The following is a 72089-nucleotide window of genomic DNA, read 5'->3' as shown; positions in this document are numbered from 1 at the left end:
CGTAGATCTACCCCACTTAGCTTTGAATCCATCCAGAAATCCAACTCAACCAAAACATGGGAACCCCATCACACCATATCTATCCGGAAATGGAAAGACTGCGCTGAAAACATTGTTACACCCCGAAAAAACTATGCCATGATAGAAAAGAACCATATGCAATGCCATGCATGCCAAATCTAGAAAGGAAAATACACATGAAAGTTGATACCTACAATGAAGCCTGCTATATCTACTTGATCCTTCCTTTCCCTACTTGATATTTGCTTCCTCTTGCCTTCGTTGTCTTTCTTGCTCCAATGCCAAAATGCTCCAAGAAAACTCTAAGTGCCCATGAGTATGAGAGAGACAGAGAATAATGAGAGAGCTCCAAAACTCAACTAACAAAAGGTTACATTGACCAAGCTTACCCACTGATCCTCAGAAGCCTTTTTATGGATGAGGCCTCTATTTTCTTCATTTTCCATTATTTTCCTTCATTTTCCTCCTCACATGCAACGTGTGACCTTTCACCTCCCTTTTCTCCTAATTTCCGTTATTTTGATAAATAAATGTGCCAAGTAATGCCTTTTGCCTTTCCAAAGCCTTAGCCATTGCCTTTTCCAATTTACTTAGCCATAAACAACCAAATGAAAACCCCCTAAGATGTCTTGCCCAACATTTAGCTTGGAATACGTGTCCCATCAACCATGGTCTTATATATTTTTCATGGAACCATGGTTGTTACAAACACCATTCAATGCTACAAAAATAAACACGAACAAGAAAATAATTCCATCCAAAAATTTCGAGTGAAAATGGGATCTCTATCACTTACAATAATCTTTGGGTTTCCATGTAGATTTTGAATTGTTTCCATAAATGCATTAGAACCTATATTGGCTTTAAAAAGATGAGATAATGCACAAAAGTGTGCATACTTTGTAAGTCTATCAACTACCACCATAATGACACTCTTTCCTTCATACTTGGGTAAACCTATGATAAAATCCTTTGAGACCTCCTCCCAATGCTGACTTGGAATGAATAAAGGTTGTAACAGACTTGGGATCTTCATTGTCTCATCTTTATTTTGTTGGCAAACCAAACCTTCTACCACAAACTTTTGAATATCAGATTTAAGGCCATCCCAAAAAAATTCCTTCTTGGCCTTGCGATAAGCTTTTAAAAATCCTAAGTGCCCTCCTAAAGGAAAGGTGTGCAATTCTAAAAGAATCTTTTGTTTGAGTTGAGAATTCTTACATTGATATAAGCGATCTTTTTACCATAATGAGCCATTTTTCCAGATAAATGTATTCAATGTACTGATATCTTGTTGCAACTTTTGAATGAGTTTCCACACCTCTTCATCATTCTTCCATTCCTCCCTTGCTTCAGTTATCCAATCAAGTTGGATAATAGAAATGGCATAAATAAATGCTTCCACATCCTCATCCCTTCTTAAAAGGGCATATGCAACAACATTTTTCTTCCCTTTTTTGTAGATGATTTCTAAGTCATAACCCAACATCTTAGTGACCCATTTTAGTTGCTCTTTTGAAGATAATTTTTGTTTCAAAAAGTATTTAAGACTATCATTATTTGTTTTTACCTTGAAGTGTCTTCCCATTATGTAAGGGCGCCATTGCTTTATGGCATATAGAATTTCCAATATTTCCTTCTCATAAATAGGTTTTTGTAAATACTTTCCCTTGATTGGATGACTTTCAAAAGAAATGGGTCTTCCTTCTTGCATTAAAACAACACCAATTCCATTTTATAAGGCATCACATTCCACCATAAATATTTTTGTGAAGTCCGGTGTACCTAAAACTGGAGCTTGGCACATTGCATCTCTAAGATGTTCAAAGGACTTAGTTGCTTTTGGCGTCCAAAAAAATGCATCTTTCTTCAGTAATGTTGTTAGAGGTGTTGTTATTTTCCCATAATTATTAACAAACTTGTGATAATACCTTATCAACCTGAGAAATCATCGAAGATGCTTTAGGGTTGTGAGGATTTTCCATTCCTTGATGGCTTTAATTTTGTTAGGATCTACCTTAACACCCTCATGAGATACAATATGACCCAAATATTCCTCCTCTTGTACCCCAAAGACACATTTGGAGGTTTATCCTTGCAATTGTTTCTCCTCCAATAATTCAAGCATCCTGTCAACATTTTGAACATGATCCTTCCAAGACTTGTTATAGACTAGTATATTGTCAAAAAATATTAACACAAAATTTCTTAGGAAGGGTTTGAAAATTGAATTCATCAAACCTTGAAATGTGGAAGGTGCATTAGTAAGGCCAAAAGGCATGGCCAAAAATTCATAATGACCTTCATGAGTTTTGAATGTTGTTTTTAGAATGTCTTCAATCTTCATTCTAATTTGATGATATCCTTAATGAAGATCCAACTTGGTGAAGTAAATTTCTCCACGTAATTCATCCAACAATTCATCAATGACATGATTGGGAAATTTATCTTTACTAGTGACCTTGTTGAGCTCCCTATAATCTGGACACATATGCCATGAATCATCCTTCTTGTATAACAATAATACTGGAGCAGAGAAAGAGCTTTGGCTACGTTGAATTATACCTGCCTCTAGCATTTTTGCAACCATATGTTCAACTTCACTATTTTGGGCATAGGGATATCTATAAAGTTTGATGTTTGGAGGAACACTTATTGAAATCAAGTGAATAGCATGATCATGATCACAAATAGGTGGGAGGCCTTTGGGAGTCTCAAATACCTTGGAATGATTGTCCAAGATTCTTTGGAGATTTGGAAAATTAAATGATTTCCATGTTTGAACATATAGTGAGCAAAATTGTGCAATTATGCCTTTTTGTTCTTTCTTCAAAAGCTTTGTCTTGCCATCAGCGCCAGTTATCTTCCCCAGTTTCCTTGTGATGCCCCTTAATTCAATTTCCTTTCCCTCCCAACAAAAAATAAAGAAAAGTTCTTGAAAATTAAAACATCGTCCTCAAAGATTGTAACCATTAGACTCCTAATACAACATCAGCACCACCCATTGGAATGGAAAGCATGGGACTATTCAATACATATTGCCCCATGGTTAAATTAATACTATAACACTTCCCTGAGAAATTTATAGTTCCTCCATTTGCAACCATCACTTGACACTCTGGTGCTGGATATAGAAAGCAATCAAATTCCTTGTTTATCTTACAATAAATAAAATTATGGGTACTACCAGAATCAATCAGCATTATTACCTTTTTTTTCTTGATATATCCTCCTATCTTTAGAGTTTGAGGTGTGGCAATTCCTACCAATGCATTACATTATATGGTCATATTCATTTATTTTTCCTTGGGGCTTGGTTCCTGGTGTACATCCTCTTCCTTTGATATTTCGTGTTCCTTTTCTTCCTCCTCTTCATAATCCATGTAAAATAATTTCTTCTTGCACACTTATGACTCTTAGTGTATTTTCTATCACAACTGTAACAAATCCCTTTTTCTCTTTTTTCCTCCAATTTTTGTGGTGTTAACCTTGTAGGTTGTGGGAGGCTAGGAACAACAACACTTCCATCTTTATAGTTGTGAGTGATAGATTTCCTTGTTGCCATAATTTTTTCTTTCAACTTTTCTTGCCACCTTGAATGCATTATCCAATGAATTAGGTTCCCAAAGACGAACATCATGTTTGATGTTATCCTTTGTTAGGTCCCTATAATACTAGTGTAGCCCCCTTATTGTTATTGTTAGTGTAGCCCCCTTATTGTTATTGTTAATTTAGTCCCCATATTGTTATTGTTGTGACCATAGTGATCTAGGTGGATATTGGTGGCCACCCGCCTATTTTACCTAGACCCCCGCAGTCAGTTTCATCTGTTTCCTTGTTCAATTCAGCATTTACTATTTTTAGCAGTTGTTTGGGTCCTAAACTTTCGGAGCAGTTTTGACCCCCTAAACAACTTTTTTTGGGGGTCCGCGGCAAGCTCATTGTAATAGGCTAGGGCCTATGGTGAAACCTGTAGTACTCAGAGAGACCTTTCCAACAAGGTATCGTATGTGCCAAATGGAGATAATATGACCAAGCTACGAGCCCGGGGAGTTGGCTGCCCAACTAACCCCAACGGGACCCACAAACTCTTGGTGTTACATTTCGTGGGGTTAGGGTTTTGGTTGTTTATGGTTTTCACATGTTTTCCAATAATAAATAGTCCCTTGAGCCTCATTGTAACACAATTCAGAGGCATGTAGCTGCCACATCTCTTCTCAGAGATAAGCTACCATCGCTCGAGCTATCTTATTTCCATTCTGTTTGTAAGCATAGTTCAGTATTTTTCTATTAATGAAATGAAGTGTTTTTCTGTTGCATATCTGTGTTTATGATTATATCTATAAGTTATTGCGTTCATGTTTAAGTTCGGATCACATAGAAGCCCACTATCGTTATTGTTGTGCCCTTACATTATTATTGTTATGTAGGCTTTGATTATATTGTGGCCTCTTAGACTCTTATATATAGAAAGGAGGTCTTGTCATTTGTATCACCCTCCTCCCACATCTACCCAAGTAACCAGCCAATCGGGGTAAACATGTGACAAGAGGCCACTATGATATGATTCTACCTCCTAAGTTACGTTAAGGAAGTGGAAATGATGGAAACACACCATACAGACCTTCAACATTAGCATTAGGACCCTCAGGAACCATCCCAACCTTTCTGCTAACCAGACCCTAGGTCCCACTGATATTTTGCACCACTTGACCCCCAGGCTCTGGACGCTCTCATGACAAGGCATGCCAGCGTCCAAGAGGCTCTGGACACTCTCATGACAAGGCATGCCAATGTCCAGAGACTATTTTTCTCAATGTTTTCCCAGCGTCCCTGAGATTTGAGCCACTTTTTCAGGCCCAGAGCCCAGGTCACTGCCCATAATTGAATGACATCTTCAGAATAGTAAGATAACAGGGAACTGACAATACAAATACAATTATTTAAACAAGACCTTGATTGGACCCCTACTAGCCATGACAGGAATTTCGTCAAACATATCATGAATAGGTAATCTACATGAGTAAATAATAGATCTAAGCATATGGGTCTCATACTTAACTGAGAATTGTTAAGAAGAATTGATGCCTCAACACATTAACTGCCATTTCATCCATTAGGTCATAGATACACTGTTCATTCATTTACAAGTAGAAACATGATGAGAGCCATACATAATTATTGTCATAAAACATATACATCACCAGCATGAGAGCAACATAAATACCAAGGAAATCACAGCCATATAATCCACACATAAACCAGTATAATACTCTACAATACAAGGAGAAATAACCTCATATTGATGATGCAAAATCCAAACCTAGGATGGGACTTCCACGTTCCACTCTACCGTAGAATGGCTGAGACAAATCTCTCTTCAGTCATTCACCCTTGTGTCATATTCCAAGCATGAATGTGGGATCACATAGAACACATCAATCCAAAACCATCAAGGGCTTTTAGAGGCCATCCATCTCAACCCATCAAATGGTGATTCATGGTAGGACATCACAAAACCATCATCAGATTGGTCTCTATCCAAGCCTTACAGGGCTGCAAAGCGTTTGTCCAACCAAGGCTTCCAGGACTAGTAACTCAACCCACTGCTTATTCTGGGCTTCCAAAGCCTTTTTCTAAACAGGGCTTCCAGGACTAGTAACTCAACCCACCAAGGGCTTTGTTGACACCTAATCCGAAATGGATGAGGTGAAGCTGGACAGTCATCTAGAAGATGAACTGATCCGTTTTGTATATGTATAAATAACAATTGTCTAATGAATAAAATCATAAGTTCTGTCTTGCACTCATTAATTGTTGGAGTTACCCTGGCCTGACATGGTATCATAGCACAGGTCCCAGAAATAACTGTAACTCCTCTGCCAGGTTTCTGCTGCCTCATGAAACCTTTGTCCTGAGACTGCGTGCTTCTGGCGGTGTTCTGAGCGCCTCTGACAAAATATGGTGCGGTGAGCGTGGAATGCGCTGTTGAATGTAAGTATGCGTTGATGCGTTTCCGTTGTCATAACCATGACTGCGTTTTTGGTGAAAATGCAACTGCGTTTTTTTTTTAAAAATGATATTGGAGTTTGTAAATGGTGACTGCGTTTTTATCAAAGCCATGCCATCTTCATGACTGCGTTGAATTGCTGTAATGAAGACTGCGTTTTTTTGTAATGGTAACTGCTGGAAATACTGTTCTCTACTCGAAATTTGCTGGTAATGAGTTTAAAAGTGGTGATGGATCCGAATACGTGACATTGAGGGTGTCCGATGTGTTGGTTGTACTCTTTTAGCTTTAATATTGAATGCCCAGTAATTGTTGTTAGTGCGGCTTTTTAATTGGATGTTGTGGAAGAATGTGAGAACTGAAGTGTGTCAAACCATGGGCATATGCAACTGTCCAGAGTAAATTTGCGAGCAATTTTATGTGCATAACAAGTGCAAGCATATGCAGCAAATCAGTATAATATATGCAAGTCAATACTTACTGCCTTTTTAATGGTGACTGGGTTTTGTTTGTAAAGACTGTGGTAAGAATGGTATTCGCTACGTTTTGTTTGTAAAGACTGTGGCTGCGTTTTGTTTGTAAAGACTGTGGTAAGAATGGTATTGGCTGCGTTTTGTTTGTGAAGACTGCTCCTATTGTTGCACGCAACAAGCACCAGTAACCAAGGATTCACACCCATTGTATGCACAACGGTTTGAGAACCCGTGGGCGCCAGATATACTCTATAACTGTTTATCCCTTTTGGCATATATAATGATATGATCTTCTCCACTGGAAATTGCGAGGTTCATTGTATTGATAAACTGTGTCGTGCCATAGAATTATGCCGAGGTTCTGTATTATTGTATTGAAACCGTGCCATAGAATTATATATTAAGATTGATGCTGAGGTTATATAAACTGTATTGAAGACCGATGCTGAGGTTTATATAAACTGTATTGAAAAACTGAGATTCTAAAGGTGGATATATAGAATACTGCAATGAGCCGAGAACAGTAAAATGTATAGAATTACTCAGTAGCATGTCTTTGGCTATAAAGGAACGAGTGTCTTAAACATCTAAAGATTGATATTTTTTTGGAATCTGTGGCATAAGATTTTTTTCCAGCAGAAGTCTTGTTGTGGCATAAGATTTATTTTTTCAGCAGAAGTCTTCCTGTGGCATAAGAATTTTTTTTCCAACAGAAGTCTTTTATCAACAGAAGTTTTTTTTAGCAAAGATATTTTTACAGAATGCATTCAATCATTTCTATGGTCGGAATAGTTCTCACTGGCAAGGAGAACTATTCTGAATGGTCCCGGATGGTAAAACACACCCTTATCTACAATGAACTGTGGAAAGGAGTGTGTGTCGGAGAAGAAGACAAAGACCCTGTGCAGCCCACATCAGACAAAGAACTCACCATTTGGGAAAACAAGAACAGCAAAGCCTTTGCATTGATCGCAGCATCTGTAAATGAGGAAGTAAGTCGTCATATTTCATCCTATTCCACTGCCTTTGAAGCTTTACAAAAGCTGAAAGAACTCTATGATACACATTCTGCACTTGAAGTTGTTCAGCTCATGATTAAACTCTTCACTCTTGAACTGAAAAATAATGATCCTCTTACTCTTGCATCTGAAATAAAGTCTATAGTGCATGATATTAAATCCACTAAGGTTGAGCTGGATATCTCTCTTATTGCCTTTCTCAAAGCACTCTATCCTACCTACTCTAACTATCTTGAGTCTTTACAAGCAAATGGAAATCTTAAAGATATAACCTTTGACACTCTTGTGAAAAAGTTTGCTGAAAGAGAGAAAGCCTTTGGAAAGAAAACAGTCCCTGAATCCTCTAAAGAGACTGTTTGCCTTGCTCATAAAGAAAAGCATCCTGCTCAAGATTCTACAAGAGGAAGAGGTGGACGAAGAGGAAGAGGAAGATACTTCAGAGGCAGGGGGGGCAGACATCCTCAAGCAGAAAAGGCAGATCTGCATTGCATTCGCTGCAAACGAAATGGATCACATGATGCTTCTACATGCAAGCTACCATGGGACAAAGTTGAGCAGAGAAGAAATCAGCAGAAAGGTAAAACTGATGACACAGACAAAGGTAAAGCACCTGAATCCGCTCACTATATTGAGGCACAATGTAACATTGGAGTAAATGAAGATTTGTTTAATGCTTCACTTGCTTCTTCGAAAAATGACTGGTTGCTTGATTCGGGAGCAACCTGTCATATGACTCATAGGAAAGATTTCTTTGAAGATTTCACTGACAATGTTGATGGAGCAGTATACTTTGCAGATCAGTCAAAAATCAAGCCATCAGGGCTTGGCACAATCAGGCTTAAACTGCCTGGTCTTCCAGACTTTCTTCTGGATCATGTTCTATATCTCCCACAGCTGAAGAGAAACTTGTTGTCCCTGGTCCACATCTGCCAGCAAGGTCACTCCATTCACATGTTTGATGGCAAGCTTGAGGTAAGAAAGGCATCTGACCACTCACTTGTCATGAGGGGTATAGAAGAAGAAAGACTCCTTAAACTGCAAGGAACCTCTGCTCATGCACAACATTTCTCATATATTTCTCATCATGAAGAAGGTGCACTTCCATCAAGTTTATTATGGCATGCTAGATTTGGACATTTAAACTATGATAGTCTCCGCTTGTTGAAGAAAAATGGTGTTGTTGGTTTGCCTACAATTCCTAGAAAACATAAACAATGTGATGCCTGCATTCTAGGAAAGCACAGCAAACAGTCTTTTCATGATTCACATTCAAGAGCACATAGGAAGCTTGAACTTATTCATTCAGATTTATGTGGTCCAATGCATGTTCCTTCTACAAATGGAAATAAATATATCATGACATTTATTGATGATTACACCAGAATGTGTTGGGTTTATTTTTTGAAGAACAAATCTGATGCTTTTCAAACATTCAAGAATTTTCATAAATGGATTGAAAATGATGCACAATCTCATATTGGGTCTATTCGCGCTGATAATGGAAAAGAATATACATCAAATGAATTTGAACACTATCTTCGCCAACATGGGATTAAACATCAAACAATTGTGCCTTATAATCCTCAACAGAATGGTGTAGCTGAAAGAATGAACAGAACAATTTTGAATATGGTACGATCCATGCTTTTCTTCAAAAATGTAAAGACAATGTTTTGGGCTTATGCTGTTCTATGTGCTGCATATATAAAGAATAGATGTCCATCTAGTGCTATAAGAAACAAGACTCCTTATGAATTGTGGTATGGACATGTTCCTTCGGTAAAACATCTCAGGATTTTTGGTTCCACCTGTTATGCTTTAATACCAAAGGTACATAGAAACAAACTTGGTGCTAGAAGTCGTAAGTGTATCTTCCTGGGGTATTCAAACACATCTAAAGCATACCGCCTTTATGATGAAGTAAATAAAAAGTTTTTTTTATCTAGAGATGTCATTTTTCTTGAATCATCCAAATCTGACAGTGTTGTTGAGCGGCAACTTGATCGCTTGGATAGATTCACAAAACCGAAATCATTCCAAGAGTTTGATAATCAGATTCCACATCTTGAAGGGGGGATTCCTATACTAGATCAACATGTGGAATCTTCTTCTGAAGAACAATCTCCCCTGCATGACACTCCAACAACAGATGATGCTTTAAGTGATGTAATTGATAGAATTGGGAGACTCAATCTTGATTCAGACCCAACTCAATCAACAGAACAGCCTGGACCATCTCAGAAAGGTCCCCCAAAGTGGCTGACAAAGACACTTGAAAGTGTTCATCCTGATGAAATTGGAAAAACAGGAACCAGAAATACAAACCGACAAGATGGAGGTGATGTAGATAACTCTAATTCACCTGTTGATATGGATGTTACTTATGATTGTGAATTGAACTTGTCTACAGATTTTGAACCAACTTCCTTCAAAGAAGCTGCTTCTCATGATGAATGGAAAGAAGCGATGCAGAAGGAGTATGATGCCCTCATAAAGAATGGCACTTGGAAGCTGGTTGATCCTCCATTTGGAACCAAACCAATTGGCTGCAAGTGGGTCTACAAGAACAAGTACAAAGCTGATGGCTCACTTGACAAGCACAAAGCTAGGCTTGTGGCAAAAGGTTTTGCACAGAAGGAAGGGGTCGATTATGAGGAAACTTTTGCTCCCACAGCAAAATGGGCCACCATCCGGACACTCTTTGCACTAGCTGCTCAAAACGGTTGGAAAGTCCATCAAATGGATGTAAAAACTGCATTCTTGAATGGAGATCTAAAAGAGAATGTTTTTATGTCCCAGCCTGAAGGATTTGTTGTGAAAGGACATGAACACAAAGTATGCAAACTTGTGAAGTCCTTGTATGGCCTCAAACAAGCACCACGAGCCTGGTATGAAAAACTAACTGAGCATCTTCTGAAACTCAACTTCAAACATTTTGATCTTGATGATGCAACTTTATTTGTCAAGAAAGTTGGCAAAATAGTTGTATATCTTGTGGTATATGTAGATGACCTTTTAATGACAGGGAATAATGAAAGCTATATTGCATCCATAAAGAAAGAATTAGGAAATTTTTTTGAAATGACTGATTTGGGCTATGTTCATTACTATCTTGGCATTGAAGTAACCCAACATCCAAAGTCCATATTTCTTTCTCAAAAGAAATACATTGGAGATTTGTTAAACAGATTTGGCATGACAGAGTGCAATCCCCTTTCTACTCCAATGGAACAAAACTTGAAGCTCACATCTATTGAAGGAAAGGAATTTGAGGATGCAACAAAGTATAGACAACTTGTAGGAAGTCTCATCTACCTCACTACTACCAGACCAGACATTTCATTTGCTGTTGGAATCCTCTCCAGGTTTATGCAAAAACCTTGTGAGGGACATTGGTCTGCTGCAAAAAGAGTTCTAAGGTACTTGAAGGGAACTCAAGACCTTGGAATCAAGTATACACAGGTGGACGACTTCAACTTGATTGGATACTCTGATTCAGACTTCGATGGAGACAAAGAAACTGGGGTATCTACTTCAAGATATGCTATGAGTCTTGGATCGGGAGCTGTCTCCTGGAGATCACACAAACAATCAGTACCAGCAGATTCCACAACAGAAGCAGAATATGTGGCAGCAGCTGAAGCAACGAAAGAAATTTTGTGGCTCAGGAAAATTCTTGAAGATTTGCAGGTAAAACAAATACAATCAACTCCACTCATGATTGATAACACCTCTGCAATAAAGTTGGCCAAGAACCCAAAGTTCCATGATCGTACTAAGCACATCAATACTAAATATCATCTGATCTGACATCATGTTGAGGCCAAAACAATCCATCTCCGTCATTGTTCCACAAACGAGCAAATTGCAGACATCTTCACCAAAGCGCTTGGAAGAGAAAAGCTTGAAAGATTCAGAACGATGCTTGGACTCACCAACATCCCTTCAAATTAAGGGGGGGAATGTTGACACCTAATCCGAAACGGATGAGGTGAAGCTGGACAGTCATCTAGAAGATGAACTGACCCGTTTTGTATATGTATAAATAACAATTGTCTAATGAATAAAATCATAAGTTCTGTCTTGCGCTCATTAATTGTTGGAGTTAACCTGGCCTGACAGGCTTCCAGAGCATTTTTCCAACCAAGGCTTCCAGGACTAGTAACTCAACCCAAGTTGTTACAAGGCTTCCAAGACTAGTAACTCAACCCAAGGTGTTACAGGGCTTCCAAGACTAGCAACTCAACCCAAGCTAAGGAAACACAAGAACAAACTAAAACAAAACAAGGAAATAAATCCACAATCACCATGGTTATCCAGGAAATGGCAAGGCAAGGCAAATCCACTGCTAATCCTGGCCATCCTCCATGACAATGACAGATCATGACCAATAAACCACATGCTTATACCATGCATGCCAAAACTAGTGAGGAAAACATACATGAAACTTGGTACCTACAAGCCAAATCTGTTGTAGTTGTTGATCCTAATGTCCTCTTGTGCCTTCCTACTTTTCCTTTGCCTTATTGCTCCAAAAATCCAAGTATGCCACACTCTCCAAGGGTTCTCCAAGAAAACTCTAAGTGTCCAAGAGTATGATAGAAAGAGAATAGAGAGAGAGCTCTAAAACTGAACTAACGAAGCTTAACCATTGATCCTCAAAAGCCTTTTTATCAACGAGGCCTCTATTTCTTCATTTTCCATTATTTTCCTTCATTTTCCTCCTCACATGCAACATGTGACCTTTCACCTCCGTTTTCTCCTAATTTCCTTTATTTTCGTAAATAAATGTGCCAATTAATGTCATTTTCCTTTTTAAAGCTTTAGCCATGCCTTTGCCAATTTCCTTAGCCATCATAACTGAATGAACACCCACACTAGGATGTCTTGCCCACCATTCATTTTAGAATATGTGTCCCATCAACCGTGGTCTTATATATTTTTACATGAGTTTTAACAAGGGTTGTTACATAACCCTCCACCTTGGGGGAACATCGTCCTCAGTGTTCAATGACACCTATAACAAACAAGACTGCTGAATACAAAACATATTGCCCATGGAGATTTATAACACAGCTAGTTGCAGTATTTACAATGACCATTTGCTAAAAGATGAAAAACATATTGTTTATTGGAGCTTCATAACACAACTCATTATTGTATTTACAATCCACATATACTTACACATATTTGCTTCAACCAGCAAATAACCATACTGTCTATGGAGCTTTATAAACTAGCTCGATACAGTATTTACAATAATACACACATATACACATATGAACATTTTCTCAACCAACAAATAAAAGGATACGATGCCTACATCCGCAACAAGGGAATCCAGAGGCTCACACCTCCACCCTCAAAGTAATACTAGTATTCACCTCCTTCCTAGGAAGTCTAGAATCCACTGCAAGGTCCAATATGCATCCAATGTCCAGTGTTATAATCCTGTCTCGCTTATCCTCTTAGTGAACAATTATTGATTCATTGTTCCAAGGCACACTCCCAATATGCATTTGATTCCATCTGGCAATGCTAATAACCAAAACAAATATATCTTGGACCTTCCCTTCTCTGTTACACAGTCCCTCGGGTAATCCGGTCACCCCCTTCCATGCAGTCACACACCTTCCAAGTTCCATAGGCAACTCCATTCTGGGTAGTCCATCCTTTGGTAAGGCTTCCTTGGATCGAAATATACAAAAACCAAGGCATATCCCTGCCTTAAAACCATCGTACAGGTCATAGCATGCTCATGGAAATCAATGGACACTATTGGGTACCAGTGTCCCACAATGGCCCTACTCATGAATGCTTTACCAACATACTGTTGCTTGTTCCGATTCCTTTCATTACTGCTGTTAATTCTTGCAGTTGATTTCAACCACCCAACCAAGCATTTTCGTGCTTATTGTACCAAGCATATAACTTCCATTAGATTTAAAATAAATTGAAATAAATTCACATCGTACCTCATTAGTAGCTCGTCAATAAGGTACACTTTCAATCTTGTTTTCTTCCTATCACAACAAGTCAAAATAACATCTTTGACCAAATCATCATGTATAAACATGTCACATCAGGTTAGCTCGAAACATAACCATCATAGATCAAAATAATAACTCACATGTAACCATTATAAACTAGAATCATAGATCACATGTAATCATCATAAACCAAGATCATAAATAACATGTTAAAATGAAATAAAATACTTATACTTATCCTTTAGTCGATCCTTAGCTTCTAACTTTGTCCTTATTCGATATGCACAATGGATCGTTGCCACACCGGACAAACACGCAGTGCCTTCTCCTCAACCATGTGCACATACACATAGTGTGCATCACAAACATACAACTACACATGACATACAACACCATGCAATACATGCATCTACCCCTGACATACAACACATACACCTACACCAAGTGTAAAACACAACACAATACATGCACCTACTCCCAGTGTAAAACACAACACAATACATGCGCCCACACCCAGTGTAAAACACAACGCAATACATGCGCCTACACCTAGTGTACATCACCACACAATACATACACCTACACCTAGTGTACAACACAATACATACATACACCTACACCTGATGTACAACACAACACACATGTACACCTACACTCTATGTACAACACAATACATCCATCTATATCCGATGTACAACTCCACACAATACATGTACCTACACCTGGCGTACAACACAACACAATACATCTATACCTGATGTACAACACCACACAATACATATACATACACAGAGTAAAACATAATTAATACACATGTCACGATACCATGACTACATACATAGTACCACACGCCCGCAACACAACATGTACGACACGCACACAATACCACGTATACACCAATACCCAATGTACAACACGTACACACTACCACCTGTACAAAGTACCACCTACACAATGTGTGAACAACATCACATGTACACGACACCCCCTGCACAACGTGTACACAACACCAAATGTACATCGTACCACCTGTACAATGTGTACATAATACCATACGTACACAGTACCACATGCACGACATGTACATGACACCACATGTACACATGATCACATGCACGACATGTACACAACACCACATGCACACAACACCATATGTGCATAGCACCATATGTACAACATGCACACACCACAATATGTACATAGCACTGCATATACAACATGTACATTGCACCTTATGTACACAAAACATGCATATCCAACATGCGCACAACACAATATGCATACAAAACCGCATATCCAACATTTACATAACACCATCTATACCCAACACTGCATATGCAACATTCACACAACACTATCTTTACCACCTTGTACATAACATTGCATAAACAACATGTACACACACTATATATGCACAACATCGCATGCGCACAACATCACAGATGCAACATGTACAACATATACAACATATGCACAACAGTAGTACCACACATCCAAAACCACACTATCTCTACCAAGCAACCTTGCTTCCAGTGTCTCTCTACCATCCATGCTTATCCTAGTGTAACAACCCTGGTTAAAAAATCATGTAAAAATATATAAGACCACAGTCATGGAACACTTATTCCAAGATGAATGGTGGGAAAAACATCCTAGTGGGTGTTCATTCGGTTTATTATGGTTAAGGAAATTGGCAAATACTTTGGAAAGGCATGAGGTATTTATTGGCATTTTATTTATGAAAATAATGGAAATTAGGAGAAAAGGGAGGTGAAAGGACATTGGTTGCATGTGAGGAGGAAAATGAAGGAAAATAATGGAACATGAAGAAAATAGAGGCCTCGTTGATTAAAAATACTTATGCGGATAGTGTAGGTTTAATCAGTGTAAGCTTGGTAAATTCAATTTTGGAGCTCTCTTCTATTCTCTCTCTCTCTCTCATACTCTTGGACACTTAGAGTTTCTTGGAGCACTCTTGGTGGAGTGTGGCATACTTTGATTTTTGGAGCAAGAAGGCAAATGAAGAGTAGGAAAGTGCAAGAGGACATCAGGATCAATAGCTACAATTAATTTGGCTTGCAGATACAGGGTTACATGTATGTTTTCCTCACTAGTTTTGGCATGCATGGCATATGCATTATTGGTCATGATCTGTCATTGGCATGGATGATTGCATGCATTGACAGTGGATTTGCCTAGCCTTGCCATTTCCTGGATAGCCATGGAGATTATGGGTTTATTTCCTTGTTTTGTGTTGGTTGGTTCTCATGTTTCCTTAGCTTGGGCTAAGTTACTAGTTCCTGGAGCCTTGGTTGGGCAAACGCTCTAGAGCCCTATAATAACTTGGGTTGAGTTACTAATTCCTGGAACCTTGGTTGGACAAATGCTTTAGAGCCCTGTAACAACTTGGGTTGAGTTACGAGTCTCGTAGCCTTGGTTGGACAAACACTCTAGAGTCCTTGTTGGGTTGAGTTACTAGTCCTGGAGCCTTGGTTGGACAAACGCTCTGGATCTCGACGACAGTTGTGGGTTGAGTTACTAGTCCTGGAAGTTGGGTTGGAACGAATTCTCTAGAACCCTGGAAGGTTTGGGTAGAGACCAATCTGATGATGGTTTTGTGATTTCCGACTGGGAGGTGGAATCATTGTTTGATGGGTCAAGGTGGATGGCCTCTGGAAACCCTAGATGGTTTTGGATTGATGTTTTCTATGAGATTCCACATTCATGCTTGGAATATAGCATGAGGGTGAATGGTTGAAGAGAGATTTGGCTCAACCGTTCTATGTTCGGGTGGAATGTGGTAGTCCCATCCCGGGTTTGAATTTTGCATCATTAATATGAGGTTATTTCTCCTTGTATTCTTATGAGTATTATACTAGCTTATATGTGGATTCTATGACTATTGTATCCTTGGTATTTCTATTGTTATTATGATGTTTATGAAAATGTATTATGACAATGGTTATGTATGGATCCCATTATGTTTTTACTTGTATATGAATGAACAATGTATCTATGGCCTAATGGATGAAGTTGCAGCTAAAGTGATAAGGAAATGATGCTTCATAGCGAATCTCATATAAGTGTGAGACCCCTATGCTTAGATCTGTTATTTACGCCTGTAGATTACATATTCGTGATATGTTTGACAAAATTCTTGTCATGGCTAGTATGAGTCCAGTCAAGGTCTTATTCAAGTAAATACATTAATATTATTATTTCCATGTTATCTCACTGTTCTGAAGGTGTCATTCAATTTTGGGCAGTGACCTGGGCTATGGGCCTGAAAATGTGGCTTAAATCCGAGGTCGTTGGCACATAACTAAGCAAAATAGTCCCTAGAGGCTAGATTGCAGGCCTGTTAGAGTGTCCAAAGGTCCCTGGATGCTGGCATGCCCATAGCATGAGAGCATCTAGAGGTCAAGTGGTTCAAAATGTCAATGGGACCCAGGCGCTGGTTGGAAGAAAGGTTGGGTTAGTTCCCGAGGGTCCTAATGTTGATGTTGAATGTTTGTATGGTGTGTTTCTGTTGGTTCCACTTCCTTAACATGACTTAAGAGATCGAATCATATCATAGTGGCCTCTCATCGCATGTTTACCCTGGCTGGCCAGTTGCTTGGGTAGATGTGGGAGGAGGGTGTTACACTAGCATCTTGCAAAGCACATTGTTTTCATCCCACTGATGTATCCTTTAGCGTTACCTGTCATAACATAAACATAGACATAATACAAGCACACAATATCAATTCATATCCATGTGATATTGACCTCATATATTCGTCATGACTACTCTTCCCATTGGATTCCCATAAGACCAAGAACCTCGTCATGCCATTCACCTGCATAAGCAATTATTCCTCCACAAGAATGATCCCTGACAACCCTGTTGGATAGTGACATAGATACATATACATAAACATTAGCATAAACATTAGCATAAAACAATCATGATCTTGTTAGAGAATGGTATGCATACATACACATATAGACATATAAACATCAACATAAAACAACAATGATCTAGTCAAACAATGACATACATACATACATATGTACATATATAGACATCAACATAATCATCATCACAACATAATTACCAGATAGCATTAGGTCAAGGTTAAGAGAACTCCCAATATCCATGCACATCATGCACAACATTGAGAACAATCATTCCCAACATAGCCAAGGAATTGGATGCCTCACATCCATTCACTTTAAATTTATTGTTACCTTTCCCAAGACTGTACTGCCACTGTCCATTTACACCAATGGACCGAACCACTTCAAATGATTGTCATATTCTTACCTTCAACTGCCCTCACTCATGTACGAGCTTCATCCAGGTCTTACATTACCTATTAGGTTTCATTCATCTCTCCTTGAGCTCCATTAAATTTCCTCTTTCCCAACCAATTCTAAATACTCTCAAAACAATAAAGGCAAGACCGAGAAGCAGACAAGAAGAAAACCATGGAAAAACAACAACAATACGACACCATAACAAGGCACTATGGTCTTACACCAGATGTAAACACAACCGCAAATCAAGTGCAAACAAATCACAAAAGACCGAAAGCACAAGTCTAACAATAGACACCATGACTCAATCACATGGTTCCCAAGGAAAGCTCAACCCGAGCCTTCTTCAATATTTCATGGCAACTTCTCTTGCCATGCAACTCTCCGCATCACACTACCATAAACACATAACTATCAATGTATAAATAAATATAATAATATACTATTTAGCTTACCTTGTTATGCTAAGCATGTTGCCTTGTAGTTGAGCACATTGTGCCATGTCTCAAGGGACTCCAATTCCCTTAACAGATCCACCTGTAACTAGAGACTAGTTAATGTACCTTTCAAATACATGTTCATGAATATAGCATATATCACCATAATGTTAGACAAAGTAAAGGTTAAGAAGACTTCCTATATGTAAAACACTCATTTGTTTGGAATTAGGGTTTCCAAACATGGTCAAATGAATTCCTACCCAATTCCTTTCTTTTACCAATTAGCTTGTTGCGATTGAGTCTTATTATGCACTATCACATCATCCAACTGTTAGTTATATAAACACATCAACTATTACCTCGTCATGCTAATACCAAGCATGCTTCCTGCAACTGCTCACACATGTCAACCACATGTTCGAAATATTGAGACAGTCATATCTATTAATTTGAAATCAACCTTCACCAAGACTAGCAACCATGTCATACTCAACAAACAACTCACATTCATCAGTAATAATACATAATGCTACAACTATCACCTACTTACACTCAAGTACATATTAGTTGTCTCAACACATATGTGTTAGTACAATCATCTTAAAACAAGATCATTTGAACACATACTCGTATTATGCAATTCATCAAACATTCAACCAACTTGCAAGCATACCATGTTAAATAAATCAACTAGATGGCATAATAGACACCAAACACTCAAACACCAATTAGACAACATAATCAATCAATTAAGCACCAAGTATACGGCATAAGCAAGCTCATACCTTAATGTGTCTCAGGGGAGGCTATCTTGTTTGCACAATCAATCTAGTTAGCATGATATAACTTCACAACACATCAGCTCAAACACAAATAAGATCATGATATCCATAACAGTAACTAACTAACATGTTCACATCATAAGCTCATAAACATTTTTCATTCATGCATAACAATCACATATGTACGATTAGTCTAGATTAATACAACAAAATGTCACCAATAAGTCGACTCATACTTGAATGTCATAACCCTAACCATATGCATAGACCAATCCAACTTAGTAGGATACATATAACATCAAGGTCTTAACGTAATAACCCTAATCATCAAGTTACTAGCATATAACAACAACAAGTTATATATCATGCACATCATTAACATATAACCTAATCATTAAGCTAACTATCATATGACAAAAATAAGTTAACCTATGACATACTCAACAACAACATGTAACATAATCCTCAAATTATCTAACATAAAACAACAATAACAATGCATAAAACCATAGGTTACTATCATTCATAACTATCTAACACGTGCATACGACTACACTAATCAACTAACATCTATCATGTATGTAACCATAACACCAATAAACATGTACATAAACCTAATTCATATGACAATCCATTAACTAACATACCTACATGCCAAACATACAATACATGTATGATGACATGCTCTTGCCTCAAGGTCCAATGTTGCAACTTCACTTTGATGATCTTCATTTCCTGCTCTATCTCAGATAACACATTAGCATCATAACATACCAATATCATCATGATGACCTAATTGCATATAATAACCTCATAATGCATGTCTAACCTACCATACATGCATAACCATAACCATAACCATGACAATGCATGCATAACAACATATAAACACCAAAATGCATAACAAATGCATATACAAACATACACTCATGATGACACATCCCACAACAACACCATCAACCTTCACATGGCGACATCGCTGCAACCATCATCAACACCATGCAAATGCAACAAGCACATGGGCTACAAGCATAAGGAATACATATGCAATCGACATGAATGCATGGCCAACACATCGTCCATCCAGTCTGAGGGGTGAACCATGCTCTGATACCACTCTGTAACACCCTCCTCCCACATCTACCCAATTAACTGGCCAACTAGGGTAAACATGCGACGATATGCCACTATGATATGGTTCGACCTCCTAAGTTACGTTAAGGAAGTGGAACTGACAGAAACACACCATATAGACCTTCAACATTAGCATTAGGACCCTTAGGAACCATCCTAACCTTTCTACCAACCAGCCTCTGGGTCCCACTGAGATTTTGGACCACTTGACCCTCGAATTCTCTCATACTATAGGCTTGCTAGCATCTAGGAGGCTTTGGATGCTCTCATGACATGGCATGCCAGCGTCCAAGGACTATTTTTCTCAGTTTTGTGCCAGCATCCCCAAGATTTGAACCATTCTTTTCATGCCCGGAGCCTAGGTCATTGCCTCGAATTGAATGACACCTTCAGAACAGTAAGATAACAGGGAAATGACACTACAAATACAATTACTTGAACAAACCTTAATTGGACCCCTTCTAGCCATGACATACATTTCGTCAAACATATCATGAATATGTGATATACAGGAGTAAATAACATATCTAAGCATATGGGTCTCATACTTAGCTGAGAATTGCTAAGAAGCATTGATGCCTTAACACATTAACTGTCATTTCATCCATTAGGTCATAGATACATTTTTCATTCATTTACAAGTAGAAACATGATGAGAGCCATACATAGCTATTGTCATAAAACATATACATAACCAGCATGATAGCAACATAAATACCAAGGAAATCATAGCCATATAATCCACACATAAACCAGTATAATACTCATAGAAATACAAGGAGAAATAACCTCATATTGATGATGCAAAATCCAAACCTGGGATGGGAATTCCACGTTCCACCCGAAAATAGAATGGCTGAGCTAAATATCTCTTTTTAGTCATTCACCCTTGTTCCATATTCCAAGCATGCATGTGGGATCTCATAGAATGCATGAATCCAAAACCATCCAGGGCTTCTAGAGGCCATCCACCTCAACCCATCAAACACTGATTCCACCTCACGGTCGGACATCACAAAACCATCATCAGATTAGCTCTATTCAAGCCTTCCAGGGCTCCAAAGCATTTTTCCAACCAAGGCTTCCAGGACTAGTAACTCAACCCACAACTTATTCTAGGCTTCCAAAGTGTTTGTCCAACCAAGGATTCTAGGACTAGTAACTCAAACCACTAAGGGCTTCCAGAGCGTTTGTCCAACCAAGGATTCCAGGACTAGTAACTCAACCCAAGCTATTACAGGGATTCCAGAGCATTTCTCCAACCAAGGCTTCCAAGACTAGTAACTCAACCCAAGCCAAGGAAACATGACAACCAACTAAAACAAAACAAGGAAATAAATCCACAATCACCATGGTTATCCAGGGAATGGAAAGGCTAGGCAAATCCATTGTCAATCTCAGCCATCCTCCATGCCAATGAATGATTATGACCAATAAACCACACGCATATGCCATGCATGCCAAAACTGGTGAGGAAAACATACATGCAACTTGATACCTGCAAGCCAAATCCATTGTAGTTGTTGATCCTAACGTCCTCTTACGCCTTCCTGCTCTTCCTTTGCCTTCTTGCTCCAAAAATCCAAGTATGCTACTCTCTCCAAGAGTGCTCCAAGAAAACTCTAAGTGTCCAAGAGTATGAGAGAGAGAGAATAGAGAGAGAGCTCCAAAACTAAACTGACCAAACTTACCCATTGATCCTCAAAAGCCTTTTTATCGATGAGGCCTCTATTTCTTCATTTTCCATTATTTTCTGTTACTTTCTTCCTCACATGCAACATGTGACCTTTCACCTCCCTTTTCTCCTAATTTCCTTTATTTTCATAAATAAATGTGCCAATTAATGCCATTTGCCTTTCCAAAGCCTTAGTCATGCCTTTGCAAATTCCCTTAGACATAATAACCGAATTAACACCCACAGTAGGATGTCTTTCCCTCCATTCAGCTTGGAATATGTGTCCCATCAACCGTGGTCTTATATATTTTTACATGAGTTTTTAACCAAGGCTGTTACATGAGAATTGTTCATTTATGCGATGCAAAGGAGGTTTCCCCCTCAAAGAGGCTAATTTTCAAGTCGTTGATCTATCTTTTCTTTTGTTTTGTGATCTATTGCATAATATTTGGTATAAGAGCTTTGGATTCTAGGGTTTTGCTACTTCAAACAAGCCATCTTAGCATTTTCGCTATAACTTTTTTCTATGAGGCTTCATAAGTTGAAATTACAACCACGTGGAGCCTAAATCTCGGTGAACTTCGTGTACAAATTCCAAATCTTGGTTTTTTATATTTTATAAGATATGGTCCAAAGAAGTTAGGATTTTTGTAGGCTCTAGAATTCAGTCTGAAATAGTTTTTCATATATCATTTTTAGGACCAAAGGTTGAAACAGTGACACATAACATTCCGTACAAGTTCGCTCTACTAAACCAATCTATAGTCAGGTCATTGTGGGAGATTGGGTATAACACTTTCTTGAATAATTCAATCTTGGTCAGACTTGTGGTGATCGAAAGAAGACTCAGAGGTCTACCATAGGAGATCCGAAATTACAAAGATACGACAATTTCAATATCGAGCTCCTAAAAAGGAAGACAAAAATGTGTACATTTTTTAAAATTGTGCATAGCTTTTGTTTGAAAAATAATTTTGAAGTGATTCGAAGCGCATAGTGAAGCATATATATCATTGTTTGATTCCAAAATGTCTTGAAACAAAAACAAAACAAAAAAAAAATGGACACACCTAGTAAGCAACCAAAAATCTCTATTGTGACACATGAAGAAGAGGAAGAAATGCAACATGATATATCAAAGTTATGAGACTAAGTGCAACAAATTTTGCTCTCCCAAATGTTGGGTTGTGTTATATTCTTTCCATGACTAGCCCCAATAGTTAAGTCGGGGGGTTAGAGGGGGGGCTCTGCCTCCCCTTCGTTGCGTCAGGCGCAATAAGGGGTTTGAGGGGGTGGTAACCCCCCTCTACGAGGTCCAAGGCAGCGCCGTGAGAATTTTTTTTTTTGGACCCTATATTAGGTGGGCGGACCTAGCTATGGTTTTGTGCATGGATTTCATGCATGGTTTTGGGCACAATGGTTTTCGATCCATGGTATTTTGTAGATCGGGTCAAGGGAACTACGATTTTGTTCTAATCCAGGGTTAATGGATTGTGGTTTATGGATGCTTCGGCATGTATATATATGTATTGTAACATTGAAAGGAACATAATGAAAAATCAATCTGGTAGTCCAGGTTTTGGGATCAAGGGGATATCTTTGTGTATATTTGTTTTATGTGCTATTCTCTTGCCATTGTTTATTTTATGTTTTTAGAATTCGTATGTAGGTAATTCTTGTATGGGGTTAAAACCTACATTTGGTATCAGAGTTGTTTTGGCTTCAAGGGGACGCCTTTGTTGCTGAGGGGTTTTGCTTGGGCCTGTGGTAGACCCTATTTACTGGGAGATCTATGGGATCTATTCTTGTGGTGAAAGAAGATGGCAAGCATTGGAAAGATAGAGATCGAGAAATTTAATGGTCAGAGTTTGAGTTGTGGAAACTCAAGATGGAGGATCTGTTGGTGGATAAAGATCAGTGGATCGCGGTAGATCCAGATACTAAACCAACAATAATGTTCGATGAAGAATGGAAGAAGTTGGATCGGAAGGCAAAAAGCACAATACAATTGTGTGTCTCAGATTCAGTGTTTCTGAATGTATCAGGGGAAGCTACGGTGAGGGCTTTGTGGGACAAGTTAGGGACTATGTACCAATCTAAGTCTCTGGTGAATAAATAGTTCCTACGGAAAAAGTTGTATAACCTGAGGATGAAAGATGCAGACTCGGTGACAAAGCATCTGAACGCATTTAATACTATGGTAAGTTAGTTATTATCTGTTAATATTATAATTTCAGATGAAGATGAGTGCATCATTCTGTTGTGTTCTCTACCAGATTCGTGGGATAGTCTGGTTGTTGCAATAGGTAGTTGTGGAGTAGGGAGATTCTCTCTGCGGATAGAGATAATACCTCTAGCCCAGGGGAGAGGGTCTAGCCACAAACCAGACAATCTAACATAAGTTCCCTTAGATTGAGAATGGATAAGATCCTACCTCTTGTATCGCTTATCCTTTTTGACGAAGTCCTTGTGTCTTTGCTCCAGCGATCATCTCCTTAATGTCAATCAAGCACCTGAAACAAATAGACAAGAAACCAAAGAACACATGATAGCATACAATAGATTCAACCTACTTAAGAGGCTAAGGAGTCTTAAGCTAGCAATACCATATGCAATTGATATAGGAAACAAAATATCAGCTGTATTATTATGACAAAAAGGAAAGTACAACCTTTGCCTTAACATTGTGTTGGCCTGGGTGTAGGTGTAATGGAAAATCGTTCAAATCCTGAAATGATTTTTGCAAGTTCAGGTGGAATTTCTTCTTGGATCCTTTGGAGTATCAGCCATCTACCTCCAAACTTGACTATTCTGCTAAATTAGCAGAACTGCTTAATTTTAGCCAAACAATAAGTGCTTTACAAGTCCTCTAAGCATCGCACATTGCAAATCACATTTTCTTAAGGCCAAGGTTCATTCACTCATGAAATATTGCGATGTGAAACTAATTGGTGATCCTCCACTGTTTGATCAAGCGCACTTGATCCAATGGTTAACAGCGATATCAGTTGAGGCACTTGCATGAGGGTTAATCGTCCTTATGGAGCCAATAAGGAATATAAACCCTTGATCTATAAAAGTTCAGGTCCATTTTTGGAATTAAAGTCCAAGCACTTGATGACCCGATATCCATTGGATAACAGAGGCCATCAAATCCTACGGCTTGCGGGTCTTCAACTAGCACACGGGTTAAAAACAGGCCTAACCCCCGTAGTTGACTGTGACCTAAAAGTTTGAAATTGAGATCGACGGCTAGGAGTGAGTGCGGGGCTTCAACCACGATCAAGAAATTCGTACACTTCCACCCCCACAGTTGCTGATCACCCAGATCTTATACACGGCGAAAGAGAAATTAAACGCGATCACACCAGATCATACAAAACTCTAAATTTTCAGGCCAAACTGGAAATGCAATAATACACAGAGATACTTCGGAGGGATGCAACACCTTCGAGATTGACCAATTACACACAAAAATACACAAAGATATATAGCCAAATCAGTCAAAATCCCCTTACAATCATTCAAAACTTACATAAATACCATTTCATCCTAACAATTAAATCCTTAAACACTGGATAAAATCTGCCTAATCTTAAACAATATCGAATCTGGTACATATTCTCCTCGAGAATCTCAATTGAATCTAAACTACTTGAATTAATTACAAAATCACTCAATCCCTAAATCCTAGCTCAAATCATATCTATAAAACTTGTAAATTGACAGCTAAAGGATCCCACTCCTTTGCTTGTAAACTTTTTTTGTATTTTTGGAATAAATTCAAAGCCTTTTGCCTTCAAGCCTCATGCTCCTGCATCAGAATCCTGAGGACAAAATTCTTCATGGGCTCCTGTCCATGAGCTCTTCTACAGAACTACCTAACTTTTGTAGCATGGCATCTGTCATGCAAATAGTTTCAACAATTGGTTGATCCTTCCATTTGACCAAATACTAAAAATACTCCTGTCCTCTTGTCTTCTTCAACAATTTCTTGTCCAAAATCCTCTCTGGCTTCATTTCCTTTGCTATAGTTAACTTTTTTATCCAATCAATCTCTTGTTCTTCTTGATCCTCTACTATGTCATCTACATTTTCACTTTCATGCTTATACAAATCAGCAACATTGAAAATTGGACATATTTCAATATCAGGGGGTAATTCAATTTCATATGCATTTGCAAAAAATTTCCTCAAGACTCTGCATGGTCCAATTTTCTTAAACTTTAGCTTATTATACTCCCTTTTTGGAAATCTTTCTTTCCTCAGGTGTGCTAAAACCAAATCTCCAACCTCAAAATTAACTTCTCTTTTCTTCAAATCTGCTTTGCTCTTGTATTTTATGTTGTTGTCCTGTAGTTGTTGTTTTACCTATTCATGTATTGCTTGAACTTTTGTAGCAAAATCTTCTCCTTTAGCACTTCTCCTTTCAGCTTTTCCCAAGTCTCTCAATTCAAACACTCCTCTTGGGTGCATTCCATAGATTATATGGAATGGACTCTGCCCTGTACTCCTGTTAGGAGAATCATTATATGCATATTCTGCCTATGCCAATACTTGATCCCACTGTTTTGGATGTTCACCTGCAAGACTTCTCAGAAGATTACCTAAGCTTCTATTTACAACTTCAGTCTGTCCATCAGTCTAAGGATGATAAGCAGAACTGAAACTCAGTTTAGTTCCAAGCTTCTTCCACAATGTCCTCCAGAAATGTCCAACAAATCTGGTGTCTCTATCTGAAACAATGCTCTTAGGTAACCCATGTAATCTTACAATCTCCTTAAAAAACAAATTAGCAATGTGAGTAGCATCACTGGTTTTATAACATGGAATAAAATGTGCCATTTTTTAAAATCTTTCAACTACTACATAATTTGAATCATTTCCTCTTTGAGTTTTTGGTAAACCCAAAAAAAAATCCATACTTACCATATCCCAGGGCCTATCTGGAATAGGTAATGGAACATACAATCCTGTGTTTTGACTCCTTCCCTCTGCATACTGACAGAATTTACAATTTTTCACAAACTTTTCTACTCCAAACCTCATCTTTAGCCAAAATTAAAACCAGTTCAACTGCTCATAAGTCTTGTCTACACCAAAATTCCCTCCAAGTCCTCCACTATGTTTCTCCTTGATCAAATTCTCCCTCATAGAACAACTTGGTATGCACAGTTGATTTCTTTTAAACAACAGTCCCTCTTGTAGGAAATAATCCAGCCACTTGCTTCTGTCTAACAAAACAGGATTTCTACAAGCTTCAAATGCCTCTTTAAAATCTAGATCTTTCTCATATAACTCTTTAATAAAATCAAAACCCAACACTTGAATTTGACTTTCTTGAACAAAAATGCTTTTTCTACTTAAGGCATCTGCTACTTTGTTTGATTGACTAGTTATATGTTTTAACACAAAATTAAAACTTTGCAACTATTCTACCCATTTTGCATGCTTCTGGGTAAGCATTGGTTGTTGCATAATGTACTATAATGCATGGTTATCTGAATACAGTGTGAACTCCTTGGACATCAAGTAATGTCTTCACCTCTTCAAAGACTGCACCACTGCATAAAACTCCTTATCATAAGAAGAATATTTCTTCTTTGTCTCTTTCAGCTTTTCACTAAAATAAGCTACAGGCCTGTCCTGCTGACTCAAAACAGCTCCAATGGCTTCTCGACTGGCATCACACTTCACTTGGAAAGGTTTATTAAATTAGGCAAAATCAAAATAGGTTTCTAAGTAATCTTTCTCTTCAACAATTGGAAGTTATTTTCTGCTTCAACGGTCCATTTAAATGGTTGTCTGTCCTTCTTTATTGTGTCAATTATTGAAGCATTAATATTACTAAAATTCCTTATGAATTTCCTGTAAAAACTAGCAAGAGTGTGAAAAATTCTTACCTCAAAGACACTTTTCGATGAAGACCACTCCATGATAGCCTTAATCTTCTTTGGATCCATCTTTAACCCCTCAACAAAAACAATAAAGCCTAAATACTCCAACTCCTCCTTCATGAATGAACATTTCTTTAAATTTAACAATAACTTTTCTTGTTGTAGTCTCTGTAAGACATAATTCAGATGTCTCACATGTTCCTCCTTAGATCTGTTGTAAACTAATATATCGTCCAGATATACTATTACAAATTTACCAATAAATTCCTTCAGAACTTCATTCATAAGTCTCATAAATGTACTAGGAGCATTTGATAACCCAAAAGGCATTACCATCCATTCATACAATCCTTCATTGGTCTTAAAAGCAGTTTTCCACTCATCTCCCTCTCTAATTTTGATTTGATGATAACCACTTTTTAAATATAACTTTGTAAAATATCTAGCTCCACTCAAACAATCCATCAAATCTTTGATTATAGGTAAAGGAAATATGTACCTGATTTTTATCTTATTGATTGCTCTTGAATTAGTGCACATTCTCCAGCCTCCATCTTTCTTTGTGCTCAACATTGTTGGCACTGCACAAGGACTCAAACGCTCTCTAACCAGTCCCTTGTCTAACAGTTCCTCAACCTGTTTCTTGATCTCTTCATTCTCTATGGGAGTCATCCTGTAAGCTATTTTATTAGGTAGATTTTCTCCTAGAATAAAATCTATGTGATCACTAATTTTTCTAGTGGGTGGTAACTCATCAGGCAAATCATCTACAATGATATCACAATAACTGTCCAACATCTCTTGAATTTCAATTGGTAAATCAAAAAAAATTGTGGAAGTAATTATTACCTTAGGTTTGCAAACCAACACAAAACTTACCTCATCTTCTTCCATCTGTTGCAAGTACTCCTTTCCACTCAACAAAAGGGTCTTTGGATTAGGTTTCCTTGATGTATCCTCTTCTTCTATTGGCAGCAATGTATGATTGACACCATCTTTGCTAAATTTGTATGTGTTCTTCTTTCCATCATGCATAGCTCCTCTATCATACTTCCAAGGTCTACCCAACAATATATGGCACACATCCATAGGCATTACATCGCACATAATTTTGTCTTTGTATTTTCCCAACTGCAACTCCACTTCACATTGCTCATTCACTACCAACTGATATCCCTTTTGAAGCCATGACACCTTGTAAGGTGTTGGATGTTTCTTTGTTTTCAATTTCAACTTCTCCACCACTTTTATGGAGACCAAATTATCTGTACTACCACTGTCTATTATCATCTGACAACACTTCCCTTGAACCTTACACACAGTCCTGAACAAGGTTTTCCTTTATGCTGGTTCAACAATTTCCCTAGCTAGTTTTAACAAAATTTTGTTGACGACCAAAGATTCTCCTTCCTCTAGTACATTCTCTTCATCTACTACCTTTGTTGCTTCCTCTTCAGTTTTTGCAACAATTGCATTCCTCTAATTCATTCCTACATTTTCTGGGCACTCATAAGCTATGTTTCCCACCTTGTTACATTTGTAACATCTAACTTCTCTTCCTCTACCTCTGCCTCCTCTTCCTCTAGAAAAACTCCCTCTACCACTTGCATCACCTCCTGTGGGTGCATGCTAACTTGAGATGTTGCTAGCTCCATCTCTAGGTGTTGTATATCTTCCTCTACCACCTTGACTTCCCTTTCCTCGGAAAGTACCTCTATTTCTGGTAGAATGTTTCCTCATGAGTTTTTCTTCGGCCTTCAGTACCATCTGATAAGCCTCTTCTACTATTTTAGGGGACAACACACTTGTCTCATCTTGGATGTCCATTCTAAGACCATTCACATATCTTGCAACCTTCTCATCTATATCTTGGATTTGTCCTGCTCTTATACTCACTTTGTAGAATTCCTTTGTGTATTTCTTTACTATCATAGATCTCTGTCTAAGATTCCACATCTGTCTAAATAATGTTTGTTGATAATCACTTGGTAAAAACTTACTTTTCAGTTTTTCCACCATCCTATTCCAATTCTTAATTGGTTCTTTGCCAAGTCTTCTTCTTTCTACCTGCACTCCATCCCACCAAAGTGTTGCATGTCCTTTCAATTTTGTGACAGCAAACTTCACCTTCTTTCCTTCTTCTGTTTCTTCATAATCGAAGAATTTCTCCATGTCATTTATCCAGTCTATCAATTCCTCAGGGCTTAAGCTTCCTGTGTAGATTGAGACTTCAAGTCTAGGCTTGGATGTGGATCTCAATACTGACTTAAAGAATCTCATTTCAAGAGTTACATCTGTAGGTTCTTCTTCTGTAGCTTCAGCTTCAGGTTCACTGACATCCCCAACATCTGCATCTCTTCCCATTTCCATTGCTTCCAATCTAGCTTGCATCTGTTGCATAGCTTCCAACACTTCAACATTTGCAACTGGTCGTCCTCTTCTTTGACCACCACCTCTTCCTCCAACTCTAAAAGCCATGTTGGATTTATTTTTCTGATCCTTGAGATCCTGTTCAATGTCAGTAGGCTGCTCTGATACCACAAATGGTGGCCTGGGTGCAGGTGTAATGGACAATCGTTCAAATCCGGAAATGATTTCTGCAAGTTCAGGTGGAATTTCTTCTTGGATTTCCTTTGGAGTATCAGTCATCTACCTCCAAACTTGACTATTCTGCTAAATTAGCAGAACTACTTAATTTTAACCGAAATGATAAGTGCTTTACAAGTCCTCTAAGCATCACACATCACAAATCGCATTTTCTTAAGGCCAAGGTTCATTCACTCATGAAATATTGCGATGCGAAACTAATCGGCGATCCTGCACCGCTTGATCAAACACACTTGATCCAACGGTTAACAATGATACCAGTTGAGGCACTTGCATGAGGATTAACCGTCCTTATGGAGTCGATAAGGGATATAAACCCTTGATCTATAAAAGTTCGGGTCCGTTTTTGGAATTAAAGTCCGAGCACTTGATGACTCGATATCTGTTGGATAACAGAGGCCATCAAATCCTACGGCTTGCGGTTCTTCAACTAGCACACGGGTTAAAAACAGGCCTAACCTCCGCAATTGACTGTGACCTAAAAGTTTGAAATTGAGATTGACGGCTAGAAGTGAGTGTGGGGCTTCAACCACGGTTAAGAAATTCATACACTTCCAACCCCGCAGTTGCTAATCAACCAGATCTTATGCACATCAAAAGAGAAATTAAACGTGATCACACCAGATCATACATAACTCTAAATTTTCAGGCCAAACTGGAAATGCAATAATACATAGAGATACTTCGGAGGGATGCAACACCTCCGGGATTGACCAATTACACACAAAAATACACAGAGATATATTTTCTGTAACTTAATCTTATATGACCAAAACAAGCCAAATCAGTCAAAATCCCCTTACAATCATTCAGAACTTACATAAATACCATTTCATCCTAACAATCAGATCCTTAAACACTAGATCGAATCTACCTAATCTTAAACAATATCTAATCTGGTTGATATTCTCCTCGAGAATCTCAACTGAATCTAAACTACTTGAATTAATTACAAAATCACTCAATCCCTAAATCCTAGCTCAAATCCTATCTAGAAAACTTGTAAATTGACAGCTAAAGGATCTCACTCCTTAAACTTTTTTTGTATTTTTGGAATAAATTTGAAGCCTTTTGCCTTCAAGCCTCATGCTTCTGCATCACATTGCGGGTTTCCTTCGATGTCTCTGGGTTCCAACACCACTGTTAGCATCTCATGATTCACCTCAAATAATATAAGTTCAAGGCTTATTCCTCTTTGCTCCAAACCAAACAAACTACAAACTTATTCTCCCTTTACAAGCACAAACTAGAAGGCTAAGGCTATCAAGAGTTATTTAGGCTATCAAGATTTTGCAGATTATTCAAGCCCTTCCATTAGCTAGCTGATGTTGGAATAGGAGAATTTTATATAGCTTGAGAGAGGGGACATGGATCCTCTCATGATGGGAGAGGTCTCATCCCTTCTAGTTTGTTCCATTTAAATAGGGGAACGGAGCCCAAACAGTCTCTCTTAGCTCTATCTCGACTAACCATTTACCAGACTTTCGTTCACGAAGCTTCTAGACCTGGAAGTTTCGACTACACTGTTAAAAAACTTTCCAAAAGAGGTTCAGCGCGGGTAATGCATGGATACAAGCACTGATTGACGCTAGGCTCAGTTTTAAACTCTACAAAGCGGTGCAGGGAAGAAACTGAGGGATAGCATTGTCCTCTAAAAATGAGTTTGAAGGAATATTCTCTGGAAATAATTGAAGAGGGAAATGTTCTGCAGATGAAGAGTGATGTAAAGACATGTTCATCGTGATAAGAAAACACATGAGATTCAATGTAGAGCTCCTCTAGGATCGAAGAACGGGGAGTACAGGGACAGTGACAAAATGTTGTGTAACAAATTCCCCCTAAAGCGTGAAGGTCGAACAAGAGTGAGGGGTGAAATGCTTTACAAGTAGATGCATGGAACCAGAAACTGTCATCAGGAAACTTGCAAGCAAGCATAGATACATATACATCACCAAAATCTGTGATAAATAATACATGAATTGTGGTATGGACACAACCATCCAGAAAAAGATCATGTAAATGGATCCAAGGTATGGGTGCATCCATCCAGTAAGAAGGATCATATCTAACCCAAGGTATGGTCGCAGTCATCCAATAATGATAAGGATCACATATAACAAACTCATGGTATGGTCACAGCCATCCATCTGAAAGATACATGCATATAAGCATGATCATGTCACATTGCCTCGCAACCTGGACTTTCATAATGTGAGCCCAGGGTCTTGCGCTCCAACACGACCCGATCAAAGTACAAATTCTAACATGTGAATAGATGTGTCGAAGTCGAACACGCTAGAAAGTTGCTTGATTACCGGTCAATGATGTGAACCGTTAACAAGCACGAGAGAAACCACTAATAATGACAATGGATCTCAAGGTACCAGCAGCACAATTCACGCAGTGTGAATAAGGAACTGAAGTTGAACACCCATGAAGACACTTAATTGAAATCCAATGATGAGAACATGTCGTCGAGTGTGAAGAACTTACCATTAGGGCATGCAAGTTCTAAGGTACTATAAGGGAGTTTCTCGGCCAACTTCTCGGATAATGAGCTGAAGTCGATAGGAAGTGACCTTGTTGAAGGAGGGCCATGATGTATCCCACATCATCGACGCGAGACAAGGGGATGCAATGATTATGGATGATACAGAGAATCAAGAATGAGTGTAAACTGTAGAAGGATTAACTCTTGAACATATCGGCGACACGACTTCAAAGTTTAGCAGCTCTTTGGATCCATAGGATCGGAGGTCATGATGACATGGAAAAGATCAAATGGAAAGGCAAAAAGTGGATGACCCAAACCCAGGAAGGTCAATGATGAAGTGAGGATATCCCAACCCGACACAAAGCAAAAGAGTGTCATGTTCAAGAGTGACAAGCTGCCAACACAACTGGTAAAAATTTTCCATTTTCCCCCACCATTCCTAGCAGGTACCCCAATTATTTTTTATCACAAGCTTGAAGGGGATAGCATATGCTTGTAATATAAGTCCATCCTTCGGATGGATCCGACCTAGTAAGATTAACGAGCCCTAGGAAGGAGAAGCTCACGTCCATCATGGTGATGAATCCGATGTCGTTAAATTTTAACGAGTTTGACAAAGGAAAAACTCGATATCTTTTTCATGTTTAGAGAGTTTGAAAAAGACACGGAAAAGAAAACTCCAAAAGGTCCCTTTTCATAAAGTTGTCTCTCGAGCTCGAAAAGGTAGAAAACAATACTTGAGAGAACCTCTTGGCCATGTCAACCAAGGAGTATCTTTTTTGTAAATAGTTTATCCCAGCTTGAAAACGGGCTAAACATATATTAGGTAAACAACGTTTTGGAACTGTTTACGAGGTCAAAACGATAAGAGCTCGGCAATATTTTCATGTTTTGAGAGTCAGAAAATAACTTAAAGCAGACTCCCCGTTTTTATTTACTTTAACGAGTCAAAAAGGGAAAAATACTCGTCAATCTTTTCATTTCCATTTTTTACGAGTTGGGAAAATAGCTTAAATACGACTCCATTTTTTCATCATCACTAGCAAACCATCATTTGTCGCTACACAAAAAGCAAACACATTATCCATTTCTAAGGAAAAATGGCGAAAAATACTTTTAAAACCCTAAAACATAGTCAAAATATTATAAAAACGGGAAAAAAAGTAAAACATTTTACCATTTACCTTTTTACCTCATTGGAGCAATTTTTTACCCACTTTTGCCCTAAATCTTCAGGAGCGGATTGTTGCGGATCCAGGAAGCCGATCGTCAAACCATTCGTTGCAGGTAAGAGTCATGGCCCTATTCTTCGCATTGATACATGTTTTTAAGCATTTAACTATCTTTGCAAGGGGATTAAAGGGCTTTTTGAAACAACAAAAAAATTGCCGACGATCAGCGCGGGATCTGGGCACAGGATCTTGTCAATCATTAGCTTTTAACATAGGGTCCTGCATCATCGTGCCTTTGTTTTAAAATTAGTTGCGACGGCACAGAGAACCAATTTTTTTTTATATTTGCCCAAATTCAATGCTTCAAACTAGAATTTTCCCTTTCAAGGACTGATGTTGAGTTAAATGTGGGGTGTTTGCAGGCAAATCAAGGAAATAAAATGGTGATTGAGTGGAAAGAATGTGAACATGAAAGAATAGACCAAATGGACTTGGAAGATCTAGATTGTCTTGACGCATTGAGGAACTGTGGGCTCCTCAAGTTCTTTCTGACACTAGGCCTACGGGCTCAACCTGAACTACTGCAGTACCTGATCAATCTATGGGATATCAGACAGGAGGTATTCGTGATTCATGACCGAGAGCTGGAGTTGGAGACTTCAGATATTTATTTCATTATTGGATTGTCTCATAGAGGGGAACTAGTCCAACTGTATGGAAGCAGGCCTATTGGGGTGAACGTAAACACGCTCATTTCCCAACATTGCCCAGGAGCTCAGAAATCTTCAAGTGGCAAGATCGATATTATGAAAATGGATGATCTTCTATTGAAGGTGGTACTTTTGACCATCAACCAAGTAGTTGGGGCTCAAGCACCACATGAGTCTAACAAATCTCACTTCCAATATGTTGTGGAGTGTATGGCGCCTACTATTTTCAACTGGGCGGAAGTAATGAAAGTAAACATGAAGCGGAAATTATCCAAAGGCAAAGCAGGGAATTTGAGGCAATCTAGATATGGCTTTGTCCTAGTATCCTTCTTCTTGGAATGAATCCCATTGTTCCATTATCACATGGCGGAGGTGAGCCTCCTGGTACCATGAGATCCAAGGATGGTTTGATGGAGGGAGCTGATGCCCAGATCTGGAGGGGGCCAACAATGTCTTACAAGCCCGCCTTCTTTGTGTGGCTTAGACAACAACTCATCGTCATGGAGGATTGGCCATACAGTGAGAATGACTTCTGCAGTGATCTTGACATGTCACTCCCAGAGGGAGAGGACTTCGATGATGGAGGTGAGCAAAACAATTTTGTTTTTTGTTTTTTATTGTTTTTTAATATATGTATTCGTGACACCTTGACTTTGTAATTACAGATGTTGGACTAGAGAGACCAGCAGGGATGTCCCCAATAGCAATACACGTGGCTCGGCAATTCGAGGTCGCTCCTTACTAGGAAGGAGTTGACAACGAAGAGGAGATCACTCAAAATCTAGATAACCTGACGAGAGGGATTCCAGAGTATGCATGGATCGAGGACATTCCTCATCATTATTAGTGACACATGGTGGGAGTGTCGAATTAGATCCGTCGATTACTGACTCGTGTAGTGCGAGCAGTAACATGCTATCACGAGCATCACGCAGAGTAGTCTGTAGTTAGCATTTATAGTTTTGAGGCTTGCGAGCCACAGATGTACTTGGAACACATATATTATTTTTTGGATTTTGATGTATTATACTCAAACATTATCAACATATATATGCTATATTTCCTGTTTACTATGATACAATGTTTTTCACATATTGCGTAAATGTTTGTCTAAAACATAATTAGCCAATGCATCTGTTAATGTATTCATATGCCTAAGAATGTGATGATATGTAATATAATAAAAATTTCTTTCCAAGAGACGAATACGCAAATACATTCTCAATAATTGAGGGTTTTTGACAGAATATTGCCCATTGAGCTGAAGAACAACAAGTTGTGAATCAAGGTTTACAACCATTTCTCGAATGTCAAGAGCAATAGCTTTTGACAAGAGTTCAAGAACTGCACTATATTCAACAATGTTATTAGTTGTTGGACCCAAACAAATACCTTGAAGATCAATCAACTCACCATGAGGGTCATAAATAGCCCATGCTGCGGATGATAAATTCCAGGTACTATGGCAAGCACCATCAGCAAAACCGACATAAGGAGTCACAAACATCTGCAAAGCAAGTGAAGACATAATAAGCAGGAAAGTTGCTTGAAAAAAACACACCAAACCAAACTGCACAAAAATGAATAACACACTTATGTACATAAGTAACCATGCGAGATGACTCACGCATAATACTTTTTGAGGTACAGCCCATTGCAGGGCTTGTCCAAAGGGTTACCCTCATAATCAATTAGCTCATAGGCCCCTTTTTGTAGTACACACTTGACAATATAAGGCCCATGCCACATGGGTTCGAATTTTCCTACCCCTAGCTTATCATTAGCTTGGTCATATAGCAAGACCAAATCACCCTCAGAAAAAGCACGAGGAGAGACCGACTGATCAAAATGGGATTTAACTCACTTTTTCTGTGCTTCAATAACTAAAGCAGCGAGATGGCGGGTTTCATCCAGTTGTTCCAAATATAGGAGACGCTCCTCTTGAGGCGAGGTATCAGGGAGTAATTCAACAACCAATTTGAGTGAGGGAATTTCACATTCAATCGGTAGGGTAGCTTCCAAACCATAGACTAGCTAAAAAGGTGTGAATCCAGTTGTGTCTTTAGTCGAGGTTCGGTAGGCCCACAGAGTTGAAAAAAGCATGAGATGCCAATTGGATTTGTGCATCCCAATGGTGCGCTAAAGCATAGTAACTAAAACTTTGTTTACCGCTTCAACTTGGCAGTTGGCCTGAGGGTAATAAGGAGTTGAGTCATCGTGATGTAATCCCAATTTAGAAGTCATCGCATCCATTAGATAATCGTGAAAATGGGAGCCATGGTCAGTTACAATGGCTTGAGGCACTCCAAACCTAGAAATAACATGATCGAAGAGAAATTGTGTTTTCGTTTTACCGTCAGCTGAAAATGTAGGCATCGCTTTGGCCCATTTGGTGAAGTAATCTACGGCAAAGATAATATAACCATGCCCCCCAGAAAAACGAGGGTTACACGTCATAAAATCAATGCCCCATTTGGCAAAGGGACCAACGGTAGTAACGGGGTGAAGGTGAGTGAGTGGGGCGCACATTTTCCGTTGATAAATCTGGCACTCGTGGCATTTGCAGACAGCAAGAATGCAATCTTTAAAGATGGAGGGCCAGAAATAGCCAGCGGAGGATCTTTCGCGAAGTGGCATAGCCAGACAAATGGCCACCACATGTGCCAGAATGGCTATCATTTAAGACTCTTTTAGCCTCATCGAGAGATAAACATCGGCGAATAATCAAATCAACACCAATGCGGTATAAAGTATCCCCATTGATGTGGTAAGGTTGATATTGATGCCAAACGCGCTGACGATCATCCTTAGACAATGCAGACCGAAAGGTAGAAGTTTGGAGATACATGATGATATCACTGTACTAAGGATCGAGAGTGCTAATCAGAAAGAGAGTCTCATCGGGGAGCTGCTCATTAGCACCAGTAGGTAGAGAACTAGAGGGGAAAGAGCAAATCAACTCAACAAATACAAGTGATTTCTTCAATTTGGTAGTAGTGAATACCAAATCGAATTCCTGGAGGATGACAATTCACTTGGAATATTTGCCCCCAAGTAACTGATGAGTCAGAATATAAGTCATGGGGTTACAACTGGGAATCACAGTTGTAGTGTGGAGGAGAATATAATGCTGAAAGTGTTGAACAATGTAGAATTTTCTCTACAAATCAACTAGCTCACTGATATCATGTAGAAATTTCATTGGCAGATCCAACTGATATATGCAATGTACTAAAGCATAATACTAGATCTACATCTACCATAAACTTAGCGGAAGCTATTCAACCATGAGCAACATCAAGCATGAACACATATAACTGATAAGAAGGAATCAATCACACATAACATAGAATATATTACTGGGGAAAGCACCAGCGTAAAACCCCAACTCTGTATTATCAATCAAGTGGAAATCCTCAACAACATACAAAAAGAATAAGCTCAAAAGCTATCCTGCTCTCTCTGTACTCTGATGATGATGATCATAGACTACCTAGGCCTCAATATATAGGCCAGAAGTTCTCCAATCTCCTATAATATGTATTTCTCTTAGAAATAGATCCTTCTCCATGCAAGGAATACTTACTAGAAATATCCAAGCATCTGATAGTACATTGTCATCTGATCTCAACTGGGTCTCTGTCTGAACTGACATGCATCAGCTATCCATGAGGGAATGCTCAGTTATCTGAAATAATAGTTGTCATGTTCATGCAAGCATTAACAAACTATATTTCATTAATTTAAAAACTTGTTAAATTAATCTAACTGAACTTGACTAAGTTAAACTAAGTCAACCGATCCTCTCATTATAGAACTGAACCTTATCTCCTTTAATCAAGGGAGAAAATAATTGCATGATCTCACAAAGACTTCAAAATTAATTAACTCATGGAGATTAATTAATTAATATTTTAAATGCTGTTAAGACCAAATTCGTTTTTACTTCCTATAGTTAGACTAGGGACTGCTAAAAATAGTAAGGGACCCAAAAATGCTATTTTTAGAAGATTCTATTTTTAGTAGTTTCACCTCTCACCCAAGGTGGCCAAAATGCTCATTGGCCAAACTACTATTTTTAAAAGTGCTATTTTTAGGAGTTCTATTTTTAGCACATTCTAAATTTAGAATTTTTTGTTACACACTTTTCAACAAACAGCCTGAACAACAGCCAAAGCCAATTTCTCGACATGAGCATAACGAGCCTCAATATCGAGGAGATTGTGGATAAGGTAATAAATGGCATGTTCATGAACTTCGTCATCATCTTGCACCAGTACCATAGAAATAGTGCTAGCAGCTGTAGCTAGATAGAGGAAATAATCACGATGATAGTCTGGAGGGTGAAATAAAGGAGCATTAATGAGGACAACTTTCAAGTCATCAAAATAATTTTGGGCAGTCTCATCCCAAAGATATGGAGTTCCTTGCTTAAGTAATCGAGTGAACCCTGCAACTAGCTCAGCATAGTTAGGCACAAAACGACGAAGGAAATTTGCTTTCCCTTGTAGACTTTGTAATTGTTGCAACGAAGAGGGAGGGGGTAGATTAACAATAGCCTCGACTTTGAGAGGCTCAAGACGAATACCATCCTTTGAAACAATAAAATCGAGAAGTCATCCGGACTCAACGTAGAAGACGCACTTATGTAGGTTAAGCCGAATGTTATAGTGTCTACAACGAAGAAATATTTGTCAAAGATGATCAAGATGGTCATGGCGCTTAAGTGAATGAGCAGGAAGATCATCCAGATAAGGTTGAACGATGTTTTTAATGTCATGAAAATCATAAGACATCGTTCGTTGGAAAGTAGCCCCAACATTCTTAAGGCCAAAAGGGAGATTTTTATATGCAAAATTCCCCCACGGACAGATAAAGGCGGTCTTGTGTTGATCATCCGATGAAATGTTTATCTCATTATAATAGGAAAAACTGTCCATAAAAGAGAAAATCTCACTCCTAGCACATTCATCTATAATCTAGTCTATAAAAAGAGCGGGATAATTGTCTTTCGGACAAGCATGATTAATGTCACGGTAATCAACACAGACGCAAATGGTGCCTTGTTTCTTAGTCACTGGTACGATGTTGGACACCCAATCTATTAGAGGCATAGGATAAATAAAACCATCTTTAAGAATTTTTTCAACCTCCGCCTTAATGGCAATAGCTTTTCTAGGGTGCACAAGACGAAGCCGTCGACGAACGAGCTTCACATTAAGATAAGTCGGAATTTCATGCACGACTATACTTGGGTCAATGTCGTGCATTTCTTCATACGACCATCAAAAACATCTCGAAACTCTTGAAAAAGGCAATTATAAAGCTTAATCTCATAAGGAGAACAAGTTACCCCAATATGAACGTGTTCAACGATACCACATTTAACAAAAATGTCAATAGGCATTGTTTGGGTAATATTACCCATGTTCCCTTCCAACCAGACTTCATGGGTCATGATAGCCGTCTGAAGTGGTTAAGTCGGAAAATGAGAAGAGAACTTTTCAAGACAGGTAGACATGGCTTCCGGGCCAGGTAATAAAGAGGAACGATGATGAGTATCATTCCAAGGTGCTTCCTCAAGAGAAATAATTTATGTGATACTTTCATCAGTAGGAAATGTCTTAGTTAAGGGATCGGAAGAATCCAAAGAACCAAGCCAATGGGATTGAGAATACATGTCAAGATATGTACTCAAAGCAGTGAGAACAGTAGATACCGAAGTCGAAACAATCTCCACATAATTAATCTCGGTGGGGCTTAACGGCATGAAATCACCCCATGAATCAACGCGATCAGGAGGGGGAATGACCCAAGGATCAGACTTAACCGAGATCATGTTGATTGAGGCAACATTCAGAGGTGGGAGAGGAAAAATACCCATTAAGGTGAGATCTTTGAAAAGTCCAACCCCCACACTCTCATATGGAACACCGGTATGCTTCACGTAAGGAACATTTCCATTTGAGGAGGAAGAGGCAAAGAAAGACAATTGGTCGACCATGACGATTTTCCCTTGATGAGGAAAACAGAGCACACAGAAAAGAGAGGAGGCTACACAATGCATAGCATGGGTCCAACTCCGCCTAAGTAGAAGATTATAGTTAAGATTTGCATCAATAATTTCTACTTTAACATTAACTATCTTACCTTCCAAGGTAATGGAAATATTGGGAAGGACACTGAATGGTCGAGAATTGTGTCCATCAAAGGCTTCCAACATGTTAGGCCATTGGTTCAGGGTAGGAGAATCGATTGCCTTCCAACAAGATACAGACATGATGCAGATGAAAGCACCTTCATCAATGACAGTCCAATGAACCATCTTTTCATTAATTATCACCTTAATGAGAAAGGAAATCTGATGGGGTAAGCGTGGAACATGGTTTTCCAGATCAAAGCAAATGAGGTTGGAATCAGATGGATCAACACCTCCAATGGCCGACAGTAATGCTTTCCACTGAGAGGGATAGCTTTGAAGGACCTCGAGGGCAGACATGGCTAATGGCACTAGAGCTAAACCCTCAACAATGTTTTAGTGTTGAGTGGCTCGAGCGTTTGGATTATACGAGGAATTTCGCAACACACCTCAAGAGGGTGGTCGGATAGCGGAATCACGACTAGGTCCCTTTATATGGAGAGGACTGGAGGTAGACGAGATAAAGGAGGAAGGGTTACTTTCATACTCTTTCCCTGTCGTCGAAGGAGGGGTTTGATAATCTTTAGATCTGATAGACACATTTATAGGCGTAGTCATCATAAACACTTGGGAGCCTATGGGAGCAGAAGGCTAAGGCTAGTCTACCATTTGGGTTTGTCGGGATGGAAAGGGTTCTTTGAAACTGGAGTCCCTTTTAGTAAGTGACTAACTTCATATCGTCGAGGAAAATGCTAAGTGTAATGATCCTCCTCACAAATGAGGCAAGGATACTTTGGCTTTCTTTGAGAAGCATCGCAAGCAAAGATTTAGGAGGGCCCTGTTTCGGGGCATCGGTTTTGGCCTTGCCTTTTCCCTTCTTTTTACCCTTAGAGGTTTTCTCAACTGCGGTAGACTGGATAGCATGAACCTCAGAGGTCTTACCAGGACCAGATGAATTTCTAGAGGGATCATTGGAACCAGTGTTCAAGACCGATTTCTGCTTTGAAGAATATTTCACGGGAGTCTGAGACATGGAACCAATCACTCCATCAACAGGTGGTGTGTCTGGATACTTTGATGTTGTCAGATCTGATGATGGTATTGGAGCATCAGGTAACATCTCATATAATGTGTCAAATTGTGAATATACAATATCTAAATATTGGGCACGAGTGATGGCTTGCTCCTCAGTAACACACCCACCCATAGTTATGTCCTTAGCAATTTGGCCGACGAATGATTTTGTGAACCATTCTATCAACAACTCATTTGCAATCTCAAACTTGATGAGGCAATGTCGACGTCTCCATTCGTGGATGTGATCGGAGATATGGGTCACGGTGTCTTGCTTAAGTGACGTAGGCATATAGGTCCATTTTCATAGCGAACTGGTAGCTGGAAATGAGTGAAGAAAGCCATAGCAAGAGAATTGAAGTCATCGTAGGTACCTCAAGGCAATTTGATGTACCATTTTGTTGCAGCCCCTATGAAAGTTCTTTGAAAAAGTCGAAGACGGATGGAATCATCGATGTACGAATTGGAATGGACCAGAGGTGATATGTCATCATGTGGGCTTGTGGATCCTCCTTTTCTTTCCCCTCAAATTGGGCAATTGCTCGGAATCTTCGTTGGGACTGGAAGCCAATAAGGCAAATGAAAGATAGGATCATTGGTGAGCCTCGAAACATCTGGCAGTTCCAACGTGGCCAAGAAAGGAAATTGCGTGTTAAAAGGCATGTGGGGCCTTTGAGTAGACCCAAACTGCAGAACCCATCCTTGTTGGTAAGGATTTTTCCCCCACAGTGGAGGATTTTGTCCATATGGAATTTGATTTTTCCCCCACTGAAGGTTACCTTTCCCGTAGGGAGGATTCGGTCTTGGGTAGATTTGATATTGTCCTGCCATAGGCTGTTGATGGGCATATGGGTTAAAAGGTTGTTGAACCTGTTGACCTTGGATGTAAGGATTTTGAACCTGCTAACCCTAGACATAAGGATTTTGAACCTGCTGCTGCAGGGGTTGACCTTGACCTTGCAAAGGTTGACCTTGGCCTTGAATAGGTTGACCTTGTTGATATGCATATATGGCATGTTGCTGCAAAGGCTAACCTTGTGGCTGCTGCAAAGGCTTACCTTGTGGCTGCAAAGGTTTCCCCTATTGCTGCAAAGGTTGGCCTTGCGAGGACAAAGGTTGAGAGTTATGCTACACAAATTGAGTTTGTGGATGCAAAGGTTGTTGCGGCTGTTGCAAAGGTTGCCCTTATGGTTGTAGCTGTTGTCCTTGCTGCTGCAATGCTTTCCCTTGCCGCAGTAAAGGTTTCCCTTGTTATTGCAAAGGTGGTCCTTGTGGGTGCAAAGGTTTCCCTTACTGCTGCAAGGGTTGCAGGATAGTTCCTGCGGTTATACCCATAAGGTATTGAATCTAGCCATATCCACTAGGCATAACGGGTTGACCAGGCTGAACATAAGGTCCAGCTTGAGGAATTTAAGGCAGAGTAACGAAGGCTTGCGAACCATATGGAATATAAGTCGGTTGGAATGGAACTTGGGCCATGTATGGCTACTGGTATTAGATATTACTTGACCCGGATGGACCAACAAGGTTAGGAATAACGTCGTAAAAAGGTTGATTCATTCCAACCATGTGAGTTTGTAATCCACTCACATTAGTTTGGCCTCACATAAGAGGAATATTCAGATCTTTCCCCCCAGGTGGTGGCACTATCTGTCCACTCAATGGAGGGGTAGAAGGACTTACCGAGACCTGACTTGATACAGTTGGTTGGACCGGGAGAGTCGGTTGAAATGACGAAGCACGTTGAGATGGAATGGTAGGTTGAACTGGAACTGAAGTGACTGTAGTTTGCATAATCGGTCAAGAGGTCGTGTTCGAGATGAACAGACCTGACGTGGGCATAGCATTGGAAAACCAGATGGGATTTTGATACAATGACGAGGCACTAGGAGTGTCTAAAACCAACTGAGCTATTGTGGTGTAGCCATGCGGCAACATAAGTCCAATAGTTTGAGAATAGGTGCTAGATGGGATGTTTCCTGTATAAGGAAAGCCTTCTGGAGGGAACTCATATCCCTGCTCATCATTTATGTGAGGAGTATGAGTAGCAGAAACTTCTGAATGACTTGGAGAGGAGATTGGGATTTCGCCTTCTAACTCCATAGAAAACAACCGATGATGAAGAGCCGAAGATGAACGAGGAGACAACTCCAAAGGAACACCAAGCTGATCATACGGACTGTAAGGATGCTGAGGAGATATCACAAAAGGGTTTGGTGGATAAGCAACTAGTCTTTGTGGAATTTTAGGAGTTTGCGGACTCTCGGGAGTCTAGATAGGATTATCAGATGATTCCAGGTCAAATTTGTAAGGTGACCCAGTATCTGATGGAGACGAATAGGATGACAAATGTTGAATACTCAAAACAATCCCAAGTCCAACACCTTGATCCTCAAGCAATAGCGGAAGTTTAGGGAAAGCTTCTTCAGATGACCTTCAAGATGGAGGAGAGGAAGGGGAATGAGGCAAACCTAATGGTTCAACCACGATGACTTTGTCTCAAACAAAAAGAGAAGAGATATTAATTTCAAGGATTCTTTAAAATATATTAAGGATATACTCACAATGTGGTCCAGAATAAAACTATCAGGAATGTGATGTGATCGTGGGCAAAAAAAATTTAAGACGCTAAAACAGACTGATGCCTTTTCATGTTTTAAGAGTCAAGAACAAGGCAAAGATGACTCTAGTCACTTTTGGTTTGAACAAGCTCGAAAGGACAAGTGCTCGATGATATTTTAAATTTAAAGAGTCAAAAATACCAAAATGATTGCTCAGGATAATCTAGGCAAAAGGGATTACCAGGTAATCGTGAACTGCAGAATACCTCCCGACGAATCGAAAAGTACGAGCAAGCAATCTCCCTAAATGTTGTGTTTGATGTATCATGTTTACAAGGCGGCATACTCAGCTTCCTATGGATAAAGGATTGCAAACCTAGTGGGGTCTCCCTTTATATACGCGATGGTACGGGGAGCACAAGTCCATACTAGCATTGTCTAATGTTGAAGCGAATGACAACTGCTAGGTTTAAAGATGCCAGAACATGTCTCTAGCCTATACCTCTAAATGTAAGCGTTTAGTTTCAAATGAGCGTTAGGTTAATTGAATATATTTTAAAGGTTTATCTTGAAATTAAGTCTCAGTTTTTAGGTCTTATCGATGTCACCTGAAAAACTCTTATGTGTAGCTATATGAGACAAAAGCCTTTCAATTCCATGAATGCTTACACTAATCGAGAGAAGAGAAAACAATCAATGCAACAAACAAGCAACTGAAAGTAAGATGACTATTCACTACTTCGCTTTTCGAAACAAAACAATGAAAATTCTTTCTACTTCCTACTCTTCCTATCAGACGCACTTCAACTAGTCCTTTTAATAGTAAAAGAAGTTCATTTCATTTCAACTGCTCATGATGATGTAATTCTAGCTTTCAATGATGGTACTTAATGCAACATATCAATTAAACAAACTAGAATGATGCACTTTCTTCAATGGAATTCTAGAATGAATCTTTCACATAAACATTTCAATGAAAATTTTCAAACAACCAAACATCAATCATATGCAAAGCACGATAAAAAGAACTCATTTCAAACCAAATATGCAAAGATTCAATCGAAACAAACTAAGCAATGTAATCTATGCTCAGAAAAGAGACGTTCAACAAGAGAAGAGCAAACAAAACTTTTTCACTTGTTCAATTGAAAATAGAGCAATATAGATGCAAGGACTAAAACATGAAATGCATGAAGCAACAAATCACCAACTTGATTTGATGAGCATATAAGCAAATGAATGGATAATGACCTAGATGCCCTAGGAACACAAACCATCCAAAAACTCAAAAAATCAAGTAATGCAATCTCAAACAAATCAAGCTAACAAAGCATTCTAGCCAGGGAGAATAAAGGCAAACAAACCAAGAAACATAATCTCCGAGGACAAGACACACTCGCAATGATTTAAGAGAAACCTTGATTTTAACCTACATGAATCGGTACGACTGTCTAACTAGCAACCAACGCCATAAAGGGCTGTGGCGCGACTGTTCAAGAGGAACTCACGCTGGTCGGCGCTACTATTAGCAAAATAACAACGTTGATCGAGGGATTCAAAGAAAAAAAAAAACTACAAACCAAAACTAGACCTATCACTCTAAATTCAAGAATCAAAGTAGTAGATAACGTAAAGTATAGATTACAAAAGAGAAAGAGTGATACGACAAAAGTCATCACAAATCATGAAATGAAAAACAATCCAAAGAGAGGGATGGCTCCCTAGTGGAGTTGCCAATTTGTGGAGTAGGAAAATTCTCTCTGCGGACAAAGACAATCCCTCTAGCCCAGGGGAGAGGGTCTAGCCACAAACAAGACAATCTGACATAAGTTCCCTTAGATTGAGAATGGATAAGATCCTACCTCTTGTATCGCTTATCCTTGTTTGATGAAGTCCTTGTGTCTTTGCTCCAACAATTAGCTCCTTAATGTCAATCAAGCACCTGAAACAAATAGACAAGAAACCAAAGCACACATGATAGCATACAATAGGTTCAATCTACTTAAGAGGCTAAGGATTCTTAAGCTACCAAATACCATATGCGATTGATATAGGAAAAAAAATATCAGTTGTATTATTATGACAAAAAGGAAAGTATAACTTTCGCCTTAGCATTGCAGGTTTCCTTCGACGTGTCCGAGTTCCAACATCACTGTTAGCATCTCATGATTCACCTTAAACAATAGAAGTTCAAGGCTTCTTCCTCTTTGCTCCAAACCAAACAAACTATAAACTTATTCTCCCTTTACAAGCGCAAACTAGAAGGCTAAGGCTATCAAGACTTGTTTAGGCTATCAAGATTTTGCAGATTATTCAAGCCCTTCAATTAGCTAGATGAGGTTGTAATAGGAGAAGTTTATATAGCTTGAGAGAGGGGACATGGATCCTCTTATGATGGGAGAGGTCTCATCCCTTTTGGTTCGTTCCATTTTAGTAGTGGAAAGGATCCCAAATAGTCTCTCTCGACTCTATCTCGACTAACCATTTACCAGACTTCCATTCACAAAGCTTCTAGACCTGGAACCTTCGACTCCATTTTAAAAAACTTTCCAAAAGAGGGTTGCGTGGGTAATGGATGGATACAAGCACTGATCAGTGCTAGGCTCAGTTTTAAACTCTATAAATCAGCGAGGGGAAGAAACTAAGGGATAGAGTCGACCTTTAAAACTGAGTTTGAGGAATATTATCTAGAAATGATGTAAGAGGGAAATGTTTTGTAGATGAAGAGTGATGTAAAGACATGTTCTTCGTGATAGAAAAACACATGAGGTTCACTGTAGAGGTCCTCCAAGATTGAGGAATGGGGAGTACAGGGACAGTGACAAAATGTTGTGTAACAGTAGCAATGCAACTGCCTTGCAGTTTGATGAAATAGTCTCATCCTTGCTAATGGAGGAAATGAGACAGAAAAATATGGAGAGCCAGAATGGTGATGCCTTGTCTATGCCAGGATGGTCTCATAATAGAAACAAAAATAAGTCCTCTAATGGGAGATCTATATCTCCAGGAAAACCCGTAAAGGTGTGCTGGAAATGTGGAAAGGAAGGGGACTACAAAAGGGACTGTAAATCTAAAGCTCCTAAGAAAGGAAAGGGATCTGATGATGCTCCTTCTGCAGAGGCGAAAACCACCTCAGATGAAGGTGGGGATGTGTACTTGGCTTCTTCTTCAAGTACACATGTAGATCATGAGGCATGGTTGATTGACTCAGGTGCATCCTTTCACCTCACACCCCATATTGAGTGGTTCTATGAGTATGAGAAATATGAAGGTGGTGATGTCTTCTTAGGGGATGAGAGGAAGGCTAGAATCATTTATCGCGGAAAAGTCAAGTTGAAGTTGCAAGGTGGAAGGATTAGAACACTTTTGGGTGTTCTACATATTCCTACATTACCCAGAAATCTGATTTCTATAAGAAAGCTAGATGATGCAGGTGTAAAAACAATGTTTGAGAAAGATACTTGCAAGATGGTTTGGGGAGCACTGGTATTGATGCGGGGAGTTTAGATTGGAACTCTATACAAGCTGCAAGGTAGCACTATTATTGATTGGTGTAATAGTTCTATGGTTCCTGAAGTGGAGCAGAAAATCTAGTGGTCTCTGGAGAAAAGACCATGCTATGGCATCAAAGGCTTGGACATATTGGAGAGAAGGGCCTTCAAATACTTCATGGTAAATATATGATAAAATGTATGTCTAATAGTTCTCTGGATTTTGATTTCTATGAAAATTGTGTATATGGGAAGCAAAATCAGGTGAGTTTCCCCTCTGGTGGTAAGAGGGTGAAACAGATATTAGAACTTGTGCACAGTGATGTGTTTGGACCTATTTCAGTTCCATCACTGGGTAAGTATGTGTACTATGTATCATTTATAAATGACTTCTAAAGGAATACATGGATATATTTCCTCAACAAGAAATCTGAAGTCTTTGACAAGTTTAAAGAATTTAAGGCTCTAGTGGAAAACTAGACATAGAAGAAGATAAAGGTGCTGACGACAAATAACGATGGAGAGTTTTGCAAAAAGGAATTTGAAGAGTTCTGTAAGAAGTGTGGTATAGCATGAGAGAAGACTACTCCATACACACCTGAGCAAAATGGAGTTGCAGAAAGAATGAACAAGACATTGATGGAAAGGGCAAGAAGCATGCTCAATGGTGTCGGGTTAGGACAAGAATTCTGGGCAGAGTTGGTGGAGACTGCATGTTACCTGATCAATAGATCACCTTCATCAACATTGGAGGATAAGACTCCATGAGAGGTATGGACTAGTAAGAAACCTTCTCTTTCACATATGAGGGTATTTGGATGTGATGCATATGTACATGTTACAAAGGAGAAAAGAACAAAGTTGGATAGTAAATCTGAAAAGTGCATCTTTATTAGGTATAAGGATGGTTTAAAAGGTTATAAGCTTTGGAACCCAATAACAAGGAAGGTTGTGTACAACCAAGATGTGGTGTTTAGAGAGGTGAAAGATGTTATTAAATATGAATTCCTACCAAGGAACTTGAGAAGATAGAGTTTGAGCTAAAGGAGGAAGAATCATACTCTACGTCAGAAGAGGAATCAGAAGATGAAGAGCCACAAACTCCGGTTATGAGAAGATCAACTCGAGAAAGAAGGCAACTAGAAAGTTATAGTCCATCTTATTTTTGTTCAAATTTTTCTTTATCTATTACTGATGATGATCCCAGAACTATGAAGGAAGAAATAGATTCAGAGGATGACAAACTTTGGAAAGAGGCCATGGTTGATGAAATGACATCTTTGCACAAAAATGAGGCCTGGGATCTGGTGGAGTTGCCGGCTGGAAGGAAACCCATTGGCAGCAAATGGGTGTTCAAGAAGAAGATGAATGCAGAAGGAAATGTGGAGAAATACAAAGCTCGATTGGTAGCAAAAGGTTATTCCCAGGTGTCGGGAATTGATTTTGGTGATATTTTTTCTCATGTTGCCAAGGTAGCTTCTATTAGATTACTTTTATCTATTGTTGCTGCTTTTGATTTTGAGGTAGAACAGATGGATGTGAAGACAATATTTCTTCACGGGGATTTGGAAGAAGAGATCTACATGAAGCAACTTGAAGGATTTGCGGTGAAGGGTAAGAAAGAACTCGTATGCAAGTTAAAAAAGTCTTTGTATGGGTTAAAATAGTCACCAAGGATGTGGTATCAGAAATTTGATACATTTATATGGGGACTTGGCTTCACCAGAAGCAAACCAAATCACTGCATGTATTTTAAATTAATTGGTGACTGTGTTATTTATCTCGTCTTGTATGTGGATGATATGTTGCAAGTTGGAAATGACAAAGTGATTATCCAGGATTTGAAGACCAAACTGTCCTCCAAATTCGACATGAAAGATCTTGGTGCTACAAACTATATGTTGGGCACGGAAATTAAAAAAGACCGGGCAAAGAGGAAGCTCTAGTTAAACCAAAGGAAGTATGTCAAGACAATACTGCAGAGATTTAATATGTAGGATAGTAAACTGATGAAGGTTCTTATTCCTATAGGTGTAAAGTTATCTGTTGAATAGTGTCCCAAGACACAAGAAGAAGAAGAGGACATGTCCTGTGTTCCATATGCAAGTGCATTCGATAGTCTAATGTATGCAATGGGCTGTACTAGACCAAACATTGCACATGCAGTGGGAGTATTGACAAAACCAAGGAAGGAGCATTGAACAACAGTGAAGCATGTTTTCAGGTATTTGCGTGGCACTAGTGATTATGGTTTGTGCTGCCAAGGAAGACTAGGATTGGACAAGAGTTTTGGACATTCGTGGATTTGTTGATGTAGACTAGGCTGGAGACCTGAATCAGAGAAGATCTACAAGTGGGTATGTGTTTAACCTATTTGGAGGTGCAGTCATTTGGATGAGTAAGAGACAATCTATAGTGGCACTATCAACTACAAAGGCAGAATACATGGCAGCCACTGATGCATGCAAGGAATCATTTTGGTTGCAGAGATTGTGTTCAAGTATGGGGTTAGTACAATGAGCTATAAGGATATACTGTGATAGCCAAAGTGAAATTTTCTTGGAAAAGAACCTTGCTTATCATTCAAAGACTAGGCACATTGATGTTCAGTATCACTTTGTGAGGTATATGGTAGAAGAGAAAAAGGTGTCACTGGTAAAGGTGGAGACTTTGAAGAATACTGCAGATGCATTGACAAAGTCTGTGAGCATTGAGAAGTTCTATTGGTGTAGAGAAACAATGGGCGTTGCAGGGATGGATCAATGACTAAGCTCTCATGTGGCCCCCTGTGGAAAGAAACAACAAGTGGGAGAATGTTGTGTTGTGTTATATTATTTCCAAGACTAGCCCTATATTAGGTGGTCGGACCTACCTATGGTTTTGTGCATGGATTTCGCACATGGTTTTGAGCGTGATGGTTTTCGGTCCATGATATTTTGTAGATCCGATCAAGGGAACTACAATTATGTTCTAATCCAGGGTTAATGGATTGGGGTTTATGGATGGTTCGGCATGTATATATATGCATTGTAACATTGAAAGGAACATAATGAAAAATCAATCTGGTAGTCCTGGTTTTGGGATCCGGGGGAAAATCTCTGTGTATATTTGTTTTATGTGCTATGCTCTCGCCATTGTTTATTTTCTGTTTTTAGAATTCGTATGTACGTAATTTCTGTACGAGGTTAAAACCTACACCAAAGAGTAACCAAAAATGAACTAGACGCTAAGATGGATGGTTTAAAAGCAAATATGGGAGGTTTTAAAGTAGACATGGATGCGATGAATGTCGAATTGGAAGGGTCGATAAAGTTGTTGCAAGAAAGGCTTCCCAATGGTGACAATATAATCCATGAAAATCATGATGAGGACAAAAGGAATATGAACTATGATTTTAGAGACTCCAATGTTGGGTTTAAGACCCACCACATTCCAAAGATGAACATGAGGAAGTTTGATGGAAAGGACCCGGTAACATGGTTACTAAAAATGGAGTAATTCTTTGATCTACATGATGTGTCACACACAAAAGGTATGTATCGCATATTTATATTTAGAACAAAATCAGTTTGTGTGGTATCGATGACTTTATTCTCATAAATCAATTGTCACTCGGACAATTTTTGGAGAAGAATTGGTAGCACATTATGAGGATACACAAAGCAATACCTTCTTTAGCCAATTGATAAATCTCAAACACAAGGGTTCAATGTCAGAGAACATTGAGGACTTCCAAAGATTGAATATTAAGGTAAATGATATTCTAGAGGAGCATAGGATTGATGTCTTCATAGGGACTTTAAGGGATAACATCCAACATGAGGTTCACCTTTGGGAACCTGATTTATTGGAGAAGGCATTAAAGGTGGCAAGAAAATATGAAAGCAAAATTATGGCAACAATGAAGCCTACCACTCACAACTATAAATATGGAAGTGTTGTTTCTCCTAGTCTCCCATAACCTACAAGGTTGACACCACAATGACTGGAGGAAAAAAGAGCAAAAGGGCTTTGTTACATTTGCGATAGAAAATACACTAAGGGTCATAAGTGTGCTAAGAATAAATTATTTTACATAGATTGTGAAGAGGAGGAAGAAAAGGAACAAGGAACATCAAAAGAAGAGGATCTACACCAGGAACCAACCCCAGAGAAAGAAGAAATGAATCCGACCACATCTTGTAATGCATTGAAAGGAATTACCACTCCCCGAACTCTCAAGATAGAAGGATATATCAAGATAAAAAAGGTAATAATGCTGATAAATTATGGTAGTACCCATAATTTTATTCATTATAAGACATCCAAGGAATTGAATTGCTTTCTATATCGAGCACCACAGTGTCAAGTGATGGTCGCAAATGGGGGAACTATAAATTGCTCAGGGAAGTGTCATAATATTAATATAAACATGGGGGAATATGTATCGAACAATCCAATGCTTTCCATTCCAATGGGTGGTTTTGATGTTGTATTAGGAGTTCAGTGGTTACAATCTTTGGGGAAGATAACTTTTAATTTTCAAGAACTTTTCTTGAATTTTCCTGGGAAGGAAATGAAATTGAATTAAGGGGAACCATAAGGAAATTGGGGAAAATAATCAACTCTAATGGAATGACAAAGCTTTTGAAGAAAGAACAATGAGGCATAATTGCACAATTATGCTCACTAGATGTTCAAACATCAAAATCATCCATTTCTTTAGATCTCCAAAGAATCTTGGACAATCATTCCAAGGTATTTGAGACTCCCAAAGGCCTCCCACGTATTCATGATCATTATCATTATTCACTCAATTCCCTGAAACGTTCCTCCAAACATCAGGCCTTACAAATATCCCCATGCCCAAAAGAGTGAAATTGAACATATGGTTGCAGAAATGCTAGAGGTCAGTATAATTTGACTTAGCCAAAGTTCTTTTTCTGCTCTAATAGTATTGGTGCACAAGAAGGATGGATCATGGTATATGTGTCCGAATTATAGGGAGCTCAACAAGCTCACTATTAAAGATAAATTTCATGTTCTTATCATTGATGAATTGTTGGATGAATTACATGGAGTAATTTACTTCACTAAGCTAGATCTTCGTTCAAGATATCATTAAATTAGAATGAAGACTGAATTATGAAAACAACATTCATAACCCATGAAGGTCATTATGAATTTTTGGTCATACCTATTGGGCTTACCAATGCACCTTCCACATTTCAAGGTTTGATGAACTTCATTTTCAAACCCTTCCTTAGAAAATTTGTGTTAGTATTTTTTGATGATATACTAATTTACAACAAGTCTTTGAAGGATCATCTTCAACATGTTGATAGGGTGCTCAAACTATTGGAGGAGAAACAATTGTATGCAAAAGCCTTCCAATTTTTCTTTGGAGTGTAGGAGGTGGAATATTTAGGTCTTATTGTATCTCATGAGGGTGTTAAGGTAGACCCTAACAAAATTAAAGCCATTAAAGAATGGAAAATCCCCATAAACCTAAAGCATCTTCGAGGATTTCTCGGGTTGATTGGGTATTATCACAAGTTTGTTAAGAATTATGGGAGAATATCAACATCTCTAATAATATTATTGAAGAAAGATGCATTTTCTTGGAATCCAAAAGAAACTAAGTCATTTGAACATCTTGAAGAGGCAATGTGCCAAGCACCAGTATTAGCTACACCAGACTTCACAAAAACCTTTATTGTAGAATGTGATGCCTCAGGAAATGTATTTGGTGTTGTTTTAATGCAAGAAGGAAGACCCATTGCTTTTGAAAGCCATCTAATAAAGGGAAAGTATTTACACAAACCTATTTATGAGAAGGAAATGTTAACAATACTACATGCACTAAAGCAATGACAACCTTACCTAATGGGAAGACCCTTCAAGATAAAAATATATCATGGTAGTCTTAAATACTTTTTGGAACAAAGATTACCTTCAGAAGAGAAACAAAAATGGTTCACAAAGATGTTGGGTTATGACTTTGAAATCATCTACAAAAAAAGGAAGCAAAATGTTGTTGCAGATGCAATCTCAAGAAAGGATGAGGATGTGGAAGCATTGCTCTATGCCATTTATATTATCCAACCTGATTGGATAACTGAAGCAAGGAATGAATGGAAGAATGACGGAGAGGTGTGGACCCTCATTCAAAAGTTGCATCAAGATCCCAGTACATTTGATACATTTATTTGCAAAAACGATTCATTATGGTACAAAGATCACCTATAAATATGTAAGAATTCCAAACTCAAACAAAATATTCTTTTGGAATTGCACACCTCCCCCTTAGGAGGGCACTTAAGATTTTTAAATGTTGGTAATTGACAACAAATTAATGTAAACGTAAATTTGGGTAAATTATATTAGTTATTGACAAGTCAGTTTCATACCGAATCAACAGTTATGTAACTGAGGAGGCTCATATAAAACTGATGAATGCCCGAACTATTGTAATGGAGAGTCATTTCATTAATTGAATAGAAATTCCAATCCCTTGCCCCGTGGATGTTTCCTTGACACTCTGTCAGGGTTATACCACGTAAATCCTGAGTTGGTTGTTGTCGGTTTCATTTATTTCTTATTTAGATAACCTCCAAGTAACTACAATTGGTATCGGAGCTAGTTGAGTTGAGTTGAGGACGCTGCATAAGACGTTGATGAAGGAGGAGAGATGCATCAAAAGGATGCCCCTCTGAGAACTGTGTGGACCCTCTGCCTGACTGAGGAGATGCTGCATAAGACGCTGGTGAAGGAGGAGAGACACATTAGAAGGCTGGATCATTTGTTTTAGTGGACCACTGCCGCTGCTGCGTGTTACGGTCTGCTCTCTGCGTGGACCGGGAGTCGTTGCTAGCCATGTCCAGAACCCACTCTTCTCTCTGCATGTAAATTCAAGCTGGCCTTGTCCAGAACCAATGTGGAGCGAGGAGGCTCTGCCCAGAAAGAAGAGCTTGCTGCCAGAGGGAGTTGTCGAGGACCCGTCGAAGACCTCTGCATACTGCCCGTCGAGGAAGACCATTGCTGGCTTCGAGTGAGGAGGCTGTTGCTGGCCTAGAGACCCATCGAAGCTTTGCCTGCTATGGTTGAGGAAGTTGTTCTCTGCCCTCTGTGTGTTGCTGGCCCAGAAACCCCATCTGCGTGCTGCCGGAGCCAGTGTGCTGCTGCCGGAGAAGACCTTTGCATGTTGCCAGAGCGTGCTGGTCTCTCTGATCTCTATGTACTCTCTATGTCTGTGTTGACCAGATCGAGGAAACTAGAAATTGAAGAAACATTGGGTATCTCTGCCCTCTCCGTGTTGTTGGCCCAAAAACCCCATCTGCGTGTTGCGAGAGCTTGCATGTTGCTGCCACCGAAGACCTCTGCATGCTGCCAGAGCGTGTTGGTCTCTCTACTCTCTGCGTTCTCTCTACGTCTGTGTTGACCAAAGCGAGGAAACCAGAAATTGAAGAAACCACGGGTATTTTTTTTTTCAAATTTGTTGAAGGGTTTTTTAATTTATATAAAAAAAAAGGAGGAAATTTTTTTGTACTGGAAGAGTTATAGAAAATCTGAGTAGGGATTTTTTGTTTTTTGTTTTTTAAACAAACAAACAAAAAACTTAGAATTGTAGAAAAGAGTTAAAAAAAAAACTCAGACTTCTGAAGAGGAAACCAGAAATTGAAGAAATCCTAAACCCTAGTTTTTTTTAGAAACCTAGTTAAAAAGAAGGATTTGTAGGAAAGAAATGGCCAATATGTCGAATGCAAAGTTCGAGGTGGAGAAATTCACCGACAAGAGCAACTTTTCTCTATGGAAACTAAAAGTTAGGGATTTGCTGGTGCAACAAGGTTTACACAAAGCTTTGGACGGGACAAATAAGAAACCTGCTAGCATGAAAGATTCGGACTGGGAGGACTTGGATGTCCGAGCTCTCAGTACCATCAGGTTATGCTTGGCAGATGAAGTTCTCTTCAACATTGTTGAAAAAAGTACAGCTTCACGCTTAAGGGAAAAACTGGAAAAACTATATGTGACAAAGTCGTTAACCAATAGAATTTATTTGAAAAGACAATTGTACAGTCTTTGAATGAAGGAGGGTTCAAAAGTTGCAGAGCATTTAAATGTTTTTAATACACTTATATGCCAATTAGCAGATATGGAAGTTAAAATTCAGGAAGAAGACAAAGTTATAACCTTGTTGTGTTCTCTGCCCGAGTCATGGGACCACTTTGTAACTTCAATCAGCTTGAGCACTGCTAATTCTTGAAATTTGAATCAGTTGTGGGAGCTCTCTTGTCTGAAGAAGTACGAAGGAAATCCAGTATTGAAACAACAACACCAAAAGCCATGATAGCTAGAGGACGGTCAAAGGAAAGAGGAGAAAAAACAAGGGAGTCTTCCAGATCTAAATTAAAGGGAAAGAAGTGTAAGGAAAAATGTTGGCACTGCAATAAAATTGGACACCTGAAGAAAGACTGTTGGAGATGAAAAGAGTCTGATAACCCGAGGAAGGAAGCAAATCAGGTTGATTCATGTATGATAGAAAAAGTTTTATCTACTGAAGAATTATGTATGATAAATGAAACTTCACCTGTATGTAATGTCTCTTAGGGTTTTGAAAGCTGGTTGTTAGACTTTGGTGCTTCTCATCACATGTGTCCACACAGAAATTGGTTTACTTCATATGAATATGTAAATGGTAGTTCTATGTTTATGGGTAATAATGTATCATGTCAGACTATTGGGATGGGAAATATCAGGATTAAAATGTATGATAACACAGTTAGAACATTAACTAGTGTTAGACATGTACCTGAATTGAAGAAAAATTTGATTTCTTTGGGAGTGTTGGATTCGGATGGTTATAAGTTTACAAGTCAGAATGGGGCGTTGAAAGTCTCTAAAGGCGCCCTAGTTATTATGAAAGCAGAAAAGGTTGGAAATCTTTACAGACTCAAAGGAAGTACTCAGGTCAGTGAAGCAGCGATTGTGTCAGAAAAAGAAGAAGAAGGTACTCGCCTATGGCATCAGCGATTGGGTCACATGAGCGAGAAAGGTCTTTAGATACTAATGAAACGTAAATCTGTTCCAGATCTGAAATCTTTGAAGTTGGATTTATGTAAACATTGTGTGTATGGGAAACAGTGTAAACAGAGATTTAAAACTGGAAATCATAATAGTAAAGATATTTTAGACTATATTCATTTTGACCTATGGGGACCATCTCCTGTTGTATCATATGGAGGTGCTCTATATTTTTTAACGTTTATTGATGATTTCTCTCGTAAATTTTGGGTCTTTATGCTAAAAAATAAAGCTAATGTATTTAATATCTTTAAACAATTTAAAGCAATGGTAGAAAAAAGAACATGCAAATCAATTAAATGTTTAAGATATAACAATGGTGGTGAATTCACTTCAATATAATTTGAACAATACAGTAAGGATGAAGGAATTGTTAGACACAAAATTGTTGTTTATACTCCTTAGCAAAATGGTGTTGCTGAACGTGTGAATCAAACTCTTATGGAAAGAGCCAGAAGCATGATCAACAATGCCAACTTGCAAAAGGAGTTGTGGGCAGAAGCAGTATCCACTGCTTGTTGTTTAGTTAACAGATTGATGCAGGAGCATGTGACTTAGAGGAAAAATTCTTCAAACATATTCCAAAAATCCAAAAAAATCTAAAGGCAAGGGAGTGGGGTCCTTTAGCCAGCAAGGTTCATGCTTTTCTAGCTCAGGATAATGATAAAATTAAGAATAAATATTAAGTTGTAATAAGTTGCTTTATGATAAGTTGTAGCAGCTTTATTGCTTTAAATCACTTATGTAAAAGCCATGCTTTTGTACAAGATAAAGGCTTAGAAGGCTTATCTATTAATTATAAATAAGAAACAACGGGACTCTCAAAATATAGAGCCTAGAAGCATTATCATTTGGAAAAAAGAAAAAAAAATTCTCTCTGTGTTCATCAGAATTAATCTCCCTGTTAACTGGTATTTTATGCGTGTATCAGTTCTAATCCTGTTGTTTTTTGCGTGTATTAATGGAGATTCAATCATTGTTTTTCGATTAACTCTTAATATTAGACCTGTTGGGGAGTTTTCCCTTCATATCGGCGAGGGCAGGCTTCTTAATTGCATTGTTAAGTCCCGTAGACAAAACTCTGTGTTACACATAGAAATCGTGATATTTCCTTGGGCGAAACATAGTTCTGGACCTGAAACTTTATCGGATTTGGTTCATACCCATATCAGGTCCAGATCGATATCACAATATCGCAAGTGGAGAGTGGAGGGGACCTTTGGAACCGCCGAGTGTCGAAACCTCGATAGTCCGGACCCGAATCATTATAGAGCAGGGTAGAAAGGGTGTCGGGTCCGCAAAGTGTATCACGTCGCAAGTTCGAAGCAGGGAAAGCCAAGTCTTTGGGACAGTGGGATCGCCGATTGCGATCTCCGATATATACATATATATTATCGCATCGGAGAAAGGAAGGAGGAAGGACCATAAAAGTTCCGATAGTGTATATTGCGTATACCGCAATACTTTGAATATAAAAGCGTCGATAGTGTTAATTCTTCGGAATTAACACAAGATTGTTTATAAGCCGCGACAGTGATATAAAGCGCCGATATTGTATTTTGTTCCTTTGGAACAAAACCTCGCCGATCGTGTATATTGTGTTATAAACGCATTTCCACTTGTTTAAAAGCAACGATAGTGTATTACTGTCATTCCTTTGGAATTACGGTCCTGGTAAAGGATAAGAGCTCTGTGCGAGAAATACCGCCGATAAAAATTGTTGGATCATTCAGAGGAGAATCCATGAGGCTGTTAGTTAACAGTAAATGACTGATACGCCAATACAAACAGAGGGAGAAATTTGGCCTGATATTGATGAATTGTAGCCAGATTTGAGAGGTTGTCCATATCGCCTGCACCCAGCCACCATTAGTGGTATCAGAGTAGCCAACTAACATTGGATTGAATCTTAGAAGTAGGAGAAGGAAACTTACTATGGCTTTCAGATTTGGAAGAGGATGAGGATGTGGTGGAAGAGGACGGCCTGTTGAAAACGTTGAAGTGATGGAAGCTATGCAACAGATGCAAGATAGATTGGATGCATTAACAACACGTAGGAACATAGATGATGGATATGTTAGTGAACCTGAGATTGAAGTTGCAAAGGAGGAAGCTGTAGCAGTTACTCCTGAGATGAGGTTCTTTTAGCCAGTATTGAGATCCACAGCCAGGCCAAAGACCGAGGTATCAATATATGAAGGAGGACTGAATCTAGAAGAATTGATAGACTGGATTAATAGCATGGAGAAATTCTTCGACTATGAAGAAACAGAAGATGAGAAGAAAGTGAAGTTTGTTGTCACTAAGTTAAAAGGCCATGCAACGCTTTGGTGGGATGGTGTGCAGGAAGAAAGGAAGAGAATTGGCAAGCAACCAATCAAGAATTTGAGCAGGATGGTAGCAAAGATAAGAGGTAAGTCTCTGCCAAGTAATTATTAGCAAACTTTGTTCAGATAGATGCAGAATTTGAGACAGAGGTCTTTGACAGTGAAAGAATACACAGAGGAATTCGACAAGGTAAGTATAAGAGCTGGAGAAGCCCAGGATACAGATGAGAAGGTGGCTAGATATGTGAATGGCCTTATGATGGACATTCAAGATGAAATAAGTCTACTGTCTCCTAAAACAATAGAGGAAGCTTACCAGATAACATTGAAAGCTGAAGAAAAACTCATGAGGAAGCAGTCTGCTAGAGGGAGAGGTACTTTTTGAGGAATGGGAAGTCAAGGTGGTAGAGGAAGATATACAACACCTAAAGATGGAGCTAGCAGCAGCTCAACCCAGCATGCACCCACAGGAGGTGATACAAGAGGCAGAGGTTGTTTTTCTAGAGGAAGAGGAGGCAGAGGAAGAGGCAGAGAAATAAGATGTTATAGATGTAACAAACTAGGACACAGAGCTTTTGAATGCCCAGAGAATGCAAAAACAAATCAGAGGAATGCCATTGTTGCTCAAGATGAGGGGGAAGCAACAATAGCAATGACATAAGAAGAAAATATACCAGAGAGGGGAGAATCTTTGGTAGTTAATAAAGTTTTTCTCAAGCCAGCAAAGGAGGTAGTTGAACCATCACAAAGAAAGACTTTATTCAAGATAGTGTGTAAAGTCCAAGGGAATGTTTCTAGATGATCATTGATAGTGGCAACACTGATAATTTGGTCTCTACAGAAGTGTTGGAGAAATTGAAGACAATGAAACATCCAACACCTTACAAGGTGTCATGGTTGCAAAAGGGACATCAATTATTGGTGAATGAACAGTGTGAAGTGGAATTTCAGGTGGGCAAGTATAAAGATAAATTTATATGTGCTGTGATGCCAATGGATGTGTGTCACATTTTGCTTGGAAGACCTTGGCAATATGACAGAGGAGCCATGCATGATGGAAAAAGAAACACCTACAAGTTTGGGAAGGATGGTGTCAAACATACGTTGCTGCCTCTGCAAGAAGAAGATGTACTAGGAAAGAAGACTGATCCAAAAACTCTGTTATTAGGAGGAAAGGAATACTTGAAGCAGATTGAACAAAATGAGGTAAATTTTGCTGTAATTTACAAGCCCAAGGTAGTAATGACTTCTACCAAAATTTCTAATTTACCCATTGAAATTCAAAAAATGTTGGAGAATTATTGTGATATTATTGTTGATGATTTGCCAAATGAGTTTCCACCCATTAGAAGAATTAGCCATCATATAGATTTGATACCTGGAGCAAGTCTACCTAACAAAGCAGCTTATAGAATGACTCCTACAGAAAATGAAGAAGTTAGGAACCAGGTGCAAGAATTGCTTGACAAAGGGCTGATCAGGGAGAGCTTGAGTCCTTGCGCAGTACCAACAGTGCTGAGCCCAAAGAAAGATGGAGGCTGGAGAATGTGTACATATTCAAGAGCCATCAATAAAATCACAATCAGGTATAGATTTCCATTACCTAGAATTGAAGATTTAATGGATTGCTTGAGTGGAGCAAAGTATTTTTCAAAACTAGATCTTAAAAGTGGGTATCATCAAATAAGGATAAGAGAAGGGGATGAGTGGAAAACCGCTTTTAAGACAAATGAGGGATTGTATGAGTGGAGAGTAATGCCTTTTGGGCTGTCAAATGCACCAAGCACATTTATGAGACTCATGAATGAAGTTTTTAAAGATTTCATTGGTAAATTTGTAATAGTATATCTGGACAATATATTAGTTTACAACAGGTGGTGAGCTCCAGTATTGTAGCAATAATGCTACAACTCCTGGGGCTTCCTGTCTCTTAATTTTATCAACCCGGTAGTTCGTACAAACTTGGAAGCGGCGGTGCTATATGCACAAGTACTAGCTCTTGTCGCAGCTGTCACTTGGTCAGCTGGCACAAGTCCGCTAGGGCTCAAGCCAACTTCTATAGGCTCTCAGAAGAAGCTTGCTAATTGATGGACGAAAGCTAATCTCAAAGGAAAGTTATTCTACTTGACAAAAATGAACTGAGAGCAAATCAAAGCATGTAAACCTAGGAAACCCTAATTCAACTAGTCTGACCTCTACAATGCATGGAATGTGAATGCAACTTCTACCAATGTTGTCACTACCTCTGATAAATGAGAATGCATCATTCTAAACTACTTGCATCATGAAAGTGATGTTTTTGTATTTTCTTGTGAGTGTGTGTGGGATGATGGTGATCTTGAGCTAACTAGGGTTTGGTTGTGCAGATGGGATGGAGAAAGAAGGAAAGCGTGGGATAGATTGGGGAGGCTAGGAGAGGTCCCTAGGGATCCTTAGCACCCATCCACAGAGGTTCCTCGCATTCAGATGCTCAGCAACCGAGAGAGTGGCCTCCTACAGGATGGTTGTGGAGAATCCTACAGGATACTCTGTTTTCTACAGGATGTCTAGAAATGGCTACAGGATGACCTACCGTGAGTGTTTGGAGTGATGGAGGGATGGTGAAATGGTAGAGGGAGATGTGGAAGGTAGGGATGAGGTTGGTGATGGCCTTAGAAGTGAAAGATTAGGATGGGAGGTGAGTGTAGGAAGGAGGATGGAAGGTGAAGGGCTATGTCGACGAAAGGCTAGAGAATGGAGACACGTGAGGAATGAAAGACTTGGTGAGGTAACAGAGCGGAGCAGGGGTCAAAGAGATGTCTGCATGCGTGATCAAGATGGAGGACAAAGTGATGGAACGAGAGAGAGAGAGAGCAGTGTAAGTGAACCAAATGATTATGACTGTTACTTAACCAAAAATGCATCAACCTAAACTACTTGTGCTTGTAAATTCAATGAGCAGCAATCGAAATGTGAAAGAGAACGTGCATGAAGCTGTGGTAAGGAAGTGCAGTGCATGAGTGGATGACAAGGAAGCATCTAACGTAACAGTGACTGTATTGCAGCAATCATCAAGTGAAGAAATGCGTGTTTTTGGTGGCTAGCTATGGGCTGCACCCCAATCTTCAAGAAAGATGGCAGTGAGTCCTAACAGCCTTTTTGTTGGAGCTCCAATGGACTCTATCTATCCTCTGCTACACTAAATGACTGTAAACAAACTCACCATAAGCAAATCCTATCTACTCATGAAAAAGACCAACTCATCAACCTGTAATTCGAATTGCATGTGTAAATGGAAAGCTCACAATGCTGAAATGAAATGGAAATAACACTACAACAGAGGGGATCTATGGCTCTCAGGTTGGGCCCTAACCTGAGAGCTATAGTCTCCTTAAGAAACTCAGAACTAGATCACAAACTGTCTTCTTTATTCATAACTGATATCATGCCAAATTGGCTTACAAAAGAGAACGAAACTTGAGCTGTGCTCCAAACTTACAATAGTAACACGAGAGTTTCAACAACCTAACCAAGGCTAAAGCCTCTATACTTATACAAAACGATGCTCCAACAAGTATCCATGATTCTAGGAGCTCGGCTGTTCAATCTATAGTTTAACTGCTGATCCTGTAGGATGATCATAAATGCTGTTTCCTGTAGAGCAGTTTTGAACTATTGTTCCTGTAGAACAGCTGGCCGTGTATTAAGCTCGGAGGGAGGATGGAGTGGGGCTCGGAGTTCTTGTTGAGGATCACGAGGAATGCCCCCCAAGACCGTGGACAACCTCTCCTTACGTCAGCAATGCCAACTCGTTGTCTCCTTGCCACCTTTTCGTTGTCTTTTTCTCCCTTTTAATGCCAAAACCTGGAATCACAATGCATTAGCTACGTAGATAAAGTGTCTATCCTTTCTCCTACAAACAACATGAATAAACTAAGAAGTGTATGCATAAACAATAAAAATGAATGGTTTGAGCAAGCAAAATAGGCCAAAATGAGCCCAAATTGTACCAAAATTGGGGCTCATCATCACCCCCCAGCTGAACCATTTGCTCATCCTTGAGCAACTTAGTCAAGATCCTCATCCTTCATGGCTTGCACTGCTCCCCTTACATCCCAAGCTTCTGTGGTGATGTCTTCTTGGTCGGTATGAAACCCTGCTGTGTTTTCCACTTTTTCCCATTGTGCCTGGTCATCCTTTTCTGTACTTCCTTCGACCAATCCTAGCAACAATGGAGGGCTGAGTTTAAGGCCAATCCAGTTGGCCCGAAGTCTTTGCATGGACCTCTTGTAGAGGTCTACTCTTGCCGATGCTTCCCTCATTCTGGTCGGGGTATGGTACTCCCGGATCTTTAAACTATGTGCCAAGGCATGCCACCTACGTGCACAAGCCTGGGCAGCAGTTTCCCCCAATAATCTGTCCATGTCCTCAAAGTGGGCTATTGCTTGAGCTTGCTGGTCCATAAATTTCAAGGAAGCTGTAGGATCATTGGATAACTGCTGGCGGGCTGAGATGAGGGCAACCGGATCCTCTGGTTCTGCCCGAATGTACAGTGGCTCCCTCACTTCTCAGCTCATGACCGATTTTTCTTCAGTGGCCCTCTGATCCTCATGATTCAGCCACGAAGAAAATGCCATCAACTGTAGATCGCCCAAGGCAATATTGGGATCCCAAGAGATTTCGTTGGGCAAGACCAGATTGTGGATGTAGAATTCTGCTAGCTTGGCTTTGTCCTCTGCTGAGCTAGTACTGCATATTTCAGCGAATTGCTGTGGGTTATGGATCTGCTCAATACCTCTTTGTGCTAGTGTGTTTATCTAGAACTGTAGCCACTGATCCTTCAGGTATAACCCATAAGACCTTGCAGGATGTCTGCACTGCAGGGCCTCCATGGCCCAACTGGCCATGCAAGCCAATTGTGTTTCCTTTTGTTGCAGCTGTTCCTTTAAGGCCTGCACTTCAATTCTTATCTGCTGTTCTTCTTCCTGTAGAAGTGTCGTTGGCTCTTCAAGATTGGTGGTCAGCTCCTTCTTGCTTTCTCGTTCATTTGTGATGCCCTTGGAGGACGTTTCTGCCCCTGTCTTGAGTGCTTGTAGCTGCAACCTTAACTTCTGGTTTTCTTCCTGTAGAAGTGCCTGCTGGCAACTAGCCACGTGTTTGGCCATGGTGAACTCGCTTCTGACTTCCCTGAGCTGATCTTGTAGAGGGCCTATGTCCCCCACCCCCTTGGATTTGGCAATTTGCATCCATGTATGGGAGCGAACTCTTTCTTTCTCTAATTCAAAGAATAAGGGTACAGTAAATTTTTGTGGGATGATCTTGCCCGCCTCCAAGAAGGTATAATATGAATTCAGATTGGGCGAAGGGCTAGGTTCGGGTATATGTTCTCTTGCTGTTTCTTCAGGGAGTTCTGCCTCATCCGCCCCTGGTGATGAGGGTCCTCCTTCTTCTCTTTGTTCGGTTTCCTGTAGCCGAGCCAAGGTATCCTGTAGGACGTTTTCAGCTTCCTGTAGCCTGGTTTGCTCGTCCAACAGGTCCACTCGGTCTTGCCATGTGCTCTTCTTCGGACTTCCCTTTTCATAGGTAACTGTAACCTTTGAGGGGGATTTTTCTTTGGGAGACTCAGGGGTGTCCTTAATGACAATTGGGCTGCTGGACTGCTTCTGTGGCTTCCCTGTTTTTATCCGAACACTTCTCCGTGCTTTGAAGTAGAGAGGGGGGTCCCTCTTTCTTTTTCCTTTTGGCTTAGGTGGCGTACTGAGGCCAGCTAATACAACCGCTGCCTCTCGGGCTAAAACATCCACCTTCTGCTTCTCAGATTTTGGTTCTGCATGGCTTCCTGTAGAAGCTTGTTTTTGTCCTTTTGTGCTTCCTGTAGAAGCTGTTATCGGGCTTCCTGTAGAAACTGTTCCTGTAGGAGCAGTGCGCAGAATTCGGAGGGAGCTATAGTTGGACAGCAGTCGAGAGGTGCCTTACCAACGTTCAGGTAGCCGAGAGCTTGGCGTATCAACATGCAGAGGTAAGCAGAGGATCGACTCGAGTTTTGAAGTGAGGTTGATGGAGATACACGTTTAATCGAGCCGATGAGATTTTGAATCGGCGCAGCTCGTGGCGCGGGGGTGAGCTGTCCCCGCCGGACCGTTGGGTGACGTCACCCATCATCCGCCTGCACATTCGTTTGTTGCCGCATTCATTCCCACAGATCTGCCGCCGCCCTTTTCGGTTAAACTTCACTTCTCGGTTGACGGGACTGATCTTCACGTGCTTGCTGCGTGTTTCCTTCGTCGTGGCTGCCACCTCGTCCTCTGACTATCCCTTTACTAACCGACGTGGCCAATCACTGGCCTTTAGGCCGCTCAACCATTCACCTTTATGCCATGCAAAACAAATCGAAGTAATAATCATGCAGTTTGATGGAGAGAAGGATTAGAACACTTACCTGCGCGCGGCTACACATGATTTCCAGTTTTTTGAGCGATGGATCTACCTGCCGCATGTGGCTGCACATTCCTGTAGGCTCGTGGTTACAGGATGCTGGCGAGGGAGTGAATGGTTCTGCGTTCATGCGCCCGTGTTTGATTTCAGATGGCGGTGCTGTGAACGGTCTTCACTTGAGCAGGTTGAACTGTTACAGGATCCCCGCGAGGGGTCTTGTCACCGTTCTTTCTCCTCGGGTGTATGCTGCATGCCGGCGGTTCTGGCTTCTCGATCACGATCCTAGCGCTTCTGGTGTATCAACGTGGATGTGGTATGGTTCTCGGTGCCTAGTTTTTCTTTGACAGATGCTTTCTCACGAGAACTAATTACTTTGTTGTGCTGCTGCAGGGATCTTGGTTGCATGGCGACTAGGATGGTGGAGGACGATAATGGCAATGTTCAGGGGTGCCATCATTGGAATGCATGCATTCAATCCACTCCTCAGTCGCTAGATCTTCATTTGAAACACATTTCGGCCATCGTAACCTTCTACAGGAAGTTTCCTGTAGAACACAGAGCTTCCTGTAGAAACTTTGCACTTTCCTGTAGAAGATCTGCGTCTTCCTGTAGGAAGACTGTCTGTTCCTGTAGAAAACTATATCTTCCTGTAGAAGATCCAAATCATGATGAAAATTGCACGTACCTTGGAAAACATTGTTATTCTTGGAGGAGGTGTGATGACATCCTTTGATAGCATGATGAAGGCCCCTGGCTTGGAATGGAGAGGCTTCTTCTCCTCCATAGAACATCTGCATGCAAAACTTTTATTGTGCTTATTGTTTTTTTCTTCTTTTTTTTTTTTTTTGAAAAGATAGCAGGGGCGCCCCAGAGAGGTTTTCACCCTTGCTACCTGCCCTGAGCGCCTCAGGGAGGTTTTCACTCAAGGATCTTTTTTCTTAAACTTTCTCTTTTTTCGAAAGACAATAGGAGCGCCTCAATGAGGTTTTCACCCCTACTGCCTGCCTTGGGCGCCTCAGAGAGGTTTTCACCCAAAGATCTTTTTCTCTTTTCTCTCTTTTTTTCAACCCATTGACCGCCTCATGGAGGTTTTCAATCAATGAGCCAATCTAAGGCGCCTCCAAGGAGGTTTTCACCTTAGATTTCTATTTTCCTCTTTTTTCATTTTTTCTTTTTCTTTTTTTTTTCTCTCTTTTTTTTTTTTTTTTTTTTTTTCCTACCCTACCCTACTTGAAAAAACAAAATCATTTTCAAGTATAAGAATACTTCCAATGGAGCCATGTGCACATCGAGATTAGAGAAAAAATGATGTGAAGGCTCGAAATGCATGCTCTGATAGGTATCCAGATCTCAGAGCCAAAATGATCTGACTTTGAATGGATCAAACATAGATGAGGAAGAGAATACTGCTGCAACTTAGTGACTGTTTGGAACCATGTCTCAATATAGCTTTGATATCCTTGGTTCTTTTGCTGATCTGGATCATTCTTCATGTCACCTTCTATCATGACCTTCTCATCTTCCTCTTTTTGTTGATCTTTCTCTTGAGTACATGGAGGATTTGATGATAACCATGAGGGAACTCTCTCGATCTCTGATTCAGATCTCTTTTCTTCATCAAGTGCAGCCCATGGTTCTTTGATCTTTTCTTTTGGATCTTCTTTTGCCTTTGGTCCTTCAATGCTTTCAAGATGATCTCTTTTTTGCAACACTCTTCCTGAGCTTTGGTGAAGATCATTGGGCTCAAGAGGAGTTGTTTGGATATGTTGTGCCTCAGATTTGCAATGGGGTTGAGCTACTCCATTGCATGGCTTTGGAAATGGTACGGGTAGATGAGTGGAGGTGTGAGTTTGAGATGGAGATGGATGGCATTGTGGTTGGGTAGGCATTTGGGGTTGCCTTGGTGGAGGAGGAGGCGATGGTTGTGGATGAGCAGGTGGTGGAGGAAAATGAGCGGGATGAGAGTTATACTGGGGCCTCCACTCCTGATAAGGTGCATTCCAATGAGGTTGTGGCTGAGCATAAGAGTGAAATGAATGAGCAACTGGTTGGGCATAATATGGATCTGTGAAGGAACAAGGAGAATATGACCAAGGAGGAGGTGTAGACCAGGAAGGATGAGCAGGGGGATCCCAAGAAGGCATGAAAGTGGCTTGATAAGGGTCATAATAGGTCTCGGGTATCCCTTGTAGCTCCTGCTGGTAGGGTACGGGTCCATATGGCCTCCTTTGGTTCATATAACAGAGTGATTCAGTGGATCCCTTGGCTCTTTGATATGTAGCTTTGATTCTGGGCAAGGAAGGGCACTGATCTGTAGGATGGTATTCTTCACAGATGAAACACACTTCTAGGGAGTGCATTGGACATTCGTTCCTAGGATGCTTTTTAAGGCACCTAGGACAAAAAATGACCAAAGCCCTCTTGGCTTCTTCTTGCTTCTTTTGGATCCGCAAGGTATCCAGTTGCATGGCAAGAAACTGCCTCATGTCACTCTTGAAATCTTCGATCTGATTTGCAAATTCATCTTTGGATAAGGGACTGCTCCCAACATTTCTGCTTGTAGCCATTTGCTTCAGAGGAATGTTTCTTCTTCTTCTCCCCTAGAGGTTCTTCAGATATGTCTTGATGTCCACCCAGGGGTCCTTTCATCACAGCCATCGAAGAAGAACGTTGGCTGTGTGAAGCAGTGGGGGTGTTGTGCAATCATTTTTCTAACTTATCTCTACTCCTACAAAGCATGAAATAGATTGAACTGCAACTAACTATCTTGCGAAATTGAAAGGACTAATCTATTTTGCTCAAATGAAATTGCAAGAATGAAATGCTAGTCTACGCTTGCGGAATTGAAATGCTAATCTACGCTTGCAGAATTGAAATGCGGAATTGAAAGGCTATTCTAGGAAAGCAGGAAATGCTAATCTATGAAAGCAGGAAATGCTAATCTAGGAAAGCAAGAAAGGCTAATCTACTTTTGCGTAAATGAAATTGCATAATGGAAATGAAGTAAACTACTTAGAAGAAGGTTGTAGTAGAAAATAGAAGAATAGCAACAATCACCAATACTCTGCCGCTTCCCCGGCAACAGCACCAAAAAGATGGTGAGCTCCAGTATTGTAGCAATAATGCTACAACTCCTGGGGCTTCCTGTCTCTTAATTTTATCAACCCGGTAGTTCGTACAAACTTGGAAGCGGCAGTGCTATATGCACAAGTACTAGCTCTTGTCGCAGCTGTCACTTGGTCAGCTGGCACAAGTCCGCTAGGGCTCAAGCCAACTTCTATAGGCTCTCAGAAGAAGCTTGCTAATTGATGGACGAAAGCTAATCTCAAAGGAAAGTTATTCTACTTGACAAAAATGAACTGAGAGCAAATCAAAGCATGTAAACCTAGGAAACCCTAATTCAACTAGTCTGACCTCTACAATGCATGGAATGTGAATGCAACTTCTACCAATGCTGTCACTACCTCTGATAAATGAAAATGCATCATTCTAAACTACTTGCATCATGAAAGTTATGTTTTTGTATTTTCTTGTGAGTGTGTGTGGGATGATGGTGATCTTGAGCTAACTAGGGTTTGGTTGTGCAGATGGGATGGAGAAAGAAGGAAAGCGTGGGATAGGTTGGGGAGGCTAGGAGAGGTCCCTAGGGATCCTTAGCACCCATCCACAGAGGTTCCTCGCATTCAGATGCTCAGCAACCGAGAGAGTGGCCTCCTACAGGATGGCTGTGGAGAATCCTACAGGATACTCTGTTTTCTACAGGATGTCTAGAAATGGCTACAGGATGACCTACCGTGAGTGTTTGGAGTGATGGAGGGATGGTGAAATGGTAGAGGGAGATGTGGAAGGTAGGGATGAGGTTGGTGATGGCCTTAGAAGTGAAAGATTAGGATGGGAGGTGAGTGTAGGAAGGAGGATGGAATGTGAAGGGCTATGTCGACGAAAGGCTAGAGAATGGAGACACGTGAGGAATGAAAGACTTGGTGAGGTAACCGAGCGGAGCAGGGGTCAAAGAGATGTCTGCATGCGTGATCAAGATGGAGGACAAAGTGATGGAACGAGAGAGAGAGAGAGCAGTGTAAGTGAACCAAATGATTATGACTGTTACTTAACCAAAAATGCATCAACCTAAACTACTTGTGCTTGTAAATTCAATGAGCAGCAATCGAAATGTGAAAGAGAACGTGCATGAAGCTGTGGTAAGGAAGTGCAGTGCATGAGTGGATGCCAAGGAAGCATCTAACGTAACAGTGACTGTATTGCAGCAATCATCAAGTGAAGAAATGCGTGTTTTTGGTGGCTAGCTATGGGCTGCACCCCAATATTCAAGAAAGATGGCAGTGAGTCCTAACAGCCTTTTTGTTGGAGCTCCAATGGACTCTATCTATCCTCTGCTACACTAAATGACTGTAAACAAACTCACCATAAGCAAATCCTATCTACTCATGAAAAAGACCAACTCATCAACCTGTAATTCGAATTGCATGTGTAAATGGAAAGCTCACAATGCTGAAATGAAATGGAAATAACACTACAACAGAGGGGATCTATGGCTCTCAGGTTGGGCCCTAACCTGAGAGCTATAGTCTCCTTAAGAAACTCAGAACTAGATCACAAACTGTCTTCTTTATTCATAACTGATATCATGCCAAATTGGCTTACAAAAGAGAACGAAACTTGAGCTGTGCTCCAAACTTACAATAGTAACACGAGAGTTTCAACAACCTAACCAAGGCTAAAGCCTCTATACTTATACAAAACGATGCTCCAACAAGTATCCATGATTCTAGGAGCTCGGCTGTTCAATCTATAGTTTAACTGCTGATCCTGTAGGATGATCATAAATGCTGTTTCCTGTAGAGCAGTTTTGAACTGCTTTTCCTGTAGAACAACTGGCCGTGTATTAAGCTCGGAGGGAGGATGGAGTGGGGCTCGGAGTTCTTGGTGAGGATCACGAGGAATGCCCCCCAAGACCGTGGACAACCTCTCCTTACTTCAGCAATGCCAACTCGTTGTCTCCTTGCCACCTTTTCGTTGTCTTTTTCTCCCTTTTAATGCCAAAACCTGGAATCACAATGCATTAGCTACGTAGATAAAGTGCCTATCCTTTCTCCTACAAACAACATGAATAAACTAAGAAGTGTATGAATAAACAATAAAAATGAATGGTTTGAGCAAGCAAAATAGGCCAAAATGAGCCCAAATTGTACCAAAATTGGGGCTCATCAACAGGTCTAAAGAAGAGCATGTGAGGCATTTTAATTATGTCTTACAAAGGCTGCAACAAGAGAAATTATTGCTAAATTTGAAGAAGTGTTCATTCATGAAAGAGGAGCTAGTATACTTGGGTTTTGTTATTTTTGTTGAAGGGCTGAAAATGGATCCAAAGAAGATCAAGGCAATCGTGGAATGGCCTTCACCCAAGAGTGTTTTTGAGGTAAGGAGTTTTCATGGTCTTGCTAGCTTTTATAGAAAATTCATCAAGAATTTTAGTAAGATTAATGCACCTATTATTGAGACCATAAAGAAGGATAAACAGCCATTTAGATGGATTGTTGAAGCAGAGAAGAATTTTCAGCTGTTAAAGAAGAAAATCACTGAAAAGCCTATTTTGGTTCTGCCTGATTTTAACAAACCTTTTCAAGTGAAGTGTGATGCCAGCGGAGAAGCAATTGGAGGTGTTTTAAGCCAGGAAGATAGACCAATAGCCTATTTTAGTGAAAAGTTGAATGATTCAAAAAGGAAGTATTCTTCTTATGACAAGGAGTTCTACGCAGTTGTGCAGTCATTAAAAAAATGGAGGCATTATTTAATGTCAAAAGAATTTATCCTTTATTCAGATAACCATGCACTACAGTTTATAATGCAGCAGCCAAAGCTTAGCCAGAAACATGCTAAATGGGTAGAGTATCTTCAAGGTTTCCATTTTGTTTTGAAGCATATAAATGGGCAGTCAAACAAAGTTGCAGATGCCTTAAGTAGGAGGAATGTATTATTTCAAGAGAGTCAAATCCAAGTGTTGGGTTTTGATTTTCTTAGAGAATTGTATGAGACTGATTCAAATTTTAAAGAGGCATTCGAGGCTTGTAAAAATCCTATTTTGGTGGATAGGAGTAGATGGTTGGATTACTTCTTACAAGATGGATTGTTATTTAAGAAAAATCAGTTGTGCATACCAAACTGTTCAATGAGGGAGAATTTAATCAAAGAAAAACATAGTGGAGGACTTGTAGGACATTTTGGTGTAGAGAAGACTTATGAGTAGCTAAACAGATTTTATTTCTGGCTAAAAATGAA

Source organism: Pinus tabuliformis, chromosome J (genome assembly GCF_031772625.1).
Source record: "Pinus tabuliformis cultivar Carrire ecotype Pingquan chromosome J, CPIR1, whole genome shotgun sequence".
NCBI classification, from domain to species: domain Eukaryota; kingdom Viridiplantae; phylum Streptophyta; class Pinopsida; order Pinales; family Pinaceae; genus Pinus; species Pinus tabuliformis.
Note: the sequence above shows the minus strand (reverse complement) of the source record.